The sequence below is a fragment of the Electrophorus electricus genome, chromosome 6, assembly GCF_013358815.1.
Source record: "Electrophorus electricus isolate fEleEle1 chromosome 6, fEleEle1.pri, whole genome shotgun sequence".
Classification (NCBI taxonomy): Eukaryota; Metazoa; Chordata; class Actinopteri; order Gymnotiformes; family Gymnotidae; genus Electrophorus; species Electrophorus electricus.
The window spans coordinates 10,262,388-10,334,476 of NC_049540.1; the positions used below are offsets into that span (position 1 = coordinate 10,262,388).

General features: G+C 41.8%; 2 protein-coding genes across 3 annotated transcripts in view; one reads left to right on the forward strand and one right to left on the reverse strand.

Moving 5' to 3' along the window:
* The window catches only part of LOC113586858 (transmembrane protein 47-like), a 13,238-nt gene extending 6,104 nt beyond the window's left edge, over window positions 1-7,134 (forward strand). Inside the window, exon 3 of the mRNA XM_027025243.2 lies at window positions 5,932-7,134. Coding sequence (XP_026881044.1) covers window positions 5,932-6,113 — 182 coding nt within the window. The 3' untranslated portion in view covers window positions 6,114-7,134. The remainder of the gene's footprint in view (window positions 1-5,931) is intronic.
* Window positions 7,135-43,143: 36,009 nt separating this feature from the next.
* On the reverse strand, window positions 43,144-53,725 carry LOC113586855 (piggyBac transposable element-derived protein 4). 2 transcript variants are annotated; one of them, XM_035527366.1, is made up of 2 exons: window positions 53,605-53,725; window positions 43,144-45,028 (listed from the first exon to the last, which is right to left on the reverse strand). In XM_035527366.1, the coding sequence occupies exons 1-2, from the start codon at window positions 53,673-53,675 to the stop codon at window positions 43,261-43,263; spliced, it is 1,839 nt and encodes a 612-aa protein (XP_035383259.1). In that variant the 5' UTR covers window positions 53,676-53,725; the 3' UTR covers window positions 43,144-43,260. The 2 variants fall into 2 exon arrangements, with proteins under 2 accessions (XP_035383259.1, XP_035383260.1); XM_035527367.1 differs by lacking the exon at window positions 53,605-53,725 and adding an exon at window positions 48,165-48,282.
* Window positions 53,726-72,089: the final 18,364 nt, after the last annotated feature.

A 72,089-nucleotide genomic window follows, 5' to 3' on the forward strand; every position in this document is an offset into this window, starting at 1 on the left:
AGGCCGAGGCAGCGTGTGTGGACACGGAGGCCATCCTGTTCAGGGTGCTTGCTTAAGGGCCATGCTAATTAATTCACAGCTCATTAATCATGGCATCCAGTCACTCCAGTATGCTAGTTCTCTCTCTCTCTCTCTCTCTCTCTGTCTGTCTATCATTGCCAGTCTGCCTGTGTGTTCCTAAATGGGAGCAGACGTTTTGATTACAGCACTGAGGACGGAGATGAGAGCTCAGAGAGGCTGCTGGGAGATCAGAGGAAGGCCAAGAGCATGAGCTGCGGCTCTGAAGTAGAAGCTTCACCCTTTTCTTTCTCTCTCTCTCTCTCTCTCTCTCTCTCTCTGTTCCCTCCTTCTCTCTCGCTCTCTCTTTCTCTCTCTAAACAGTGTGCCAAGGCAAACCACAGAGCTTACCCACAGTCTTACTAATGAGTTGAGGAATGCATTTCCTCCTGACCAGCAACCCCCCCAAAACACCCTATTCCTGACTCCAGTCTTCTCCTCTACTTCCCCTCATTAATTGCTTGGGTCAGAGCTCTCTTGCTGTAGAGAGACATTGCAGCATTTCTGTGTCACAATTAGGCTTTTATGAGCACTCAGCTCCGACAGCTCCGTGCAGCCGGCGAGGTGAAGAGGTGAAGAGGTGAAGAGTGCCTCCCTCTCTGATCAGCCTCAGACCTTTTGTCCCTTGGCACCAAATTAACTGCTAAAACAAATGCTGTCTGAAAGAGAGCCCCAGCTACAGTGAAACCTTCAAACCCACACCAGCAAGTGTGTGTGTGTGTGTGTGTGTGTGTGTGTGTGTGTGTGTGAAGTGCAGGTAAAATGTGTAGTATCTGTAAGCATGTGCACGCATTTGTTTATGTGTATGCTTGTGCGCACATTTGCTTGTGCTGTTAGGAACTTGTTTCCCTTGAGTGTATTTGTCTCAAGTACATGCATGTGTGCACGCATGTGTGTTTATGCTGTCAGGAATGTTTGTGTCAGGAATCACACAGCCTATTGTTCTAGAACTTCCTTTTGTTGATTCACAACGGGCTGCAGTGGTCCACTGCCTGGGCTGAACATAGGTCAGTACAGTCACTGCTTTAAGCAGCAGAGCACAGGCTTCCTCGTCTTCCTGATGATCCCAGATCGGTGAACCCACTGCATTTTGCCACCAAAAAACAGCATTACATAAGGCCTGCTTCTACTTGTGTAGTTCACTCACAGAGATGAAATCCCCTACTTTGTTTTAAACTGAACTCAGTCAAAAAAAAAAACCACAGAAGTTTGGAAAGCTGGCTAGATTGATGGATGTTTCCTTAACTCCTAAAATGGGTATAAAGGAAACTGAAGTTCAAACACCTTTTCTATCTCTCTCTCTCTCTCTCTCTCTCTCTCTCTCTCTCTCTCTCTCTCTCTCTCTCTCTCTCTCTCTCCCTCTCTCCCCAGAGGGGGTTGAAATGGTCAGTGCTGTATAGTGTGCTTCTGAGATGGCTGGCGTGTTTGTAACAGTGTGTCCAAACTGCGTTTTGTTGTTGTTGTTGTTGTTGTTGTTGTTTTCCTTTTTCCATTAGGAGCTCCAGTATTTCCCTGCACTGCTCACAACTGCTGCTAGTAGAATTTGTTTGGCTGTGTTTGTGCAAATTAGAGGGCGTGTGTGTGAAACCAAGAAAGAAAGTGTGTTTCACTCATTCCTTTATCGTACCCAGCTGACCTCAGTTAATTTTGTCCACCTCTCTCTTTCTCTCTCTCCATCCCTCTCTATCCCTCTTTCTTGATCTCTCCATCTTTGCTCTGATTTATGTTAAGTTTTAGGACAAGCATAAACACAGCCATAAAAGGGTAGCAGAAAAGAGCAGTTGCTTTAGAATTGAAAATGAAGCCTGTGGGGGGGCGGTGAGTGTGGGTGTGTGGGGTGTGTGTGTGGGGGGGGTGCATGTGTGTCTGAGGGGCAGAAAGAGAGGGAGCAATGGAAGCTAATGCAACATCTTTTACTGGCTATCTGAAATTGGTTCCAAACTACTACAGCAGCTCTTAAATGCTGTGTTGCAATATGGTGGTGTATGTGTGTGTGTGTGTGTGTGTGTGTGTGTGTGTGTGTGTGTGTGAGAGCATAAGTGGGCGTGTGTGTGTGTGTGTGTGAGCATAAGTGGGCGTGTGTGTGTGAGCATAAGTGGGCGTGTGTGTGTGTGAGCATAAGTGGGCGTGTGGGTGTGTGTGTGTGTGTGTGTGTGTGTGAGCATAAGTGGGTGTGTGTGTGTGTGTGTGTGTGTGTGTGTGTGTGTGTGAGCATAAGTGTGTGTGTGTGTGTGTGTGTGTGTGAGCGTGTGTGTGTGTGTGTGAGCATAAGTGTGTGTGTGAGCGTGTGTGTGTGTGTGTGTGTGAGCATAAGTGGGTGTGGGTGTAGCTAGTTGTTTTCCCCCCTCTTGCTATAATTACTCTTAAGCCACATGCAGATAAAGGCCCCCTTATAGTGGTAGCAAGTAAAGAGGGAAAGAGAGAGAAAGACAGCACTGTCTGGATAAAGGGCAGCTCTGTCTACCTTATTGAGCTGTGATCTCTTGCAGCGCTAAAAGCTTGTTGTTTTTGTCATAAACCCTCAACTACACACACAGACATTCACAAAAAGGTCATCGTCAAGGCCTTGGTAAGAACAAGCATTACTTATTCACTCAGTGACTCAGGAACATCACACACATTCAGTCTCTCTCACACACACATACACATCACTGCAACAATGACTCACTCTTTCTCTAGCACGAGCACACACACACACACACACACACACACACACATACGCGCGTGCACGCACGTGTGCGCACACACATTTTGTGTACCACTGTCCCCATAAACATTGGTACATCCCATGCTGCCTCTCTGCATTCACTGAAGCCCAAGGCAGACACACGCACACGTTCAGGGTGGAAAAGATTGAACCAGACTCATCCAAATACATGTATTACTTTTTCTTAAATGGGTTTCTCTGCGCTGTTGTTTCTGTTGCCATGGCGTCTCTTAACTGTTACACTCTGACAGCCCACTGGCAGTGGTGAAGTCACAGCATGGTGAACCAAACTTCATCATAAAACCTACACAGCTATTCTCTGAATGTCATCATATTTTAAAAAAGTTGCATCTTCAACTTAACTGAAGTAGTCATTTTCAGTGGCACAAGTCACGGTAATTCATTTCAGGTGGAATGAATTCCACCAATTTGGCATAAATGCTTTTGCTACTGAACGGACTTGTGGTTACAGTGGAACTGCGGCGACTATGTTAAGAACTTCCGGTCCTGCACCTGGCCGGATGTGTCGGGCTGGGGGGCTGTGTTTCTGCTATAGGAACAATGTATGATGATGATGGGGGAGTGGGGAGCATCCATTCCACAACAGTGATGTCACCACATTCTGCATTCCAGGCATTGTTTCAGAAAGCAGGTTTAAGGTCCATCTTTAATATAGTTTCCCTGGTTCAGCTGTAATAACCTGCCTTTGAATGACTTCACAGGAATAAACCTGATACTGATCTCTCTCTCTCTCTCTCTCTCTCTCTCTCTCTCTCTTTCTCTCTCTTTGTTATAATGGAACGATATTCATTCTCTTAGCTGAGATAATTGACTGAATTTTAAATTAACCAATCTCAGCCAGTTAAGGAGTCCATCTGTGTCTGCTTTGGTTCATCATATCATACACAGATGCTCGTAGTTTACTCTGCAGCACTTAGATCCCCCAAACCAGTGCAGAACTGTGTTTCCCAAAAAGAGTTCATACGAAGATTTGAAACCTGTAACATTCTTGCTTCTTTACTGTCACGCAACAAGCTTGGTAGTGTTCTGAGTCGGTACTTGTATGTGGGTACACACCCGCTAAACTACAGCCACGCACAAGCACAGAAACCTGGACAACAGGCAGACCTGGTGCAGGATAGGACAGAGGGTGCAACACAGTCCATTCGCTTACAGACCAGCGTACAGGCTGATCTGTCTAATTATTCCTAAAATGCCAACGGGAGAGGTGACAGCCATGTGCAGCAAAATGCCTCGGGTGCCTTGGGAGAGAGAATGTTTCAGAAGCGTCTTTTTAAGATCTTCAGTTAGGGGCTGAGACATGGCAGCGTGCTGGACGAGAGGGTGCAGACATGATTTCTGTAGACTTATTTTTGATGCTCTTGACGTAAAGGATTTCACTTCCCACAGGCCACATCCAGTAGTTCCTGGTGCCTGGTTCATTGTCTTAACTTCCCCTTTATTCCAGAGCCTGTGTTGCTGTTGTAGAAACTAACTACATTAGCAGGATGCTGAAGATGGAGGAAAAATGCTGGTGATGGAAGCAGATTGTTGGAGATGGAGGCAGAATGGTGTCAGCAGACTAGAGTGTTTCTTGACTAGTCTGAGGAAATCAACTCTGCTTGGACTTCTGCACAACATGGCTGTGATTGTGATTCAATTGTGCACCTTTGGGATGTTATGAATTCTGAAGGTCAATGATCAATTGAGTTCAATAAAGTTAAATACAGGCGTGGTGGGGGGCGATGAGGGACAGGAAACGAAGTCTTTTCACACCACACCAGGAAGGCAGCCAAACTGCATTTGATCCAACAGTTAGGCTAATCAAATAAACTCAACTCCTCGTGCTCAAGCAATTAAGATTTGAAACAGTTGTATTTGTGCTGGTTCAAAAGTTTGGCCGTGCACCCTTTCGAACCCTCCTGATGGTCTCATGACAACCGTTTAGATTTTGTGGATACCACTATGATGTCATAACAGGATCCAGACAGCTGGTTCTAGCAGGGCAGATGTGAGGATCTATCACTAACTGTGACAGTGGCACTGGGCACACTGGGTTCACTGGGTTGTGTTTGTTGGTCCATATCATCTATTCATGGAATGGGAATGTTTTATGTGATGTGTGTGCTGTTTACGGTTATAGACATCTGCTTCTCACTGCATGAATATGGATCGTGTGGTAAACTCTGGGCAGCAGTTAAATGCAGTCTGTTGCTTATGAGCATTGCACGTATATAGTGAAATAAATGAAAGTAGTGAGGAAGAAGACAGAGAAGGAAAAGGGTGTTTGTAATGCGCAGTAGTGAGCAGCTGTTTATGTCTGATTGAGAAGGGCAGAGAGTGTGAGGGAGGCCCCTGGGGGTGTGTGTGTGTGTGTGTGTGTGTGTGTGTGGGTGGATGTGTGTGTGTGTGTGTGTGTGTGTCAGTGGTGTCCCCTCACCCCCCACTGATTCATTACTCCAGTTTCCCCCCAGTGGCTTTCTACACACACACACACACACACACACACACACACACACACACACACACACACACAGCTGTGTTCCCATTATTCAGAGCATGCCACTGTACAAGAACCTGCAGGCTCACACAGGCATGACCGTGACTGAGTTAGCCTATCAGTACACGCTAGAACAGAGAATCCTCTTCCTTTAGCCCCAGATTAGCATGGCGACAGCTCGTGTGACTGAAGAGGAGCGGGCCTCGGATCTCACGGGTTAAAAATGAAAAGTTGGAAAGTTTCTTCAATTTACCACATTTAATTTCCTTCTTCTCCTGAATTGCTTCAACGAAGATGAATCACTGAGCTTGACCTTGCCTCGTCTAATTTGAAGGTGCTTTTTATGTGATAAATTGAAGGACATTTTGCAGTTGATCCAGTTAGTTTATGCTGCTGTTTCTCATGGCAGTATGACGGGTGTTCTAGTTGACCTTATCTCTTGCTGTCCCAGGCACATTCTGGTTCACAATATATTCTGTTGACAATATATGTAGACACACCTCTATTCCTTATTTACACTACATTAAGTATTCCTATAAAATTTGGTTTTTATATAATGTAAATCAATATATATTTGACTATTGTATTTGTTTCTCTCTCCATCTCTGTCTGTCTGTCTCTCTCTCTCTCTCTCTCTCTCTCTCTCTCTCTCTCTCTCTCTCCGCAGTGGTTCTCCAGGCCTGTGCTCTGGTGCTCTACCCAATCAAATTCATTGATGGCAAGATGCTTCAGACATACCATGAGTTTAACTGGGGGTATGGGCTGGGCTGGGGAGCTACCATCTTTATGTTGGGAGGGGGGATACTCCTGTGCCTCCGAACAGACATGTATGAGGATGGCATGTATTGAGGCATCACCTACACGCATAAACACACCTACATGCCCAAACAGATGCATGCACATGCACACACACTGACAGGTTAGGACTGGCCACTGTATATCTCACATTTACTTGCACAGGTTTAAATAGAAGAGTTCTGATGAAGTTTCAGTGCTGTATACCACATGTTTATGCAAGAGTAGGACACAGTTTGGGGCATTTGTTTCCAAGACATAGAGCCTAGATATAGTCCATATATCTATACTACACTACACACACACAGACATATCAGACATCATGAAAAGTACGCAGGTTTGCACAACTGTACACTCATTTTTCACACTTACGAATAGTTGTCCTTATAAAAGGTCAAATGCATATGTCTGAAGACATATCCACACACATACACACATGCAGGCATGCAGATACATGCACGCTCACACACACACACACACACAAGCACATACATATTCACACACACTTAAGCATGCAATTCTGGCAACTCTGTTAAATACAGAGTGAAAGTTTAGGTTTAGGCCTACCAGCTAGTATAGGAGAGATAAAGTATGAGGAACAGCTGTGTGAAATGTGAAATGGACCACAACTCCCACAATTCTCCATGTGGGCCCTGTGGCTATTTTGGGAGACTGAGGTGTGCCACTCCTTCTCTCTCTGTGACCGCAGACCTTTTCAGCGGCATATTCCCTGGATTTCCAGTCGAGAGAAGACAAGGAATGAGAACCTTAAAGTTAACCAGTATCCCAAGGGATTGGTTTCTTTTTAAAGACACATATACTATTTTGTATATTTCTTGTGTTGCATTATGATGGAGAGCATATCATCTTGCTAATATCTTTATATATTGTCCAAGCATTATGTATAATTGAATTTGAGGTATATATTTTATGTTACATTCTTTGATAATTTGCAGTTTTTGAAACTGTGGCTGGATTTAGTGAGGAGGTGACACTTTCTGTACTATTGCTTTACAGCATATGTGACTCTGACTCTTTCTTCATTTAAAGTCAATAAATGGTACTGTCAAATGAACATATATTGTTTTCTTTTTAGAAAATCTTTTTATATATTTTAACTGATTTAGTAACTGCTCACAAAACCACACATAACAAAAAAGGATCCCACATACTATATGGATGCCACCCACAGGCGAGCTACAAAGCAAACCAAAAACCTTTATTTAAAGCTACCCCAAAACAACAATAGTACATAGTCAGTATAACAACAATATAGCCATTACACAGCACAGGAGCGACAGAATGTCTGAACTATGGCTGTACAAAAATAGTGCACTGCTAAAACTAGCAATGCCATATAAATAAATATATTCTAGTATTTCTAGAACACAGGTAGAAGTATTGCAGAGTCCCATCTGTCACCCTTAGAACCAATTTCCACATCCCAAAATATGCGTGAGCTGCTATGGCTGGAATGTCTTACTCCAAAAAAAAAAAAAAAGGGGGGGGGGGGGGGGTAGATATAGCACCAGATGCAGCCTGGGTTAGGAAGTAGCATGGCTGACATCCAGAAGCCCCCATCGCCCCAGCCCGTCTCTGCCAGGCCGGATGAAGGCTCCCGGCCAGCCAAAATAAGCTGCTCTGGACCCTACAACACCAAGCCAGCCGACCAATTATGGGAGCCGTTAGAGAGGAGCGTAGGGTTGAAAGAGGCTAGAAGGCCTCAAGTTAGAGGGCAGCACTGCAATGAGCTCCCCCGGCCCCAGGTGCCAGGATATTGATGAGGCTTGGAGTTAAGCCATTTCACAGCTGCTTTAATGGAACGGAGGCAAGCAAGACCCAGTTGGAGAGCTGCTAACCTGAGCGCAGCCACTCAATACTGTTTCAAGACTCCATACTGCTGTCAAATGGATTTTAGAAGAGTGCAAATCTCCTGTTTTTCATTCCCAAGAGATAAAGAGGGCTTGGAGACCCTGGCAGTACCACAGTGGGGTTGCAATCAGTAATTACATGAAAACAAGACTGATAAGGTAATCATGGCATGTTGTGACTGCACACACTACCCAACAGGGACTTGGGACTTGCCGCTGCCTCTGCTAAGCAAGACATAAACTGTTGGCAGGCTTGGAAAATCAAACAGCGTTATTAGCAGAGCAAGGAGAACACAGTCAGAGAGTTACTTAAGCAGTCATGTGGCTTTCTGTGCAAAAACAGATCTGTTATTCTGATGGGCTGCAGAACTCTCCAGGGCTGCTTTAGTGACCCTCTCTCACTGTCTCTCTCTCTGTCTCTCTCTCTCTCTCTGTCTCTCTCTCTCTCTCTGTCTGTCTCTCTCTCTCGACATCCCTGACCATTTTCAGCTCTCTTCATTGGCAGGCTAACGACATGCTGGGTCTCTCTGTCTGTCTCTCTCTTTGTCTGTCTCTTTCTCTGTCTCTCTCTCTCTCTCTCTGTCTCTCTGACTCTGTCTCTTTCTCTCTGTCTCTGTCTCTATCTCTCTCTCTCTGTCTGTCTCTCTCTCTGTCTCTCTCTCTCTGTCTCAACATCCCTGACCATTTTCAGCTCTCTTCAATGGCAGGCTAACGACGTGCTGGGCTAAAATTAGACGCTCTCTGCCTGCCTGTGTTGACATCTTTAGCCTTAAAGGAAAATATGAAAGTAAACTCCACCTGCACCATTTACCATCGCTGCACTGTGGAAAGATTTCTCTTGTTCCGGCTGTCTGGTATTCTGTCTTTTCTCTGTCTCACAAACGTAACCACATTATCACTACCACTGCTACTATTTTCAAAGACACGATACACATGATACACCAATTTACAAGTCCTATCCAGAAAACGACCATTTTGTTGGGTTCATTGCAGCCATGACCACTAACATTTTGGATTTCTTTCATGATTTTAAATAAACTCAAATTCATTATTCAAATGAATGTACTAAATGTTTTTGCAAGGCAAATAAAACTCTAAAATTAGCTGACTACCTAACATAACCCTGCAGTTAGCCACTAAGAGGTTTTTCTACAAGGATTAAAAAATATGGCTACTGAACCTCTATTGTCCCCTACAGGGATTACTAGTTGGCACAGGATTAGGTATGCCAATAATCTTATAATAACTGTAATATTTGTATATATTATATTGGAATAATATAACTTAGACATCTTGCAGTGGTAAACCACAAAATACTAGAAGCTTGCATATTATTAAATTCTAATGACAACTGTTTTACTAAAACCACAAAATGAATATCTAGAAAAAATTGATTATCTGCGGATTTAAGTTGACAATATGCATACTGATACAAGTGACCATATTGCTTTTCCTTGTCAGTGAATCATTTTAAATTATACGTAAATTCTATTGTATCTCATCACCAAAAATTGTTCTTAAAAGAAAATTCAATACAGGTTCTTGTGTTATAAAAACATTTTATTCACATTTGAAATTGCCGCAAAAGTGGAGTTTGTTAGCATTTCACCACAGCTGGTGAAATTTAGAAATGGTAGCACGCGCGCGCGCACGCACACACACACACACACACACACACACACACACACACACACACACACACACAGAGAGAATGAGATGAGTCATAAACCTGTGTCTTCATCTTAGAACACTGCAGCACTGCTATGGGAGCCTTGGGAGTTTTTCCTAATCTAATGCTAAGACTTCAGCAGCAAGGCCCCAGCGTTAAGGGCTCAGAGATTAGACCCTGCCGATAAGGCCTCTTTCTGCCTCTAATACCTCTAATCTCCCCAATCAATCGCAGACTGACTATTAAAAAAGGGGATATTAGTTACAGCTCAGAAATAATTAAAGATACAGTATTACAAAAGTGATACCAAACTGAATGGAGAGTAGTATGAATGGAGAGTAGTATAGATTTTTCTGTATTACTATATAACAAATCTGCTAAAATCACACAGTGGCATGTGGCACATAAAGCAGGTACAGCTTCTGCTTACCATTCCTTTCCCCAAAACAACAAAAACAGCAACAACAACAATTCATTTTTACACAACCATTTTCCAAGCTCTCTTTATCCCTTAGAATTAAACAAGCTGTTTCTGTAAGTGCACCTTTAAGTTGTATTGACTCTGTTCTGCATCTGCAACTGCAGTGGAAGAAGGATGTGTATGCTGCAGGATAGCTGTTAGCCTGGCACAGCTCTCAGTTTGTTTTACAGAAACTATGCAGCTGTGCAAGTTTACATTCCTGGCTAACATTTATATATGGAGTAGGCTGATCGTGCTGAATTAATAAGAGATTTTCACTGAAGGCTTTTCAATTAGACAATTCACAATGCAACTCCATTTGACGTTAACAGGTAAGGTAAAGTACGTAGGCAGTGATGTTTTACTAATATGCTGTAGCCTCTTCTTCAGAACTCTGAGAAGGGCCAGGCTGCTAAAGGCCCGCCCCTGTAAAGCAAATCTTACATTTCATTGGTCAGATTTTATGTCATTTTACTAATAGACTTACATTACAAAACCTTCCAAAGTATCACTAGAAGGGGCGCATAGGTACGTACACAGCAGCAAGACCCTGCAGCAGTTTTGATTAGTTCCACTAAAAACGTGCCCTATAGTATTATGAGTATTTAAAACAGCCTATATGAAAAGTTTATATTTGTTTATTGTACTTCATTTATAAAATATGTTTGTACGATTTTTTTCTGTCCACTTTCTTGTTACCTATTCTATGATGGGTTATAAGGACCTGACTTCACACTTCACTTAATTAATCAAGGCTCTCTACACCTGCATCTATCACTGTTCTGTATTTACATACACACGTGTGTATCTTTAGTTACACTTTCTGGTATCTGGTATATATTTTTTTCTGTTAGGTCAGGGTGTGAAAATCAAACTTTTAATTAGCAAAACATGGTGGAACGAGAAATGGAAAGACGAACTCTCTAAATGATCAAATGAGATGTGATAAATGTGACTTTTCAGTTCTTAGCTGATACTCAGAAGAGATGCTCAGAATACCGGAGAACAAGTCCCAGATTGATGTGCCTGCTGCACACAAAGCTTACACTAAAGTGTGGCCCCAACCACACTGTGACCTTAGGATGACCTGACCTCTCTTGAGGAGTGTGTGTGTGTGTGTGTGTGTGTGTGTGTGTGTGTGTGTGTGTGCGTGCGTGCGGGCATCTGTGGGGGCAAAAGAAAAGAAAGAGTGAGAGCATGTGCTGAGGGAATTGGCAAAATCACAGGTAGGTATCATACTAAAATTTTATTTAATTAAAGTTTTATGATTTATTTATTTGTTATTACTTTATTATTATCATCAGATAAACAGACAAGACAGAAGTAAAATAATAAACCTCTTAACTCAGGTGTTCCAAACAGCATGTGAAAAGTATAAAAAACAGAAGTGGAAAAAAGAATGGAAAAGTTTAGATCAGCAACCACCCTCATCCTTCAACTCCCACCGTCATCCTTCAGTTCCCACCCTCATCCTTCAGTTCCCACCCTCATCCTTCAACTCCCACCCTCATCCTTCAGTTCCCACCCACATCCTTCAACTCCCACCCTCATCCTTCAGTTCCCACCCTCATCCTTCAACTCCCACCCTCATCCTTCAGTTCCCACCCACATCCTTCAACTCCCACCCTCATCCTTCAGTTCCCACCCTCATCCTTCAACTCCCACCCTCATCCTTCAACTCCCACCCTCATCCTTCAGTTCCCACCCTCATCCTTCAACTCCCACCCTCATCCTTCAACTCCCACCCACATCCTTCACCTCCCACCCTCATCCTTCAGCTCCCACCCTCATCTTTCAACTCCCACCCTCATCCTTCAGTTCCCACCCTCATCCTTCAACTCCCACCCACATCCTTCAACTCCCACCCTCATCCTTCAACTCCTACCCTCATCCTTCAGTTCCCACCCTCATTCTTCAACTCCCACCCTCATCCTTCAACTCCTACCCTCATCCTTCAACTCCCACCTTCATCCTTAAACTCCCACCCACATCCTTCAACTCCCACCTTCATCCTTCAACTCCCACCCACATCCTTCAACTCCCACCCACATCCTTTGGTATCCACCCACACTCTTTGGTATCCACCCACATCTTTCAGTTTCGAGTGTCTTTCTCAGATGCCAGTCTCATACCATTCCAAAACTGGTCCTGGGCTATCTCTGAATGATGCTACCCTGATGACAGTGCAGTGGCAGCTTGATGGCACTCTTACTCTACTTCACTAACTAGGGTAGTGTCCCCCAGCAAAAACAGGGCACCATCTGAGCTCCAACCCAGAAGTTGGCCACACTGGCACAAGGGGATAGATATGGTCGAGTTGGACATGCCCAAATTGTGTTGTATGTGCATTAATGAGAGCAAAGAAGGGCCTAATACACACCAAAAAGAGCTCACGAATGAACGTCTGATTCTGGTAGTATACTGCAAGCAAATGAAGACCCAATGGGAATCATTTACTCAGTTAGAACCCTTTAAAAAAAGAGAGGGTGGGGCGCAGTATATTGCAATTTAACCTTGCACCATATTTATAAAATGTACCTGTAATCTAATTACTGTCTTTTTCTGTAGCTATATATAGTTATTGTCTTTTGTATAATGCTTACGCTGTTACATGTATTCTGTGACCACTCAACCCTGCTGAGTAATATAGCAGAGTTGATGAGCAGGTAATGAGAGCCAGGTGTTATTACTCAAGGTGGAACACTGGATGGGATCGCATTGCCAAAGGTGTGGGGTTGATGGGAGCAAAGAATGTTTGGCTGGCTGGCTGGCTGGGATACGTTACAACTGGTCAAAACTGAGCCACATATCTTCCAGATTAATAATTAATTCTACATAATTTAATAGTTAAATAAAGAAATATGTATAATTTAATAGTTAAATAATTTAATAGTTTAATAGTTTTAATAGTTAAATATTTTAATAGTTAAATAAAGAAATAATAATAGGCATAACTGAATCTTGACATTGTAATTTTTTTCCAGGCTGTGTGATCACTGCTATGCCTCCTGGTTCAGTTCAAGGTTAAGAGATAGGATGCCCTTCAAACTCAAGACTAATGTACTGGTTTACCACTGTGCTCTGCACAGCCATCATGTGTCTCTGTATACATGTGCACGCATGCGTGTGCATTTGTGTGCTCGTGCATGCGTGTGTGTAAACTTGCAGATGCGGCAGGGAATTCCAAGTCAATAACATTCTATTTCGAGCTGTGACCTACAGAGAATCTCTTGGTCATGTTTTTAAAGTGGCCCTATTAGCCTTATTCTTATTGTTAGACTTATTCTTATAATGTTATAATTTTATTTTGGGCTCTACCAGAGTAGATACTTCAATATTACTTTTCTCACACTGGGCATCTCGTTTCACCATCTGTCTGAAACGCTCTGTTAAGCCCCATCCCGATGAGACCACTCTGTTCTGATTGGTTTAACGCCAGAATGGTTCCACCCCTACACATTCCATTCCTAGCCTGCAGGCTGCAGACTGTGCTTGTAAATGATGCAAATTACTTGTTAGGTGTATCAATTATAAAAAATTATCCAGCATTCATGACTGAAAACAGTTTAGACTGAAAATTGGCACGCTTTTTTATAGGCAAACTCTTTTGTGTTGTATCTTTTTAGGCATATATATATATATATATATATATATATATATATATATATATATATATATATATATATATATATATATATTTCCATCAAGCACGTTCTGGAATTAAACTCTTCATTAGAAAACTATTTCAAAACATGGGAATAAGCCAGGTTAAATGTTGTACTACAGCCAGCATCACACACAGTGACTTCATTTTTCACCCTCTCTTATCCAGTCCTTTTACATTTACCAAGAGTAACTTACAATTATAACTGAGTAGATCTTGAGCATTTGAGGGTTAAGGGCCTTGCTTAGGGTGCCAACAGCTGGCAGTGGTGGGCTTGAACGAGCAACCTTCAAATTACAAATCAAATACTTTAATCACTGGGCTACCACTACCCATTTATGTATACACTCTATGATTGCAACCATAACATTATGGACTGTAATCATAATTACACCACCACACTGTTCAACATCTAGTGATTGAAAAAACAACAACACTGCCCTATTTCCACACAATTTAGGTAAAATTCCACACAATTTAGGTAAAACTAACAAAGCAATGATACACTAAGATTAGCTGTCAAGTTAGCTGAAAAGTCTGAAATTTAGCTGAGTCCAAGTTAGCTGAAAAGCTGAAAACTGAGCACTGGGTGCATGCCTAGAGCCAACAACTCGTCGTAGCCACGTTGTTTGCTTTAAACATAACCGTGAATTGCCGGTCACACAGTAAAATAGCTTAATTGGAACAGTGAACAGGAGTAAAACTGAATTTCAAACAATTACTTATTTGTGGTTCTACCTTTGGCAGCAAATGCAAAAGCGATTTTCCATCATAGTACAGAAAATATCTTCTCTGCACGGCTACTGAAAGCTCTTTCCAGCTTCAATTACTCACAATGCTTAGTGTAAGGCTGTACCAATCATTGCAGAGGGCGGGCAATATGGAAAGCATTACGAGATTGCGTCATCTTTGCAGAAAATGGCTGAAATTCCAGCGAGTCCTTTCAGGCAGCTAAGAAGGTGATTTTTGGAGGTGAGTTACTCATTCGGGCGTGCACTTTGGGCTTCGTAAGTTTGCAGGCCGTTTACATGCCCAAAAATCTACATAATACAAAATGAAAGAGAAAACCAGAAACACACAATAAGTCCCCTTTAAATGTATGTTTTATAGCCTTTTATTCATTAATTTCAAATTATTTCACATAAACAGATAAGATCTTAAAAAAAAAAAGTTTAATCATGACAATAAATAGTCGCAGGTCAAGTTAATAAAGCTTCTTTATTTGTGTGCATTGTAAGAGGAGTTACGGGGAAATGGGAAGGAGGAGATAGGAAAAAAATCTGAACCCCATCCGACGCTAGTTGTCCCGGTATGAAGGCGATGTGGATCAACAAAATTAGGCACACCCACCCATTTAGTTGCCGTAATATACAGATCTACATCACCAGTCGCCTGGCATGGATCTTTAATATGGTCTCATTTACATGTCGATTTAGATTTTCACTTTGGGCACAGGTGAATTTAGCACAGCGGTAAAATGACATTGGTGCGCTAATTACCGCCATCAAAAGAAAACTATTTGAGTGCAAATGGAATTTAATTTGGGTTCTGATAGCAGTAGGCCTATACTATTTTAGACTCAGAATAAAATAATCTGGAATTTGAGCGCGTTTATTTACTTCTATTATTAGTAGGATTATGCTCAGTTCACTTCAAATGGAATATAATATTCAAAACCTAAATGTTTTCTTACAGTTTAAAGAGAATAAGAATCTTACATATATCCCATAAAGCTTTCACCAAAAATGTGTCATTGTGTGCGTCCGTATGTAGCGTTTTGAGTATAAATATAAAGAAAGGCCCAAACAAACAAACAAAATAGTTCTTCTCCCAGAAGTGGAGCAAAATATCCAACACCATCTTTTCTCCCTCCAACTCGCAGGGTATTGAGACCCAGAGCATTAGCCAATGCTGTGCGCTCAGCACAACGTTTCTCAATCCGGTTTAGCGTCTGTCATAATGAGAGAAATTAGACATGCTCACGAGGCTACACGAGGGCTTCCTTACGACTGGGCGCAATAAGGACTAACAATGGACACCGCTCAGCATTAGCTAAACTTAATGAAAAGTTCCTGCCAGACGCTGAACGCATTCTAACGCTCATGCTTTCTCCTGCTAGTGAGACACCTACATGCCAGTGACAGCCCACGCAGTTGTAAAATGGGCGCCAGTGGCCTTAGTGACATGTGCCTAACGAAATAAAGATTAGGCCTGAGGTTTTTTTTTTTTTTTTAAGTGGCAGGCTCTTCATATAAACACTGACATGATAGAGTATTAAAATGGTACACTGACCTATGGTTTACAGATACCGGAATTAACCGGAATTAAATACCGTGTTATGAATCTGGCCCATAGTCTTTCATACCTCTGAAGAAATTTGGTTCTTCTGAAAGCTGCATTCTAATGTAATAATTCAACCACTTATGGACAAACAAAGAAGACACACGTGTCAAGGACCTCCACGTATACACACACACACACACACACACACACACTCATATATATACACACACTCACATATATACACACACACACACACACACTTCACATGAGCAGCAGAAAAGTAGGTGAGATCCTCATATAGTCCAACCAATGAGCTAGAACACTGACTTACCCTTGTTCTTGCCCCCCAAACTCTCTCTCTCTCTATCTATCTATCTATCTATCTATCTATCTATCTATCTATCTATCTATCTATCTATCTATCTATCTATCTATCTATCTATCTATCTATCTATCTATCTATCTATCTATCTCATTCTCTCCATGTCTTTCTATGTTTTTTTCTTTTTCCCTTTCCATAAAACAAAAAAGGAAATTGAGGTAAATGGTTCAGGAGTGTTTCCTTAGGCAGGTGTGTGAGTGTGTGCAAGTGTGAATGCATGTGTGTGCACCATGTATGTGTCTCAGGTGTGCATTGCCCTCACCATAAGTGGCTCATTTATTTATAGCGGCAGTGAATGGAGCATGTGTCAGCACAGGCTCCAGGCTCTGCCGGCGTGCATGCGTGTGTGATTAGGTATGGCACGTTATAACTCTCATCAGCAAAAGCCTTCACTGTGTGTGAGAACATTTTCAGGTCAATGCCGCACTAGAGAACACTGACATTCAATAGTAGAGACATTTATTTTTTAGCCTTTTCACCTCTCAGTGCATTATTCTGTAGAGACATACTGGTTTCTATAGCAAACTGCTATTGATGATGGTGCGTATGACCTGAACTATACTTTAGAGCTTGCGCAGCACACTTGCATGATTCAAAGGTAGTACTCATGTAGTGACTGTGGTTATATGGCTAAAGTAACCTGATCCCACTCTGTTGCTCTGAGCAGCTGGATAAACAAAGGTCTATGAACCCATGAGGTCACAGAACTGCCACATCTTAGGAACTTAAAAAACTTCAACAATGCTGGATTGTGCAATGAAAAAATCGTGAGATTTCATAGAAGAGGCTATGAAAGTTTTGTAAAATGCTCAGAATGCCTCCCCCCTACCTCTAACGACATATAGACAGTTCTTCTGCCATCTAGTGGCTTTGAGGAGAAAAACACAAGGGAGCAAGGGGATGTTAATTGGCAATCTTCAGCTTTAGGTTTTTTTTTTACACTGTGTGTGTGGAAGCAAGGTTTCTGGAGTCACAGAAAGGGAAGTGTTTATTGTGGAGAGAAATATGTTTCCCCTTCTGTGCATAAGTCCCTTCATATTACAAAGGAGAGAGTCTGTCAGTATTGGTCAGTAACACCAGTAAGTATATGAACACACCGTCACCTCTGCAGGTGTTAGTTCACACACACACTCACACACACACACACACACACACACACACACACACACACACACATGCGCGTGCACACTCTCTCTCACACACACACACACACACACACACACACACACACACACACACACACACACACACACACTCACACACACACACACACACACACACACACACACACAATACTTTCCTTTCCTCACCAAGGTGGCAATGTGCTCTCATAGCTGCAACAGTGATGGAAAACTCATTTTACTCTTTTGACTCTAGTATGGTTCCTGAATTTTGCATTAAAGTAACAATAAAATCATCTTAAAACATTTTATATAAAAGTATGATATTTATGTTAGGGATAACACAAAGTTATGTGTATTATGACATTCACAACTTATTCACAGCATATTTTCACTATGGTCATTTGTGTCATTTGGAGGAAATCTTTGGCTTTAAATTCTTTAAATGTAAAAAATGTAAAACATATTTAAATTCTGTTAATTCTGCATTACAATTAATAATAATTATATTCAGTTTTTGAAAAAATCTACCAGGCTATCTTAGTATATTGTTCTCAAATAAATGTAAGTTGCTGTAAGCGTTCTCATGTTCACACATCAACTCTGTAATGGATAGACATATGGCTCTGTGAAAAGAATAGCTTGTAATTAATTATCCTAATAAACACGTTTACAGCATTTAATTAGCCATCGGGTAAGTAAGCAGTTGATTGCAAAAACTAAAATGACAAAAGCTAATTTTTAGGTAGTTATTTTCTTTAAATGAAACAGCCCATATCCAGGCACTTTTAATAAGCTTTAGACAAAATCAAATAAAATATGACAAGATTTTAGAAATAAATATGGTTAAAATTTTCTTAAGATTCCTCTTCAAATTCTAGTGTACAATTGCTCATACATATTAGCAAAATATTCATGTCCTAATCGTTTGTAAATAACAGGTTTGACAGTGCTTGAACCAGGTTGACATTTTTGCAATGAATGAAAATAAAGGAAGTAGTTTTAAACATTTTGAAAAGTATCTCAGTTAAAAAAGTAATTTACATCTTTGGCTGTTATGAAATTCTGAAGCAGCCAACATATTCCAAAGCAAAACAGTTTGCAGTATGTACTCATTCTATTTACATTAAGCAAATGTAACTGTTGATAAAACTCTCAGAAAAGTTTCAAACATTGACTTTGAAAAATAAAAATTTTAATGTATCCAGTAAAAATGAAAAGTGAAAATTTTATAAACATTCACACTTTAACAAATTGAGCCCTTGCAACAACAACAAAAAAACATATCAGACATTTAATCTTTTTATGTAATGAGTTATTTTAGTTTTGATTTTGCATTTTGTACCTTTTCATTAAAAGTACATCAAAATGCAAAATATGCTTTATTTAGACTTACCTTACTTCATCGCTGCGGGCATTTAAAAATAAAACTTGCAATAATGCTTTACATTATTGCGTTTACTTTGTAGAATTTGGAATTTGGAATTTTTTCATTGCAAGGACTGAAATATTTAAAAAGAAGCACATTTCAGAAGATTTGAAAAAGTACTATTCCTTCAAAAACATGAATCATGAGTTTGGTCTTCTACTGATGCCACAGCTATTTGTGACTGAAAGCAGAATTAACTTCCTTCAATAGGATCAATCCTGTTACAAAAAAAGCACTAGGTAACACTAGGTAACACTAGGTAGCACTAGGTAGCACTAGGTAACACTAGGTAACACTAGGTAGCACTAGGTAACACTAGGTAGCACTAGGTAGCACTAGGTAGCACTAGGTAACACTAGGTAGCACTAGGTAGCACTAGGTAGCACTAGGTAACACTAGGTAGCACTAGGTAGCACTAGGTAACACTAGGTAACACTAGGTAACACTAGGTAAGAGTTTATTATTACATGGTTGATGATTACACAGCCATAGCTGTCTAAGTGGTGAAGTACATGGCAAGGCAGTTTGTGTACATGTATAAGTTTTGAATGACATTTTCATTCATAGTTAGGGTTCACACACATTTTATGTTTAATCACAGTAGGGTTGAGCTTGCAATTTATGATTGTTTCCATTGTCAAATGTACAAAAGCATGTCTTTAAAAAGGTGACAGTGTAAGAACTAATATATATATTTCATGTGCTATTCTTCTTCTTAATTAAATTTAATTGATCTCAATGTTACAACTTCTAACTTCCAACTTTTTTCTCAGTTATAACAGGGCTGACATTTGAAGGCATGTGTATAATAATGATTTTTGACCCGATTTGTGCATAAAAATCTGATTAAAATGTAAAATTAAAACTTATATATGTTCATTTTCAATAATGTTCATTTTTTTCTTATTTTAAGATTAAAAATTAAACTTCAATTAAACTCAGGGAAACTTTACTGTCTACTAAAAAGTATATCTAAATGAAATATTTCTGTATTAGCAACTTATGTATATATGTATGACATTTTACAAAAGGTCAGAACAAACAGCTTCTGTCACGGAATGCTCCCCCCTCAACCCTCTACTAGTCTAGTCATGTGGTATGGCCCGCCGCATGCAGAGGGATTCACGTTTGTCTTATTTGTAAGCCCTCCTTGATGGTACACACCTGTATGGGGTTTACTGTTGTGTGCCTGTCTGTATTTAAACCCCTGTTGTTGTGTGCTTCCTGGTTGGTCATTGTTTGTGTAGTCACTCTTAATGTTTATATAGCCTCTGTTAATGTTTTAGCGTCATGTGTATTCATGTTCACCATTAATGTTATGTGTGAGTGCCACCATTGTCGTATATATTGTATGTCAATAAATGTTTGTCAAAGTCGATGGAGTCATGTGCATCCTGCTCCGCGTCTTGTGGCCCTAGGGCCGTCACAGCTTCATGGCATGCATCTATAGGTTACAGTGGCAAGTATTTAGTGTGACACAATAGCAGAAAAAGACATCCTAAATCTCAGAGAAATGCTGATAGAAGCCTGGTAAAATATACCAGAAGACTACTTCAGAAAATGCCAGGACAGTCTCCCCAAAAGAGTCCAAGATGTGCTTAATGCCAAGGGAGGTCACACTAAATGCTGACTTTTATGTAGAAGCCATTTTTCCTGTATGTTCTATTTGTAAAGACCAAGAAATAATTATATATGGTCATTATACTATTGTTAAAACACCAAATCTAATAGTAATAGCAAGCCTCGTCAGGCAAAGCTTCTTCCCAGTTCTGGACTACATTTGCTCCTGCTCATCAGTAAATATAAATGCTTGCTGTATTTCTCCCTTTTATGCATGACAAACATTGTGGCCTGAATGTGTCGGTTTTGTCTGTGAGGCTGCTTTCATCAGCACCTATTAACATTAAAGCAGCTTCAGCTCTTATTAGAAATGACAGCGGTTTGGCTTTACTGGCAAACTCAGCATTTCAGCTCATTCATTTGAATTTTGGAATAAAACAGCTGGTTTAGCCAGGCAGTGTTTTTCTAGTAGAGCAGGGAGAAACAACTTGTGGCTGATGTGTCTGGACCGTGAAGGCAGTAATGATATCATCCCTGTGTCTCAGTGTTTCTGACAGGGAAATATATCAGTTACTGACCCCGCAGCTCAGCAACAGAGAGACAGACAGAGACAGAAACGCCACAAAGAGCTTGGTTACATCTCAGAGAAAGAGAAAGATGGAGAAGTCACAGTGAGATAGAGAGACACACAGGTCACATCTCAGAGAAAGAGAAAGATGGAGAAGTCACAGTGAGATAGAAAGACACACAGGTCACATCTCAGAGAAAGAGAAAGATGGAGAAGTCACAGTGAGATAGAGAGACACACAGGTCACATCTCAGAGAAAGAGAAAGATGGAGAAGTCACAGTGAGATAGAAAGACACACAGGTCACATCTCAGAGAAAGAGAGAGGGGGGGGGGGGGGGGAGAGAGAGTCCTACATCAAGGTACAATGTATCACTATAATATATTGTCACTAAACTACCCCAGTAAAACACAGAACTAGACAGTAAAATCATACAGTTCATTCTGGATTTGTGGCTTTCTTACCCCCTCACCTGCACGAGCTGGTGTGGTGTGCTCTCTGCCTCCCTCTTCATTTCTCTGCACACCTGGAGGAGAACAGCACACGCCACTCTCACATCCAGCAATGATTAACTCTGACCTTGCCCCATGTCTGACCCAGGGACAGCACCGCAGGCCATGGTCACATGCCCCGCACAGGTCACATAGGGAATCTTCATTAAAAGCATGGCATCTGAATATTAAGGGGTAGACTGTGTTTGTTTTAAATGATCAAGGAGTGTAGTGTAAATGGCAAAGGCCAATGAATGGAGATGAGAGAGAGACCTTGCAGTTTTGTTTATAGAAGTGCACATAGTGAACCTCTTCCTTGCTATTTATCAGGTATTTTGTTAAACAGAGTGGGAAAGGAACACCTGACACTACAACATCTCTCTCTCTCTCTCTCTCTCTCTCTCTCTCTCTCTCTCTCTCTCTCTTTCTCTCTCTCTCTCTCTCTCTCTCTCTCTCTCTCTCTCTCTCTCTCTCTCTCTCTCTCTCTGTGTGTGTGTGTGTGTGTGTACTTGCTACCATTTCTAAAGAAGAGACCCAAATATCTGACTCTTCACCTACTACTACTGCTGACTGAAATACAAAGTAAAAAAGATCATCATCAATGTTAAAACAAGACCCTGTGTCCCAGCCTGGAAAAGACAGTATAGTCTAATACACTATTCTAGATTACATCTAGACAACTGTATCAAGCATTGCAATTACAGAATATCTTAAAGGAATGGTTTGGCACAAAATCAAATTTCCATTTACCCCAAATGTGGTTGATACGCCAAAACATCTGGTTATCCCAAGATGGCTATGTGAAGATTTGAGCAGGTAAGGTTTTAGGTGAGGTAGGCTTCCATTACCCGGTAAGCTCCATTACTCTCATAGCTCCAGTATAGCCCTGAAGAAGCAAGTGTTGTACACCAAATATGCATTGGCTGACTGACTACATTTAGGTCAGTGGAAATTGTGTAGATTCTTTGGCAACAAATAGTTGGAGAGAGCATATAGTGATTTATTTCAAGTGTGAATTGGTTGTGATATAAGTGATATAAGGTCATCCATGGTGGTCCAAAATAAATATTCATATTTTATAGCTTAAGGCAGGACAATCTTTAAGAGGAAAGTCACTGTAAAATGCTGGGACAGGAAGATTCATTTGTAAACATCACACACGGAAGAGAAAACATAACTGGCCAGAGGATATCTAAAAAGATCAGCTTTACCAAAATGATTGTGTTTTTAAAGGTTTCATACTGGAGCCATTATATGTAATTATCTCTGCTTATCTGATTTTAGAGAACACATGATGTAGCTCTAACAATATTATCAGCTCAGCAGTTCAGTTACTAGTACATAGGCAATGTGGTAAAAGGAATACCTTTTACCTTACCTTATCTTCTTATTCAGTAAAATCTATATCGCACATTAATAAATGATTTAGTAAATATTCATTATGACATGATTATTTAGTAAACAGATAAGTAAATACTCATTACTTGGTAAATATTCAATATGACGTGTTTGAGGTCGGATATGAGACTATCACAAATGCATCATTGGCTGAAATAATGTTATGAACATATTATTATAATTCTGTTGTCATTGGTGCAGGGTTAATTTCAGCTTTGGGGGTGGGGGGTGGCACTGCTCACACCCCCAACCTAACACATCATATGAGTAGTGTGAGCAGGACATATTTGGGGGGACACGCCCCAAATTACACTTACAGTTTACCCATTACAACTGGAACTTCAGACACAATAACTAAAGTCAGATGTACCAAATTCCTAAACTAAGTGTGCAAATATGAATGCGCATCTACTAATTTCTTTGCTCAGAACAATTTGAAATAGATGCATGCCACATTGCTACACAAAGCTGTCCATGTTAGGGGCAAAATTCGGAAATCCAATTTGCTTGAGTTCATTTGGACAACACTTCTTTCAGTCATTTACCATTTAGTCACATCTTCACATATGCAAACACTAAATAACTTTAACCGCTGTTAGTCCCTCCCAGCTTCCGTGTTCCACGTTTTCCCTGTCTTAAGTATTTTACTTTCATTCCGTAGTTCCATTTTCTTCGCCCTTGTTTGATTGCTCACACCTGTCCCTCATTTCTAATCTTGTTAAGTTCATCTATTTAAACCCTGTCTAGAGCCCTGTGTGCTTGCTGTTCATTGCATGTTTATTTGAATGACTGTGTTTCCTTGAGTCTGTGCATTCATGTTTATTTGACGGTTGCCTTTGTGTTAGGTTCAGTGTTTGGTGTAATGTCTGGATGTTTGAAAGACTGACTGTTTCAAAGCCTTCGTTTGTTAACCTGTTTTTTTATCCTAGCCTTCGTGTTTCATAGCCTCTGTTATATCCTGCTTCCCCTGTTTGCCTTCGTGTGTTTGATTGTTCGTAATGTATCCCCGTAATCTCCGTGTTGGCTCTGTGACCCTGGACTGCTATAAGGACTCTTATTTTAGATTTGCCCGTAATAAATCTCATGCTTCTCCGCACATGCGTCCGCCTCCTTACCGTTCACCGTTACAGTTGCATCTTGAGACAACGAGAATATGGCCAGGTTTTTTGGTTTTTTGATTGCTGGGCAAAAAGCATATAATTTGTAGACATTCAAAAATTTTACATAAATTAACATTCAATTTTTACAGCCTACATTCACTGGCTACTTTCTTTATAAGCATACCCAGTAGATACACCTTATAGGTGTACAGTTATAGACTGTCTCATGCTAGACTACTGTTCCTCTACCCTAATCATCAGTGACCCATTTCAGACCACAGGAACATCAGTGAGGGAATACTATTGGCGTGGTAGGCCACCCAACCCAGACATATGTAAAAACCCCAGGAAGGCTGCAGTGCCTATGCTCTTGGCAGAGCAAAACCAACCCACAAACCACACTTACTACTAGGTTAAAAATGGGGGACCAACAAAATATCAGTGGTCTGCTTTTGACCACATCTGCGCAGGAAAACTGACTGGCAGCAGTAAATTCTCACATATAAAAAAACAGATGTTCCTAATAAACTAGCTAATAATTACTGCTTGGGGAAGGAACAGGTAAACAGGACAAACAGAATATAGGGGAACAGAGTGGTAGAGAACTGAGTAGAAAATGGGACCACCAGCAGGTATGGTGACCCTGCAGGCATGGTGCAGGCCTTGAAACAGGTAGAAAAGAGTCCTCTGAGACCAGCTGAGCAGAGGTCCAGAACACCAGCTGGGCTGTAGGAGCAGGCTTGGGTGGATCTGAAGTGTGATATTTGCATGTTGACTTGGAAAACATTGCAAAGCAAAATTTATTTATATAGCGCTTTATACAAGAGTTTTTGTCACGAAGCAGCTTTACATATATCTGGGTCCAAGCCCTGATAGAGCCAGCTAAAGGTGGCGAGGGAAAACTCCCTAAGGCTGAGAGGAAGAAACCTCAAGAGAACCAGACTCAAAAAGGGGAACCCATCCTCCTCTGGTCGATACCATACAGCATGATGACATGGAAGAAATGAACAAAAAATAAGCATAAAGATGAACTAAGAATAATGATCACACCAAGTGGGTGATTGTATTGACATTATAGTGTCTAATTCTGAAGTGTGACATTGCAATAGTGTGTCAATGTCCTGGGCCATGTCTGGTGGAATAGTCACTTACTGTAACGATGAATGTGGCAACATAATACTTAAAAGTGAAAGGTGAAAGGTGTGGGACACACAATGAGATGAAAATTAGATGAATAAGATTCTCCTTCCCACTAACACAAAACACATGAACCCTGCAGACGACATCTGGTATAGTTCCTTTGGTGCTGATGAACCAAGGCCGGAACAGCTCTTTATTGAGGTTCGGCAACGACCTTGAGTGCTTCATGAGCTACAGATTGAATTGCTCAGACTGCACTGATGACTCCTCATCTAATGTCATTTTTCCTAATTCCTCATTGATCCTAAGGCCAGTGAAACTTTAATCATTATTGACATTGGGGAACCTACCGCAGAGAGGTAGGGTCATGATATTACAAGTAATAACTGAGGCTCTTTAAACTGAAATACAGAACAGAAGCTGGGACCTCTTTCTCTAATTGAAGCCAATAAGAGAAGATAAGAGGAGATTTTACTTGATGTCGATGATCCATCCACTCTTGGTTCTGGCATCACCTTTCAACATACAGCCACTGAATGACTTTGACAGTTAATGAAGAGTTGTGTGACTGAGGCAAACAGCATTTCCACAAAACATAATGGCTGGGTCACACCACTGGCACACCACTGGTTGCAGCAGTAGGGCTTAATATCCCCAAATCAAAGACAGGCAGTTCAGTCGTGGACATTAAGGTCGGTGTAAGGCAGATATGGCAGACAACGACTTATGATGGTGCAGACACAGCGCAAACACAAGCTCAGGACAAATTGATCAGCTGTCTCGTTAGCATCCCGTACTTGGCACTGAAGAACAAATTGCAGCATGAGATGAATTTGTTCAAAAGATTTGACGGCAAGCTCAGCCTTCACCTCTCTGATATAGTCTTTCGGTTCTTTTCCTGTGGCGATACCTATTTTGCTAAACTTGAGCTTGAAGGACCTGATCTGAGAACTTGCAAAACAAAACCTGTACTTGTGATTTTTAATGTGAGAACTTGTAGAATAAACTTCTGAAGGTGAATGTTAAGATTTTCACTCACAGAAAATATTCCCACAACTGTATTTGTAAACTTGGTCACAGAGAAAAAGTAACAAATGTGTGAATGAATATTAAAATATTCATAAATTCATTTTTGACTGTACAACCACAAATTCAAGCTTGCAGTCTCTTAAACATGACAGCACAACTGCCAAATAACTGCCTTAGACTAGTCACAAATTATGTCCCATCCCCACTGCGCACCCAGTTCTGATCCCATACAAGTGCACAAATCAGTTTTGCAACATGTCTACTGAGATAACTGTTGCAGATGAGGATGGCACAGATTTTATTCTACATGTTCTCATGTCAAAAATACAAGTGCAAATTTTAGTTTACAAGATTGCACATTTAAATTACAAATATAGATTTTGTTTTACAAATTCCCAGATCAGGTTCTTCAAGCTCTCAAGTTGCAACATAATTACCTCCATATTCTCCCATCCACTTGTATAACCAGTTCCCTTTATTCTCAAAAACATATGCATTTGCCAGGCTCAGACAATGAGACTTGCCACATTAATGTTGCAGGGCATTTCCAGTGAATGTAACAGTAATGTAAAGTCGCCTTGATCCATTGAATTCAACCAGTCTGCAGTCATGGTCATTTCCACAGACCAAACCAACACCTGAAGTAAAATCATGTTAAACATTGGGGAGAGGATAGTAGCACACCTGCTCATCAAGGGTTTCTAAATAGAAGAGGTAATGTTTACAAGAAATGCAGAAGGGTACAGAATCACTTCCTTGTAATACCAATGGAAACGTAATAAACATAAATGAATAATCCCTTCATCTATCACCTAACTGCCAGAATTTCCTACAAGGAGAATTCTTTTCTGTATAATAGAATTATCCCCTGTACACACTGCATCTCTATTTTTATATATTTAAAACGTCATGTCAAATATGGTTTGAGCTATCTATAGACAGCTGATGTCTTTTCTTAGCTGCTGTACATACTGCATCTGTCATTTTAATATGTTCAGCTTGGTCATACACCTGGACACCTAATATATATATATATATACACACACACACACACACACACAAACACACACACACACACACACACACACAAATGTAAGCAAGAATAAAGTGTGCATGCTTCTCAGCATTTCTGACTCTGTGTCACTCACTCTGAGAACTGTGCCCAAGGGCCCCGAGGAGGAACACTCAGATCAGGTGAGACAGACAGTGGGACTAGAAGGGACGGGTTAAGGAGAATCAGGAAAAGTCCTTACACTACCTACTGAATCAATTACTAGTCGTTTTCTTTACATGCTATCCTCAACAAAAAGCTGCTGTACTGCAGGTGCAGACCAGTTAACCAGACGTCCACGGGGATAGCTGGCTCTGCCTAAATCCTGCCTCCCTTTTCTTGGGGTCATAGAGAACACTGAAAAACATTTTTTTCATTACAGATGTGTGAAAAATGGCAAGTCTGATCCTAGATTCTGGTTAAATTTTTGCAAAAAACAGTGTGTCAGTAAAAATAGCTGAACACGAAGCGCTCCCACCTCCCGGGGCGCAGTTCAGTCTGTGCAAATTGATTTTGCCCTCATGTCTGTGTGTGGGCTGCTCAAACTAATGATCAGTTTTCCAAATGGCTTGAGATATTCCCGTGTGCTAGAGAAAACGCCCAGCTTTTATGTGGAGTTACTCAGCAGCGCTGTAAATATCTAAGCATTGATTGGAAGTTTCTCATCTCCTATCACCCTCAGTCGTCAGATATAATTGAGCAAACAAAGTGGACAACCAAAAAATAGGTGAAATAAAGCAATGCAAGAAACACAAAGGAAGTGAGTAGATTTGCTTCCTACCGTTCTGTGAAATGCATGTTGCTTCTAGTGCAACCACAAAAATGTCTCCTTTCAAAGTTTTAATGAGAAGACTGTTTCCCACACCGCGGTTGAGGGGCCAACCAGGCCCCGTATTAGCTGGTGATTTATCCAGAATTGTTGCTGATTATACTGCCGCATTCATTTAAGACTCACCAGTGATCAATCTAATGATGCTTCTTGTCTCCCATTTCCAACTAGCCAACCAATGCATAAGTTCAAACCTGGAGATGAGGCATCAAAGTTTGCTTCCCAGGAAATTCAGCAGGGCTATCAACAGACCACCTACTACTGTTGTGACAATAACCTGAACAGCTTTATTAAATGATTAAAAAAAACAAAAACATTTGCTACAGAAACTGCAGTAGCACACGAAATCACATCAAATCAACATGCAGAAGATGGCTCATCTCTATGGAAACTAACACAGAGAATCCAGTGAAAGACGAGAGTATATGGGAGATGAGAGCAACGGCAAAACAGTTCTGTAATCTGGACATGAGGTAAAACATATCTGTGGTGTTGGTAAAGTGATGAATAAAATGGCAAACAAGCTGCTAATTGGATGAAAGCCAGTCAATAACCAAATTATTACAATAAGATTACAGACAAGACACACAAAAACACCATTGTACAGATATACGCACCAACTCAAGATGCTGAGGATGTAGACAAAGATACATTTTATAATCAACTTCAAGCTACATTTGATGACAAAGCCAGCTATGATGTGGAGATACTGATTGGTGACTTTAATGTGAGATTTATTATGGGCAAATCCAAAATCAGAGTCATTGTAGTAGTCATATTACCAACACAGAGAGCATGAAGGCAAACAGGGGAAACAGGATATAACAGAAGCTAGGAAACACGAAGGCTAGGATAACAAAACAGGCTAACAAACGAAGGCTTTCAAACATCCAGACATTACACCAAACAATGAACCTAACACAAACATCAAATAAACATAAACTCATGGATTCAAAGAAACAAAACCATTCAAATAAACACTGAACAACCAACACAACAGGATTTAAATACATGAACTTAACAAGGTAGAAACCAGGGACAGGTGTGAGCAATCAAACAAGGGCTGGAGAAAACCAAATCACGGCATGGAACTAAAATACACAAGACAGGGAAAACATGGAACACAGAAACTGGGAGGGAGTAATCGTGACAGCAAGTTATTGGTTGTCAAAGAACTGCCCCAAACATGAGTGATAATGGTGAACAACTCATTTTGTTTTGCAAGCTAAATAAATTATACATTGATATCACTTACTACACACACAAAAATATGCAAAAAGACATGGCGTTCATCTGATGAAATTACACAAAATGAAATCGACTACATCTGCATCAGCAGAAGATGGAAATCGTTTGTACAGGAGCATATAGAGGTGCAGATTTTGGTTCAGACCACTGTCTTGTTAAAACAAAAATGAAATATTTACATTCCGCAACATCACTGAGCAAAGTATTGAGTTCCAAAGACCGTAATCAATCTGTTTTGTGGACTTTGTGGAAAGCATTTGAAAGTGTACATAGAGAATCATTATGTATACAGTATGCCTCAAAGATTCATAAATATCTTTAGAATATATCTTAATTCCAGTTGCTGTGTGAGAACTAATACAGGTACAACAAAATATTTTTCCATCGCTACTGGTATGTCTCCATTTCTATTTCTTCTGTTCATGGATTTCATTATGAAACAAGTGCTAAATGAAATGCATATGGGAATATGCTGGAAAGAACAAAGTTGTTGGCAGACCTAGATTTTGCAGACGACATTGCACTAATAGAAGAATCACGACAAAATGTACAAAGGCTACTTATGAAATTAGAAACTTTAGCTATAAAGGTTGGCTTAGCAGTTAAGCCCAAACGATTCAAGATGTAAATCAATTAATCAATCTACTTTGGCAGTGTAATGACCAATGACAGGGACACTAAAGCAGATGTCAGATGCACAATTGACAAGGCAGCTGTGGTATTTCAGCATATGAAATATGGGCAACAAAATCAATCAACACAGAAAATATATGTCTTCCATCAATGCTCTCTGTGACAAATTCTCCATATCAGCTATCAGGATTGCATCTCCAGTGGTAAGGTATTGAAGAGAGTGGGATCAAAAGGTTTGCAGGACATTGTGACAGATTGACGAATTAATTGGGCTGAGCACTGTCTTTGTTTACCATACAAGCAACCTGCAAACATTTCCATAACTTACTCTGCCAGTGAGCATGAGGAAAAGAGGAAGGCAAAAGGAAAACTTGGTGAAGAACCTTTCTTGAAGATCTACAGAAGGTTGATTTCACATGGGATGAAGCTGAGAAAGTTGCAGCTGATGGCATCACACTGCTGCCCAATGTGCTACACAGTGCAGGAGGACATATGTTTAAGTAATCCAATAAAAACATAACAAATAAACCTAACCAACACCAACCTGGAAAAGAAAGAGAGAATTTATACAGGTTTTGGCACCTGCCCCTAACCTTGTGAAACTGGACAAAGGTTTACCTTCATCCGGGGACTGTACTTGGTCTTGTCTCTTTGCCACAACATGGTCAGAAAACAAGGAGGTATTCAGTTTCCTGAGTAACATCATTCAAACACTATACCTGATGCCACAAGGTCAGATGAATAGCACCAAATTCCAAAATACTATGTAACCCTCTAGAGGCAAAAGAAATAGTTATAATGAAATTAAATATATGGAAGAGGGAATCAACACATTTTTAATTAGCATCTTCATTTATCATCAGTTTATTGCTTATTGAGTGGTATTACAAGTACAAAACAAAGACATGTATAGCTTAAATCTAAAATTGAATTACAAATAGGAGGTCAGCATTTGCTGTCCTTCTGACCATGGATGTTGCTACCACCTCTGAATTAAGATCATTAAGATAAATGCAATTGCTTTTTCATAGTATAAAATAGATACCATTTATATGCTACCTCTGCATATAACACAGAGAACGAGTATTAAAACCCACACATTTTTTACAGGATCAGAAATGCATATCATTTTCATCTTCCAGTAAAAACCAATTACTAGCTTGGCATAAGAGAACAATTAAGATTAATTATTATATTGGCTTTTAAGAGTTGGCTTATTAGCATGTAGCATTTTCAGAGCCAAGATATCAAGAAAGGGGTCCCATCCCAAAAAACAAACAAAAAAATAGAAAAACAAGACTAAATAGTTGTTTACATATTGAGGTGGAAAGGGCTACAAAATGAACTAAACTAATAACTATTTGAATGGTGGACTTGTGTCTGATTCCCTACAGTGGCTGAGAAGCACTGTTACCAATGCAAGTTATCAATCGCACTGCAAATGAAAAAACATGCTGCAACTACACAAAACATATTCAACAAAATGGCAACACATGCTACATTTCAGAAACACGATGCAAATTCATGAATGTTATACAAATTCAGCAAACACTTTATTCAAAATGACGACACATGCACTACATTTTGTGAACACCGTGCAGATACCGAAAACACATACAACTCGCTGTAAATCCAGTCACAACACAATGGAAGTGTTGTTTCTGGGGGTCACAGAATGGGATGGACAAGTGAACAGCCAGCGACAAATAATTTATATTTGAAATTGTCATGTTCTTTTTTTTAGCAGTATTCATGAACAGTGCCATGGATTTTTATCAGTGTTCTTTAAGGCTGTAGTCTAATTCATTCTGTATCAGCCAGTATATGATATCCGAAATATCAGTGGCAACTGCAAATATAATTAACTATTTTTCATCAGCTACTCAGTTACCGCTGGTCTCATAGCAGTCTATCCCTTCTGTGTGTCCTCCGGAAACACTTCCATTGTGTTTTGGATGGATTTGCAGCATTTCTGAAGTTGCATGCATTTTTAAAATTTGCACTGTTATATAAATCTAACACACGTGTTTTCATTTTGATGAACATGCTTAGTGTAATTACAACCCTTTTTTCATTTGCTGCACGATGGGTCTTCATGGCCACCATAGATACCCAATGAAGCAGTATACATTTACTTGTACTTGTACAATATGTAATAAATGCTGGATTGAGAAGTGAGGGGAGAACTTATCTCTATTGTCAAGCAGACATGTTTTAGGACCAAGGGGTAATGAATTTCTTGTACTATATTTACACAGAATATCTGGACAAACAAGCAGTCCCAAAATCCTTCAATCAAATTACCTTTTTTCATTTATTGCAAAGGTTAGAGAAATTGGAATTCATTCTATGCTGAGATGCCAAAGTGACATATAAATGATGCAGCACTTTGAATTGCTTCCCGAGCTGAATGAGACACTAGATGATGTGAAAGATGTTCACAAACATCCTTCCAGTCTGTAGCTTCACTTGTACATCCAAATGCTTTCCACTCATAGTGCCTTAGTTTAATCAGTATGGCCTGTCCTACAGCTAAGCAGAAACCAATAGAAACACAGTGCTGCTGACTCAGTCAGGTCCTTCCTTCAGTAATTGTTCCACTGGGGACATGGAAATCCATTGGGATTATGGTTTTAATAGAGTGGTTTCTTAATGGTTGATTGCCATATATTTCAAAGAGTCACTCTTATGAAATTTAAATTTATCAGTTGATCTAATGTCAATGTTTCCACCCTCAATTATTTCACCAATAGTATGTATAGCCTTCTTACCCCATTCAAAAAAGCCCTTGTGCATGCCTTGGGAAAGTCTGGATCACTGTGACCAGGAATTAAAGAGTTTCAGCATAGCCTTCATGTCTCTGAATCTGCTTCCAAACAGATACAATGTTTTCAAGCAGTGCAATATCCTTAATCAGTAAGGATACCTTGGACTGTGACAGAAGCAAGAAGTTGGGGAAGGAAACTTTAACGTGTGGTGGCCCGTGTGCCACAGGGCGAGGGGCAGGACGCACAGACTCTCTTCGACATGGACGAACATTTAATTGAAACAAAGACGATGGCACTCATGTGTTACAAACAATGAATGCAACACGGTTACCACTGAACAAACACGATTACATTTAACAACGGCAAGAAAAACGTTTAACGTTCACAAATTACGCCAAATATAACCGACCACACTGCACACAACGACAAGAGTTTAAATACACAAAGACTAACACAATACAGGTGTGTGCAGTAGTGGCTGCGAACATAATCCTCCTACTGCACGTGGCCGACCAAACCACGTACCTTACGGGAGGCGAGCGTTCCATGGCAGGAACGGTATTCAACGATGCAAACTTATTGAGATGTAGACTGTAGTCATTAACAAAACATACAAGGAATGAATTTTAGTTGTGCACATAATTGGTATTTTATACAACATGGAGAAACGAGATAGTCAAAGCTAGGATTCTTTTTAAAGAAATAAAGGCTATAACTGTACTACGATTATTATTAATGGCTTTTCTTAGAAGTAAAATCTTAAATACATATAACAAGCTTGGCAGTATATTAATTTTGATTAAATCAATGCGGCATAATCATGACAGGTTAGATAAATTGTCAGTCAAGGCTATTTTTAAACATTCCTTACCCAGTACTGTAATATCACTAAACATGTGAAAATTTAGTGGTAAATTAGTATTGTCAGGTACAGTTATATCACAACACATAATTACAGTAAGCATATCCTTCAGATTTCTGCTACACAGATGGACTACATTCTGCATGCTGCATTCTGTCCTGTAAAGCTGGTGATATTTTCTTTCACATCCTCCATGTGTGTCCATCTCGCCAAAGGGCCACTGAAGGGCATCATGTTACAGATGACACTTAAGCTTGTTAATGAATATACTGATTATAACTGATTATATAACAAGAAAATCCTGATTTTACATGTTTGTTTAATTTGTAAAAAAATTAAAACCTCACTTGAGAAATCAAAAACAATCAAATGAATTCTGCTGGATATATGTAGAGCTGATCTATTTGTCATGGAACGCTCCCCTTTCCACTGGTCACGTAGTACGGCCCGCCGCGTGCAGTGGACGTTTGTATTGTTTGTGACCACGCCCCCATGATGGCACACACCTGCACCTGGTTTAATGTTGTGTACATTTAAACGCCTGTTGGTGTATTTATGTTAAACGTATATGTTCGTGATGCCGTCGTTAGTGTTCATGTTAAATGTTTATTTTATGTTTGAGTGCCGTCATCGTATACGTTACGCATCAATAAACGTCTGTCAAGGGAGTCTGTGCGCCCTGCGACACACGGACCTTTACACTATTCTTCAGAAACAAATATAAACACCTCAAAATCATATGACAAAGATTAATGAGTCACTCTGAGGATTATATTTACGCATATTCATAGAATCAGGCATGTATACATGCACAGGAGAACCAGAGGCAGCCAGAGAATAGTACAGATGTTATGATAAAGTGAACCCTCATTTTGCAGACATTAAAGGATTCTTGAGTTGTGCATTAAACTGGAGCTGCCCTCAGCATACACCCATTGTCCATCAAATGTACCACTGCCACCCTGCTTCATGGCTCCCACACCACAGACACACTCTCATGTATGGTTCAAAGACCTAGAGGTGTGTAATTTTGGTCATTTTCTAATTTTTATATAAGTAAATATAAGTAAATTTACAAGCTGGATACAAGGAAACATTTTTAGTAAGTTTAGTGATGGCTCCTGAAGTAGCAGAGCCATGAGGGACATTTGGGTCAGCCAAAATAAGGGCCAGGTGGGCAAGGAGGACCGTGTGAACCAGGAATACCTGGAAGACCGTCCCGTCCAGGAATGCCCGCAGGGCCATGAGGACCACGAGAACCAGGAATACCTGGAAGACCGGCCCGTCCAGGAATGCCCACAGGGCCAGGAGGACCACGAGAACCAGGAATACCTGGAAGACCGGCCTGTCCAGGAATGCCCGCAGGGCCAGGAGGACCACGAGGACAGTGCAGCATAACTTCATGGAGATCTGAATACGTGCTCCCTTGTCTGCTTTCACACACCAATCCTGGACAGATTGGCACTGTCCAGTTTATCTGCTCTCCATTACTTTGCTGATACTTTGAAGCTGCAACATCATAGAAAAAGTGCATCTTTATTTAAATGTCTTCCTTCTTTTTAGGCCGCTACTATTCACCCCTTTGTCCAAAATTAATTATTTGCAAACACAAACACAACCTTTGTATGTTTCCGTACTAATAAATGACTTACTGTGAATTACGTTTTGAATGAATATGATGATCAGTAAGAGACTGTTGCAGATCAACAACATCATCTGTAGTTTGTTGCCCACCAGTGATCCTGTAGGACAGATGGACAAACATGGAGGATCTGAAAGAAAATAAGTTATCAGCATCACAAGAAAGAATACAGCTGCCCATTTGTGTAGCAAAGATATAAAGGTTTACTCTGAAAATTGTAATGATTATTATATGCTGTGAAACAATGAGGTGCTTAATCCTAAATTGTCTTACCACGTGCTGTGCGTGTGTTCCTCAGTAAAGGAGGCTGGTGTAGAGTCTGGTACACATCCTCAGTCATTCTGCTCCTGTGTATCAGATTCTAATAGACATTAAGACACAAGGCACCCTTATTACCCCTGTTTGTTAACAGCCCACACCAGTGCACAGTGCGAGTTGCAGAGCAGAGTGAGAAGTGCTTACGCACTCAGTGTGGCCTCTTGTTAAGTCTAGGGCTGAGCCTGTGAAAGGAAAGAGAATACGGAACTTGTCTGTGCTTCCTTATAAGGTCTTCCTTTTTTGCATGGCTATTTCATGGCATAGGCTACCGGTAAAGGGAGGGTCCAGGGACAGTAACACCCCCCCACACACACACACCAAGGCATGCACCCCCTGGCATGTGCCCACCGGCGGCAAAGCAAAAGGAGGTGGGGAGGGGATGCAACAGAGACCCCGCCTGCCAGGAACCGAGGCACAGATACAGCGCACCATCCGGTGCTGGGTGCATAGAGGCCTCCTCGCCTCCTCGCCTCCTCGAAGCATGGCAGCCGTCCTTTTCACTGCAGAGGTCCATATATGCCAGGGGAAGCACACTAGCTTTCCCCTTTCCTCTCAACAGGGCCCTCCACGGATGGTATAGAGTTTGGTACGCATCCTCATTCTGTTCGCCTGTATCTGATTCGAACAGACATTCACCGACCCTTGTAACAGGTGTAGTGGAGAATGGCAGTCCCCTCTTCCCACCATTTTGGCCACATCTCACCTCTAAATACCCTCTGAAACCAAAGTTATGGGTTCAGTTCCTTTGGAGAGCATGTACTATCATCCTAATATGTAAGTCACTCTGGAGAAGAGTGTCTGCCTAATGCCATAAGTGTAAGATTATGTGTTCTGTTTATTCTTACAGGACAAATATTAAATGTAGTATTACCCACCAATACACATTAAATGAAAATTATTTATTTTACGGTACGGTATTCTGTTAAACACTGCTCATTGAACATAATATTTATTTTTTTACTATTTTCTTACTATCATGTTTGTGTGCTGTATGTATTGTATTTCCTATTCTGTATCTACAAAATGAAGCTTCCAGTTTTTGTTATAGATACCTGCTTCAGTTTGAGAATACCAATGCTCTGTGACCTTGGTTGGTAGCCAAATAAACTGACATTAGCTAATATGTGTCATGGAATACTCCCCTCCCCACTAGTCACGTGGTACGGCCCACCGCGTTCAGTGGGACTTATTCATCTTGTTTGTAACCACGCCTTGGTACACCTGCCCATACATGGTTTAGTCTGGTAATCTCTGTGTGTACTTAAACCGCTGTGGGAGTGTACTTTGTTGTCGGTTGTTGGTCATGTTCACATTAGTGTTAATGTTCACATTGTATGTGTATTCATTGTCACCGTTTACGTTATATGTGAGTGCCTTTGTCTTCCGTGATTTTCAATAAATGTCTGTCTCCGTCGAGGGAGTCTGTACGTCCTGCACCTTGCCCTGCGGCCATTACAATATGGAGATAAAATTAATATTGTATGAATGTATAATGTCAAGTTCTGAGGATGCTTTGCTTCTTATCAATAAAAATAGTCATACTTAATCATCTACCATAGTTATGTTTAATAATCTGAGTTTATTGTGATTTTTCTTTACTTCTCTTTCTTCTTTTGTATTTTCTTAGTATTTAGTCTTATTCATCATTGGTTGTGTTCTGTCTTGAAACAATAGATTGCAGTTTATATTCAAGAAACGTCTAGTATCACTTTTAGACAGTCATGGTGGATGTGATGGTCTTCAAATGCCATCTGTAGTACAAATTTACAGAGACATCATAATAAAATTTTGCCAGTGTTTACTGAGATGTTTTGATTCACTCACAGGTCAGATAAACTGTTACACATTCGAGAAGTAGCTTATGCTTTATTTCAAATCAAGCAGAGAGACGTGAAATCCGGTGTAGTTCACACTTGTAGCTGTGACCATGCTCAACATCGGTGATCAAAGCTGGTTTTTTGTCAAGCGAGCAAAGATGTGAATTTTGGTGCTGCATACTTTTAGCTGACTCAGTTTTAATGAATAGAATTATAGTACAGTGTTGTGGCAAAAGAGTACATCTTGTACAGTTGGACCTTTTCTGTGAGGTTAATGGCTAAAAGCCATTTACAACACTGGTGTGCACTGCTTTATCATTGAAAGAGAGAGGCAGAAAGGGTCAAGTCTGGGGGAAAGCCAGGAGAGAGAGAGATGTTTCAGCTATGACTTCAGTAGGCTATTATTTAGTATTATAAAATAGTGTTGCAGTTGTAATGTGTCCATTTTAATGCATATTTTGCATTACAAAAACAAAAGCGTTCACAAAAGAGTGTATGTATGTGGTGTTAATAATGTATTTTACTGTTGGTGGATTACAGTGTTCTATAAATGTGTTTCCAGGACCTGCTTTACTCAGGCAAAAGAGAGGAAGCTAATGGTCACTGTGGTTAGCAAACCTAGATTGTCTTTAGAGTCTGTATGACTTTATACTGTATGAATCTAATAGTATAAAATGTAGTAAATTAAATGAATATTAACATACTTTGAAGCTTAATAATGTCTTGTTTTGTAATGTTTACATTTGGCTTTTTATACTGACTGAATATTAAGACTACCACACCCCAGCCAGTACCCAGACAGTTCTCAGACTGCATCCTATAATCACAGCACACATTCACTTCCTCATTCACAGGCTATATTCAAAGCAGCATTGTACATGTTGCTTCTGTACTGACTGGGCCTCAAATAAACCAAAATCTATTTTTACAGTACGCAAAAGATACCCGGATGACGTTCTACTTCCCCCAAATATTCCAGTATGCAACCTGAGCTATTTTAGTGTTGTACTGCATCCTGTCAACAGTAGCAGAAAATTGTAACCGGACATGAAAATGGGATACTGGAGATTTGTACCGAGGGGTGTGTGGGTGTGTGTGTGTGTGTTGATTACAGCATGCATTTGCTGTGGGATCGTTTCCACAAGCTTCTGCAATGTCACATTTATTTCTATCCAGAGTTACATAAATTTTTCCCCAAGATCTTGTATTGATGATAGGAGATTTGGACCACTGCGCAAAGTCTTCTCCAGCACATCCCAAAGATTCTCACTGGAGTTCAGGTCTGGACTCTGTGGTGGCCAATCCATGTGTGAAAATGATCTTTCACAATTTGAACCCGAAGAATCCTGGCATTGTCATCTTGGAATATGCCTGTGCCATCAGGGAAGAAAAAATTCATTAATGGAACCTTGTTGTTCATTAACCTGGTTGTTCAGTATATTCAGGTAGTCAGCTGACCTCATTCTTTGGGCACATAACGTTGCTGAACCTAGACCTGACTAACTGCAGCAACCCCAGATCAAAGCACTGCCCCCAAAGGCTTGTTTGGTAAGCACTAGGCATGATGGGTGCATCACTTCAGCCGCCTGTCTTCTTACACTGATGCACCCATCACTCTGGAACAGGATAAATCTGGACTCATCAGACCACATGACCTTCTTCCATTGCTCCAGAGTCCAATCTTTATGCTCCCAAGCAAATTGATGCCATTTTTGCCAGTTAGCCTCACTGACAAGTGGTTTTCTTAAGGCTACACAGCTGTTTAGTCCCAATCCCTTGAATTCCCTTCACATTGTGCATGTGGAAATGCTCTTACATTCACTATTAAACATATCCCTGAGTTCTACTGTTGTTTTTCTATGATTTGATTTCACCACACGTTTAAGTGATCATTCAACGATCATTCAAGATTTTTTTCCGACCACATTCCTTCCTCAAAAATGTTTCCCCACTGTCCTTCCACTTTTTAATAATGCGTTGCACAGTTCTTAACCCGATTTTAGTAGTTTAAGCAATGGCTTTGGATGTTTTCTCTGCTTGATGCATGCCAATAATTTGACCCTCCTGAAACAGATTAACATCTTTTCCACGACCGAAAGACAGGATGTGTCTTTCGAAATGGCTGTTTAACAAATGAGAAGCTACTCACTGCATCAGTTATCAGTAATCCAAAACACATAATCGTAAAACATTAGCAAAGGTCAAAAACACAAGAATCACAGCATAAACACAACAATGACAAACTAACAAACAAGAAAATGCAAGCGAGCTCTAGACTGGGTCAGCTATGTCTGCGGTAGTTCTTTATAGTAGTCTGCTTCTGGGATTGACGACACAGAATGAGCAACATAAACATGAGGACACGTGGAGTTTTGTAACAAGTGCCACTCTGAAACTGAACAGAGGGAGACCAACCGAAAACAAAGCACGCACCACACGAACACCTAAACATGGCTTAGCATGACAATGTTCACGTGACCTCGTAGTATGGTTTGCGTTAGTTACATACAGGACACTATACGGCATACTACTAGAGGGACCGGTATGCAGTATATACTGTGTGCAGTATGCAGTATACAGTATGTAGTAGGCTATTTGGAACATAGCCCTAATCACCCACTTACTGATTAATCACCCACACCTGTCCCTCATTTACCTCTCTATTAAATCCTCACAGGTGCCCTAGTTCAGTGCTCTTCATTTACAACTACCTGTTAGAGCTTGTGCCAAGCCTGCTCTTCAAAGACTTGCTATGTCTTTTTGTGCAGTTCAGTGAATAAAGGTATCTAATTTCACAAATGAGAGGCAATAGTGCTTCTCAAAATATCAAATTTATTTAAACAGAGTTCTTTCTTACATCTTCTGATGCACATACTTAGACACATAATCAGTATTATACTCTGGAGCCATCAGATGTTTTGGCTCTCACAACAGGACACCCTTGTCTAGGTAATCTGCCCAAGATTGATCAAGCATCAGCCTGTGTCCAAACGGCACACTCCTGACGCCACTGGTCACCCCTTTTCAGCCAGAGCCATCTAGATGCGCTCGCTGCTGCCAGCGCTGTTGTTGATGGCTCTTCTCCTCCTTGACCCTGTGATGCCCAGAGGGTTCTGCAGGCCTTGCTGAGGGAATGACTTGCAAACCCCTGGCTGCCCACCTCCACTGGAATGCACCTGGTCCTCCAGCCTTTCCTGCAGTTATCCTCCACTAGCTCCTGGTGCTTTATCCGCTCCCTCTTATGTACCTCCTCCATCCAGTCCTCCCAGGTAATGGTTATCTCCAATATGATGACTTGCCTTGTGGCTTCAGAGACCAAGATCATGTCTGGTCCTAACAAGGACTGGATATGGGCTGGAATTTCCAGTGATAACACATCTCGCTCTGGGACTTGGAGCAGCTGCTCTAGATGTGCTCGGGGCTCCATGTCTTTGACCCAGAGGGCATGCAGATGTTTTTGCTTTGCCCCATGCAAACTGGTTGGTGCATTAAATACTGTCTTGTTTCATTCAAAGTCAATTTAATACATGCACAAGTTATTACAGTCTGCCAAATGGAAAACCAGCGTGAATTAGTTGTAGCAGGAGAGTGTGCTTAGGATCCTAATGAAGCACAGAGAGAGTTCATCATTAAGAGAATGAGAAGGAAAAACAGAAAATAGTGATCATTGCTTACTGAATGTATCTTTCCAGCATTGGGGTTTAAGGTCTTCATTTAATTATGGTAAGTCATTACAGCCCATAGGTGTACTGAGTGTCATACACAAAGCTGAGCCAATCCAGAACCAATTGCCCATAAGCCCAAAAGAAATTTAAAGCTCAAATTTGCCCAGAAGGTCTGTGAGTCTTTGGATTTTATCAGTGATAACAGATTCTGGTCTGCAGACAGCAATGAAGAATATGTGGGGAAGCCATTTAAAAATTAAAGTCAAAGTGTGAGATGGTCATCCAAGTAATATCCTATTTATTCAAATGGAACATAAATCCTACACCTTACGGGCTACCTGAAGCCTCTATTGCATTAGACAGAAGAACTCACTAATTTGTACTCACTTTGCATTTGCCCTCTTGTAGTACATAAGATAATTGGTCATAATGTTTCATACTATGTCCTTGCCCTGTAACAGGTGCATTAGTGCATCTCTATGGAAACAACACAGAATCTTTCAGATGCTTTTCCTTACTCTGCAAGCATAACTCCTTACCCTCCAGGGAGGTCAAAATATTGTTGCTGTAATCATCTTAAGAATTAAGCATCCTGATTTCAGTTCTTTTAACTGTATAGCTGTAAATTAATAAAAACTATTGAAATGTACAAGATGTATGATGAAAATGGAGTACTCTTTGGTAGTGTTTGAACAATCCGCATTTGTAACAAAATTACCCCTTAAAGTTTATTTCACAAATTAAGAACGGCAGAAATTATGGCATATCTCTGTGTTAACAGTTTCTAGCCCAAACCTACTGTATCAGTATTCTTCATAGGGTGTTTGCCCACAGAAACTTTCTGGCTTGAGTACCGCAGGGCGCGGGGCAGGACGTACAGACTTCTTTGACAGTGCAGAACATTTATTAAAATGAAACATGTAAGACAAAGGTGGCACTCACATACAACATTTACAATGAACATGACTACACAATTAACATTAAACAGAGAACACACATTTTGACACGGGACTATACAAACTAACGTTACAGCTACAAAGATCTAATTGAACGCACACATAGTGACAATGACCAGCAAGGGTGCACACACTGACAGGGGTTTAAATACAAACACTCAACATTAAACCCCATGCAGGTATGTGCAATCCCAGGGGGCATGGTTACGAAATAACACGTGAATCCCCCTGCACGTGGCGGGCCGTATCACGTGACTCATGGAGTAGGAACGTTCCGTGACAGTACCCCCTCCCAAGGGGTGCGGCTCCGGAAGCGTCCCATATATCAGTTTTTGTATATTCTATTTATCAAAAGTATCATCTGTAATGGTCCTGTTGGAGAAGTGCAGGAGGTGAAACAAACTTCACAAGCCATAATGTAGCTGCCCATTCATCTAAAAAATAAATCTGAAGGTTTAGGATTATAATATTTGTTTGTATAGTTGCACAGAGGGGAAGTAGGAAATAGAAGTTCAAAGTTTATTTGTCACGTACATAAGGGGTCCATCTATAATTGTGTTAATCTCTTACCACACACACAGGATGTGTGGACGAGTCATAGGAAATGGGACGAAATGTTTATTAGCACAAAACAGTAACTGAAGCACTCAGGCACATGCAAGATTAAACACCGACAACATTCACACTTAAAAACTTGCTGCTGCACTGCCAGTTTAAGCTCATTTATGAATGATTTGACTTGGTCACTTTAACACTAGTTATCTGAAATTGTAAACATAGCACAATCATTCAGGATTCAATCTGAAGTAGACACTTGCCACCAGACATCCAGGCTTATTTATCAATCATTTTGGTTCCATTTGAGCTCATATAATACAGAAGTCAAAAAGCAAAAAAAAACCCCCAAAAAACGCCTTTGATTTTGGGGGCTTATAAATGTGTCTATTGATGTTGGAGATTCATTTTCATTCATGCTCTACATTTCCTGACTCACCAGGTTCTTGTTAAACAACATGCAAAATTTGAAGCAGATACTATAAAGTATAAAGGAGCTACACAGTATTTTCCACTTGGTCTCCTCAGGTGTCTCCAAAGTGCCCAAATAAAATGTAAAAAAGTCACTGGTCGCTATATGAGTTTGCATTTTTATTTTTTGTGATAAAAACAAGTTAATTTCTTCAAGGGACACAGAAAACTTATAAAACACAGCAAGTATTAACAAAAACTATTTACATACATTTCTCTTTATTAGGTCTTTTGATCATGCCACTCTGTGAAGCACAACCGATCTACCACTACACAGAGTGGAACACTGCAAGATCTGCACATGAAAATTGTCTTCATTTTGCAGTGGACACATTTCCTCCTCCCTTGTGTGGCTTTTTGCCGAACGTCAGTAGATAGTTCACACACTGGAACAGGGAAGCACCCCTGTGGTCTCTCCTCTGGGACATGAGGGGGAGACAAAGGGGCACTCGGAGCTCTTGCCGGTGGGGATTCCTGTGGTAGGCCAACACCAGCCAGCTCCGAACACAACACCTCCCTGAAGCGCTTTTGGTTGAGGGGCTTCTGCTTTTTTGCCAGTGCCATCTCCTTATGGATGATGAAGCTGTTCACCACCACAATGTCTATGAAATGTAAAAACAGCTTCATATACCAGCGCCTGGTCTTCTGCGTCACAGAGAAGTATTTTATGAGGGCATCAGACAAGTCAACTCCTCCCATAAACTTGTTGTATGCATTCACAGTGTCCGGTACAGGGATCTGTTTGCTGGACCAGGTGCCACTTTTAGTTCTGACCAGTCGTTGCACAGTTTTCCCACTGTAAGCTTTGTGGACAGTGGAGCACATTGTGACATCTCGTGTGTCCCTCCACTTTACAAACAGCAACGGGCCATCCCTGGTCCATCTCATGTCGCCACGGGCAGCTTTTTTTGGAAGGTCGTTGGCAAATGTCTTAGTAGAAACTATCCTATTCTCCCGGATGGTTCCACAAGCCCCAAAACCAATTCTGTGCAGGTGATGGAATAGCAGCGAACTAGTGTAAAAATTGTCCACATATACTGTGTATCCTGTACCCAGAGAAGGAACATGTATCAGGTTGACCACGACATCAAAGCTCAGTCCGTTTCCAGAAGGTTTACATGCCTTCCCCTCATACACACTGAAATTGTATGTGTAACCATTGGAGCTGTCTGCCAGGACAAAGATCTTATATCCCCACTTGCTGGGCTTGTTCTTCATATACTGCTTCATAGAAATCCTTGCCTTGGTGGCCACCATTCTTTCATCCACAGCAATGTTCTTGTGTGGATGGTAATATGCTTTACAGGCAGTCAGGGTCTGTTCCATGAGTGGCTTGAGACGGAAGAGAGAATCATAGCCAGGCTGACCTCTGAGCTGATCATTGATGGCATCTGCCGCTGGGTCACTCATGTGCAGGTTTGCACTGATGGCCTCATACCGCTTCCCAGTCATAACTGAAGGAGGAAATGGGTGCCTGTGCAAATGATCCTTCCTCCACAGGTCCCGAATAGCTGAAGGCTTGATTAGTCCAAGATAAATTACAATGCTGATAAAGCGAAGCATTTCGTCAGCATTGACGTTAGTCCACTGCCTCCTCAAGCCCTTCTCTGTTTTCTTTGCTGCATACTTGTTGGTGTTGTTGCACAGGGTCAGGAGCACTTCTTGACTGAAGAACAGCTGGAAGATGTCAGAAGGGCTGTAGACCATATGAAAATCCAGCTGGACTCCTGGGGTCCTCCTAGGGTGAAAGCGCAATGGAGGAGGCTGCTCATCTTCCTCCGAGGGGTCACGCCATCTGTCCTCCAGTGCTGCAGGTGGTGGTACCGCTGGAGCTGTTCTGGTCTTTTTTGCTGGGACATGAGGTTGCTCCTCTGCTGAGATGTGAGGGGTGTCCACAAATTGGGGGAGTGTAGAAGTTGATGGTCCTGGGAGTGGGCCAGAAGAGTTGTGAAATATCTCAGGTGGGGCAGAGCAGGGTGAATCTTCTTCACTGCAAAACAAAGACAGGATAACAGCCAAATGAGTAAAATATGAAGATGAAAATAAATACAAATTGTCATGCTAAATAAGGCTAAATTATTATTACATTTACTACATACTACATATTATTACACTTACATCATTAGTTATTACTTATTAGTTACATGATCCCAAGAGATACCATCAAGACATTTCCTAACCAGAAGCCGTGGGTGGACAAAACCATCCGTGAGGCTCTGAACTCTCGCACTGCTGCCTACAACGTGGGAATCATCAGTGGGAACATGAACGAGTACAAGGCTGCGGCATACGAAGTGCATAGGGCGGTGAGATAGGTGAAACAACGCTATGGGAGGAAACTAGAGTCACAGTTCCAGCAGAGTAGCTCTAGATCCCTGTGGCAGGGACTATAGATGATTAGGGATTACAAGAGCCCACTCTCCGAAATGATGAGCGTGGATGAGTCTGGCGAATGAACTACACACATTCCTCGCTCGCTTCGAGGCTGCACCTGGCAGCGTTATTGCTAACAGTGCTCGCGCTAACAACGTAAATGGTGATATCTGCGCAGCCAACAGCGCATGCTCAGAGCCCACCATAGGTCAGCGCCCTCATTATCACAGAGTGACGTGAGGAAAGTGTTCAAGAGTGAATACCAGGAAGGTGGCGAGACCAGACAGCATCTGTGGTAGAGACCTCAAAGCCTGCCCAGAGCTGCTAGCCCCGGTATTCGCTCACATCTTCAACCTCTCCTTGACGCTTGGAATCGTCCCATCCTGCTTCAAGCAACACTGTAGATCCCCAGGGTTGCGTTCTAAGCCCCCTGCTCTATTCACTGAACACCTACGACTGCATGGCCACTTCCAGCTTTACCATCATTGTCAAGTTTGCTGATGATACCGTCGTCATGGGCCTGATCTCAGACAATGATGAGAAGGTCTACATGGAGGAGATTAAACACCTGGAAAACTGGTTCCCGGAAAATAATCTCCTCCTAATCGTCAGCAAGACAAAGGAGCTGATTGTGGAATGCAGCAACAAGCAAGAGTGGCACTACCAACCTGTGAGGATCAATGAAACCATGGTGGAGAGAGTAGATAGTTTCAAGTACCTCGGAGTTCACATCTCGCAGGACCTGTCCTGGTCCCACCACACTAACTCCCTGGCAAAGAAGGCTCGAGAGCGTCTTTACCACCTCAGATGCCTATGAGACTTCAGACTGCCCTCCAAGGTGCTGCGGAACTTCTACACCTGCACTATTGAGAGCATCCTCATGGGGAACATCACAGTCTGGTTTGGGAACAGCACCAAGCAGGACAGACAAGCACTCCAGAGAGTGGTGCGTTCAGCAGAATGCATCACTCATACGGAACTTCCTGTCCTGCAGACCATATATTACAAGAGATGCCAGACCAAGGCCAGGAGGATTGTGAAGGACCCCACCCATCGCAACAACAGGCTCTTATCTCTATTGAGGTCAGGGGAAGCACTTTCGCTCCCTGAAGACCAATACAGAGAGACTGAAGAGGAGTTTCTTCCTGCAGGCCATTTGGGGACGTTAGCAGGAGCTAGCTAGCTAGTTGGCTAGTCCTCCTATCGTTGGCTGGGTTGGAGTCTGCCCCAGCTGGGCGGGATCCTCCTTTGACGGTTTGGGTGGAGGCGGCTGCTCAGGCTTTGGAAGTCCGGAAGTACACCAGCTGATTTGTTCATTTCAGAGCCGGGCACTGGTGACGCTGCCTTCTTGCCTTTACGAGGCTTAGGCATAGCCGCTTGAGCTCTGGGGCTGAACACAACAAGGAGCAGGTGTGAAACCCAGGGAAGGCATGGCCATATGGACGAATACACACATATGTGTGTGTGTCCGGATGTTATTGTTAAATGACCAGTTATAATCAGTCTAATAATCGTTAACAACAGGCTTAAGCGTCATCTGTTACTTGCTGCCCTCCAGTGGTCCTTTGGAGAGATGGACAAACATGGAGGATGTGAAGGAAGCATGTCACCAGCTTCACAGGCCAGAATGCACCAGCCTATTTGTGTAATAAAGATCTGAAGGTTTAAGAATACAATATTTATGCTTTAAAGTCATGCTGCTCACTAACAAAAAGTTGTCTTACCATGTATGACTGTGCTCTCCTAAGGGAGGCTGGTGTCAAGTCTGGTACAAACACAGGACTTCAAAATCACACATCTCACAGTTCCTTTAAATATTTTTTATGAATCCCAAAGTTTCTCACTGTCTATGCATTTGCTGCCGATAGCCGAAAGTCTCATTGTCTCATCTTCTGTTACAGACAGCACTAAGTACACATTCTGGCCTACACCTGTGTGTTCCAGTCCTCCCAAACATCTATGCCTCAATCCAGCTTCGTCATTTTAAGGATATAAAATAAAAGTCATGATGGACACAGCAGCTTTGTGCTTGTTAGCATTGCTCATGTTTGGGCTTTGTGTGTTTGCTAGTGATCATGTGGATTTGGTCCCCTGCGACGAGGCCATTTGGGCCCTGAAACAGGGCAACTGATGAACTGTGGGGACTACTCTGTGTACTCTGGATATGATGTCCACAATAACATCATAAAAAGACTGTAAAAAACTGTAAATTGTAAATAAATAAAAAACAGAAATTGTACACTGTGTATATATACATAATATACATTTTCTCTGCATCCTTCATTACATAGTTATTTATTCATCAAACCACATCCATCTACCTGTAGTTCCCTGTATTTCTCCTCAGCTCGGACAGAGCAGTTGCCAAAGTATTTCACTGCGAGTTATACCATGTAAGTGACAAATAAAACTTTGAGCACTACAGCGTCTTTGCATTCCCAAGGACGCGTTACAATCATACAACCAAGATACCAATGAACTAGAATGATGTTGAAATACGGGGATCAATGCTAATGCCTAGTGCAAAATACATAAGCTCTCTCAGACAACAATCATTCACCTTTACATTTACATTTAGCAGACGCTCTTATCCAGAGCGACTTACGACTTACACAAACAGTGCCATAAACAATGCAATACCCTACAATAAGTACTAGCGTTTCAGTCAACATAGGAGCAGGGTCAGTGTACGTTTAAATATTACGCAATCAACTCTGAACTTTTTCAGTCACAATCGTAAATTTTATACTTACGACATATCGAGCACGTCGATTCCAAGCTCAAAAGCATCTTCTTCAACAGAGTCCATGCTAGCAGCCATGGAACCAGAATCACTCTCACCTTCCTCGTCGCTAAATCTAACTAGCTCCTCATGAACACCAGTCCTTGTAAATTGCGTCATCTCCACTATGGTGATAAAAATATAAATTTTTACCAAAAGCAAAAACGTTTTACCAAAGACAAAGCGAACTAGCCAAAATGGAGTAACTTACGCACGGCCCTCCCCCACTCTGTAGCGTACCATTCAATGCAAATGAGTATCACGGTACGGCCCCTCCTCCCAAATGTTTCCTTGTGTGCGTGTGCGTTCGCCAGTGTGGCCACGCCCCGACGTGCTCCATACCTGCTCTCTCATTAGTGCGCGTGTAAAAAGTCTACCGTCTTTGTGTTACTGTTGTCGGTGTTTGCTCTTTCGATAGGCCAACCATGAACAGCAATGTACAGAATCTTGCCATAGGTAGAAAGACAAAGCAATCAAAGAAAATAGTTATTTGATGGACCAATAACAAACAAGGAATCTAAGAAAGGAGGGTCTAATGCTCTATTCAGGAACAGTTTTAGGTTAGTGATGTGCATTTTGAGGTAACTAAAGGCTTGCATATTTTCTGTTAGGTTACAAAGGAACAGAATGCGTGTTTTGCGCAAAGACGTGAGCAAGCTAATAAAGAGCTTTACTAGCATTCTATATACTTTTTAAATGTCACAGAGTTTATTTGATGGTAATTTAATTTTCTATGACCAAATCTGAAGTTATTTTAGACCGGAAGCATGTTTTAAAAGGCAATTTAAAGGGACAGGCACGTTGTGGAAATGTACCAAAAAACATGGTGTATTCAGCATGGGATTTCTGGCAAACGGATGCATGTAGACGGCTGAAAATCAGTAAGCAGGTAAGCAGAACGCATCACTCATACGGAACTTCCTGTCCTGCAGACCATATATTACAAGAGATGCCAGACCAAGGCCAGGAGGATTGTGAAGGACCCCACCCATCGCAACAACAGGCTCTTATCTCTATTGAGGTCAGGGGAAGCACTTTCGCTCCCTGAAGACCAATACAGAGAGACTGAAGAGGAGTTTCTTCCTGCAGGCCATTTGGGGACGTTAGCAGGAGCTAGCTAGCTAGTTGGCTAGTCCTCCTATCGTTGGCTGGGTTGGAGTCTGCCCCAGCTGGGCGGGATCCTCCTTTGACGGTTTGGGTGGAGGCGGCTGCTCAGGCTTTGGAAGTCCGGAAGTACACCAGCTGATTTGTTCATTTCAGAGCCGGGCACTGGTGACGCTGCCTTCTTGCCTTTACGAGGCTTAGGCATAGCCGCTTGAGCTCTGGGGCTGAACACAACAAGGAGCAGGTGTGAAACCCAGGGAAGGCATGGCCATATGGACGAATACACACATATGTGTGTGTGTCCGGATGTTATTGTTAAATGACCAGTTATAATCAGTCTAATAATCGTTAACAACAGGCTTAAGCGTCATCTGTTACTTGCTGCCCTCCAGTGGTCCTTTGGAGAGATGGACAAACATGGAGGATGTGAAGGAAGCATGTCACCAGCTTCACAGGCCAGAATGCACCAGCCTATTTGTGTAATAAAGATCTGAAGGTTTAAGAATACAATATTTATGCTTTAAAGTCATGCTGCTCACTAACAAAAAGTTGTCTTACCATGTATGACTGTGCTCTCCTAAGGGAGGCTGGTGTCAAGTCTGGTACAAACACAGGACTTCAAAATCACACATCTCACAGTTCCTTTAAATATTTTTTATGAATCCCAAAGTTTCTCACTGTCTATGCATTTGCTGCCGATAGCCGAAAGTCTCATTGTCTCATCTTCTGTTACAGACAGCACTAAGTACACATTCTGGCCTACACCTGTGTGTTCCAGTCCTCCCAAACATCTATGCCTCAATCCAGCTTCGTCATTTTAAGGATATAAAATAAAAGTCATGATGGACACAGCAGCTTTGTGCTTGTTAGCATTGCTCATGTTTGGGCTTTGTGTGTTTGCTAGTGATCATGTGGATTTGGTCCCCTGCGACGAGGCCATTTGGGCCCTGAAACAGGGCAACTGATGAACTGTGGGGACTACTCTGTGTACTCTGGATATGATGTCCACAATAACATCATAAAAAGACTGTAAAAAACTGTAAATTGTAAATAAATAAAAAACAGAAATTGTACACTGTGTATATATACATAATATACATTTTCTCTGCATCCTTCATTACATAGTTATTTATTCATCAAACCACATCCATCTACCTGTAGTTCCCTGTATTTCTCCTCAGCTCGGACAGAGCAGTTGCCAAAGTATTTCACTGCGAGTTATACCATGTAAGTGACAAATAAAACTTTGAGCACTACAGCGTCTTTGCATTCCCAAGGACGCGTTACAATCATACAACCAAGATACCAATGAACTAGAATGATGTTGAAATACGGGGATCAATGCTAATGCCTAGTGCAAAATACATAAGCTCTCTCAGACAACAATCATTCACCTTTACATTTACATTTAGCAGACGCTCTTATCCAGAGCGACTTACGACTTACACAAACAGTGCCATAAACAATGCAATACCCTACAATAAGTACTAGCGTTTCAGTCAACATAGGAGCAGGGTCAGTGTACGTTTAAATATTACGCAATCAACTCTGAACTTTTTCAGTCACAATCGTAAATTTTATACTTACGACATATCGAGCACGTCGATTCCAAGCTCAAAAGCATCTTCTTCAACAGAGTCCATGCTAGCAGCCATGGAACCAGAATCACTCTCACCTTCCTCGTCGCTAAATCTAACTAGCTCCTCATGAACACCAGTCCTTGTAAATTGCGTCATCTCCACTATGGTGATAAAAATATAAATTTTTACCAAAAGCAAAAACGTTTTACCAAAGACAAAGCGAACTAGCCAAAATGGAGTAACTTACGCACGGCCCTCCCCCACTCTGTAGCGTACCATTCAATGCAAATGAGTATCACGGTACGGCCCCTCCTCCCAAATGTTTCCTTGTGTGCGTGCGTGTTCGCCAGTGTGGCCACGCCCCGACGTGCTCCATACCTGCTCTCTCATTAGTGCGCGTGTAAAAAGTCTACCGTCTTTGTGTTACTGTTGTCGGTGTTTGCTCTTTCGATAGGCCAACCATGAACAGCAATGTACAGAATCTTGCCATAGGTAGAAAGACAAAGCAATCAAAGAAAATAGTTATTTGATGGACCAATAACAAACAAGGAATCTAAGAAAGGAGGGTCTAATGCTCTATTCAGGAACAGTTTTAGGTTAGTGATGTGCATTTTGAGGTAACTAAAGGCTTGCATATTTTCTGTTAGGTTACAAAGGAACAGAATGCGTGTTTTGCGCAAAGACGTGAGCAAGCTAATAAAGAGCTTTACTAGCATTCTATATACTTTTTAAATGTCACAGAGTTTATTTGATGGTAATTTAATTTTCTATGACCAAATCTGAAGTTATTTTAGACCGGAAGCATGTTTTAAAAGGCAATTTAAAGGGACAGGCACGTTGTGGAAATGTACCAAAAAACATGGTGTATTCAGCATGGGATTTCTGGCAAACGGATGCATGTAGACGGCTGAAAATCAGTAAGCAGGTAAGCAGAACGCATCACTCATACGGAACTTCCTGTCCTGCAGACCATATATTACAAGAGATGCCAGACCAAGGCCAGGAGGATTGTGAAGGACCCCACCCATCGCAACAACAGGCTCTTATCTCTATTGAGGTCAGGGGAAGCACTTTCGCTCCCTGAAGACCAATACAGAGAGACTGAAGAGGAGTTTCTTCCTGCAGGCCATTTGGGGACGTTAGCAGGAGCTAGCTAGCTAGTTGGCTAGTCCTCCTATCGTTGGCTGGGTTGGAGTCTGCCCCAGCTGGGCGGGATCCTCCTTTGACGGTTTGGGTGGAGGCGGCTGCTCAGGCTTTGGAAGTCCGGAAGTACACCAGCTGATTTGTTCATTTCAGAGCCGGGCACTGGTGACGCTGCCTTCTTGCCTTTACGAGGCTTAGGCATAGCCGCTTGAGCTCTGGGGCTGAACACAACAAGGAGCAGGTGTGAAACCCAGGGAAGGCATGGCCATATGGACGAATACACACATATGTGTGTGTGTCCGGATGTTATTGTTAAATGACCAGTTATAATCAGTCTAATAATCGTTAACAACAGGCTTAAGCGTCATCTGTTACTTGCTGCCCTCCAGTGGTCCTTTGGAGAGATGGACAAACATGGAGGATGTGAAGGAAGCATGTCACCAGCTTCACAGGCCAGAATGCACCAGCCTATTTGTGTAATAAAGATCTGAAGGTTTAAGAATACAATATTTATGCTTTAAAGTCATGCTGCTCACTAACAAAAAGTTGTCTTACCATGTATGACTGTGCTCTCCTAAGGGAGGCTGGTGTCAAGTCTGGTACAAACACAGGACTTCAAAATCACACATCTCACAGTTCCTTTAAATATTTTTTATGAATCCCAAAGTTTCTCACTGTCTATGCATTTGCTGCCGATAGCCGAAAGTCTCATTGTCTCATCTTCTGTTACAGACAGCACTAAGTACACATTCTGGCCTACACCTGTGTGTTCCAGTCCTCCCAAACATCTATGCCTCAATCCAGCTTCGTCATTTTAAGGATATAAAATAAAAGTCATGATGGACACAGCAGCTTTGTGCTTGTTAGCATTGCTCATGTTTGGGCTTTGTGTGTTTGCTAGTGATCATGTGGATTTGGTCCCCTGCGACGAGGCCATTTGGGCCCTGAAACAGGGCAACTGATGAACTGTGGGGACTACTCTGTGTACTCTGGATATGATGTCCACAATAACATCATAAAAAGACTGTAAAAAACTGTAAATTGTAAATAAATAAAAAACAGAAATTGTACACTGTGTATATATACATAATATACATTTTCTCTGCATCCTTCATTACATAGTTATTTATTCATCAAACCACATCCATCTACCTGTAGTTCCCTGTATTTCTCCTCAGCTCGGACAGAGCAGTTGCCAAAGTATTTCACTGCGAGTTATACCATGTAAGTGACAAATAAAACTTTGAGCACTACAGCGTCTTTGCATTCCCAAGGACGCGTTACAATCATACAACCAAGATACCAATGAACTAGAATGATGTTGAAATACGGGGATCAATGCTAATGCCTAGTGCAAAATACATAAGCTCTCTCAGACAACAATCATTCACCTTTACATTTACATTTAGCAGACGCTCTTATCCAGAGCGACTTACGACTTACACAAACAGTGCCATAAACAATGCAATACCCTACAATAAGTACTAGCGTTTCAGTCAACATAGGAGCAGGGTCAGTGTACGTTTAAATATTACGCAATCAACTCTGAACTTTTTCAGTCACAATCGTAAATTTTATACTTACGACATATCGAGCACGACGTCGATTCCAAGCTCAAAAGCATCTTCTTCAACAGAGTCCATGCTAGCAGCCATGGAACCAGAATCACTCTCACCTTCCTCGTCGCTAAATCTAACTAGCTCCTCATGAACACCAGTCCTTGTAAATTGCGTCATCTCCACTATGGTGATAAAAATATAAATTTTTACCAAAAGCAAAAACGTTTTACCAAAGACAAAGCGAACTAGCCAAAATGGAGTAACTTACGCACGGCCCTCCCCCACTCTGTAGCGTACCATTCAATGCAAATGAGTATCACGGTACGGCCCCTCCTCCCAAATGTTTCCTTGTGTGCGTGCGTGTTCGCCAGTGTGGCCACGCCCCGACGTGCTCCATACCTGCTCTCTCATTAGTGCGCGTGTAAAAAGTCTACCGTCTTTGTGTTACTGTTGTCGGTGTTTGCTCTTTCGATAGGCCAACCATGAACAGCAATGTACAGAATCTTGCCATAGGTAGAAAGACAAAGCAATCAAAGAAAATAGTTATTTGATGGACCAATAACAAACAAGGAATCTAAGAAAGGAGGGTCTAATGCTCTATTCAGGAACAGTTTTAGGTTAGTGATGTGCATTTTGAGGTAACTAAAGGCTTGCATATTTTCTGTTAGGTTACAAAGGAACAGAATGCGTGTTTTGCGCAAAGACGTGAGCAAGCTAATAAAGAGCTTTACTAGCATTCTATATACTTTTTAAATGTCACAGAGTTTATTTGATGGTAATTTAATTTTCTATGACCAAATCTGAAGTTATTTTAGACCGGAAGCATGTTTTAAAAGGCAATTTAAAGGGACAGGCACGTTGTGGAAATGTACCAAAAAACATGGTGTATTCAGCATGGGATTTCTGGCAAACGGATGCATGTAGACGGCTGAAAATCAGTAAGCAGGTAAGCAGAACGCATCACTCATACGGAACTTCCTGTCCTGCAGACCATATATTACAAGAGATGCCAGACCAAGGCCAGGAGGATTGTGAAGGACCCCACCCATCGCAACAACAGGCTCTTATCTCTATTGAGGTCAGGGGAAGCACTTTCGCTCCCTGAAGACCAATACAGAGAGACTGAAGAGGAGTTTCTTCCTGCAGGCCATTTGGGGACGTTAGCAGGAGCTAGCTAGCTAGTTGGCTAGTCCTCCTATCGTTGGCTGGGTTGGAGTCTGCCCCAGCTGGGCGGGATCCTCCTTTGACGGTTTGGGTGGAGGCGGCTGCTCAGGCTTTGGAAGTCCGGAAGTACACCAGCTGATTTGTTCATTTCAGAGCCGGGCACTGGTGACGCTGCCTTCTTGCCTTTACGAGGCTTAGGCATAGCCGCTTGAGCTCTGGGGCTGAACACAACAAGGAGCAGGTGTGAAACCCAGGGAAGGCATGGCCATATGGACGAATACACACATATGTGTGTGTGTCCGGATGTTATTGTTAAATGACCAGTTATAATCAGTCTAATAATCGTTAACAACAGGCTTAAGCGTCATCTGTTACTTGCTGCCCTCCAGTGGTCCTTTGGAGAGATGGACAAACATGGAGGATGTGAAGGAAGCATGTCACCAGCTTCACAGGCCAGAATGCACCAGCCTATTTGTGTAATAAAGATCTGAAGGTTTAAGAATACAATATTTATGCTTTAAAGTCATGCTGCTCACTAACAAAAAGTTGTCTTACCATGTATGACTGTGCTCTCCTAAGGGAGGCTGGTGTCAAGTCTGGTACAAACACAGGACTTCAAAATCACACATCTCACAGTTCCTTTAAATATTTTTTATGAATCCCAAAGTTTCTCACTGTCTATGCATTTGCTGCCGATAGCCGAAAGTCTCATTGTCTCATCTTCTGTTACAGACAGCAATAAGTACACATTCTGGCCTACACCTGTGTGTTCCAGTCCTCCCAAACATCTATGCCTCAATCCAGCTTCATCATTTTAAGGATATAAAATAAAAGTCATGATGGACACAGCAGCTTTGTGCTTGTTAGCATTGCTCATGTTTGGGCTTTGTGTGTTTGCTAGTGATCATGTGGATTTGGTCCCCTGCGACGAGGCCATTTGGGCCCTGAAACAGGGCAACTGATGAACTGTGGGGACTACTCTGTGTACTCTGGATATGATGTCCACAATAACATCATAAAAAGACTGTAAAAAACTGTAAATTGTAAATAAATAAAAAACAGAAATTGCACACTGTGTATATATACATAATATACATTTTCTCTGCATCCTTCATTACATAGTTATTTATTCATCAAACCACATCCATCTACCTGTAGTTCCCTGTATTTCTCCTCAGCTCGGACAGAGCAGTTGCCAAAGTATTTCACTGCGAGTTATACCATGTAAGTGACAAATAAAACTTTGAGCACTACAGCGTCTTTGCATTCCCAAGGACGCGTTACAATCATACAACCAAGATACCAATGAACTAGAATGATGTTGAAATACGGGGATCAATGCTAATGCCTAGTGCAAAATACATAAGCTCTCTCAGACAACAATCATTCACCTTTACATTTACATTTAGCAGACGCTCTTATCCAGAGCGACTTACGACTTACACAAACAGTGCCATAAACAATGCAATACCCTACAATAAGTACTAGCGTTTCAGTCAACATAGGAGCAGGGTCAGTGTACATTTAAATATTACGCAATCAACTCTGAACTTTTTCAGTCACAATCGTAAATTTTATACTTACGACATATCGAGCACGTCGATTCCAAGCTCAAAAGCGTCTTCTTCAACAGAGTCCATGCTAGCAGCCATGGAACCAGAATCACTCTCACCTTCCTCGTCGCTAAATCTAACTAGCTCCTCATGAACACCAGTCCTTGTAAATTGCGTCATCTCCATTATGGTGATAAAAATATAAATTTTTACCAAAGTTACAAAGACAAGCGAACTAGCCAAAATGGAGTAACTTACGCACGGCCCTCCCCCACTCTGTAGCGTACCATTCAATGCAAATGAGTATCACGGTACGGCCCCTCCTCCCAAATGTTTCCTTGTGTGCGTGCGTGTTCGCCAGTGTGGCCACGCCCCGACGTGCTCCATACCTGCTCTCTCATTAGTGCGCGTGTAAAAAGTCTACCGTCTTTGTGTTACTGTTGTCGGTGTTTGCTCTTTCGATAGGCCAACCATGAACAGCAATGTACAGAATCTTGCCATAGGTAGAAAGACAAAGCAATCAAAGAAAATAGTTATTTGATGGACCAATAACAAACAAGGAATCTAAGAAAGGAGGGTCTAATGCTCTATTCAGGAACAGTTTTAGGTTAGTGATGTGCATTTTGAGGTAACTAAAGGCTTGCATATTTTCTGTTAGGTTACAAAGGAACAGAATGCGTGTTTTGCGCAAAGACGTGAGCAAGCTAATAAAGAGCTTTACTAGCATTCTATATACTTTTTAAATGTCACAGAGTTTATTTGATGGTAATTTAATTTTCTATGACCAAATCTGAAGTTATTTTAGACCGGAAGCATGTTTTAAAAGGCAATTTAAAGGGACAGGCACGTTGTGGAAATGTACCAAAAAACATGGTGTATTCAGCATGGGATTTCTGGCAAACGGATGCATGTAGACGGCTGAAAATCAGTAAGCAGGTAAGCAGAACGCATCACTCATACGGAACTTCCTGTCCTGCAGACCATATATTACAAGAGATGCCAGACCAAGGCCAGGAGGATTGTGAAGGACCCCACCCATCGCAACAACAGGCTCTTATCTCTATTGAGGTCAGGGGAAGCACTTTCGCTCCCTGAAGACCAATACAGAGAGACTGAAGAGGAGTTTCTTCCTGCAGGCCATTTGGGGACGTTAGCAGGAGCTAGCTAGCTAGTTGGCTAGTCCTCCTATCGTTGGCTGGGTTGGAGTCTGCCCCAGCTGGGCGGGATCCTCCTTTGACGGTTTGGGTGGAGGCGGCTGCTCAGGCTTTGGAAGTCCTGAAGTACACCAGCTGATTTGTTCATTTCAGAGCCGGGCACTGGTGACGCTGCCTTCTTGCCTTTACGAGGCTTAGGCATAGCCGCTTGAGCTCTGGGGCTGAACACAACAAGGAGCAGGTGTGAAACCCAGGGAAGGCATGGCCATATGGACGAATACACACATATGTGTGTGTGTCCGGATGTTATTGTTAAATGACCAGTTATAATCAGTCTAATAATCGTTAACAACAGGCTTAAGCGTCATCTGTTACTTGCTGCCCTCCAGTGGTCCTTTGGAGAGATGGACAAACATGGAGGATGTGAAGGAAGCATGTCACCAGCTTCACAGGCCAGAATGCACCAGCCTATTTGTGTAATAAAGATCTGAAGGTTTAAGAATACAATATTTATGCTTTAAAGTCATGCTGCTCACTAACAAAAAGTTGTCTTACCATGTATGACTGTGCTCTCCTAAGGGAGGCTGGTGTCAAGTCTGGTACAAACACAGGACTTCAAAATCACACATCTCACAGTTCCTTTAAATATTTTTTATGAATCCCAAAGTTTCTCACTGTCTATGCATTTGCTGCCGATAGCCGAAAGTCTCATTGTCTCATCTTCTGTTACAGACAGCACTAAGTACACATTCTGGCCTACACCTGTGTGTTCCAGTCCTCCCAAACATCTATGCCTCAATCCAGCTTCATCATTTTAAGGATATAAAATAAAAGTCATGATGGACACAGCAGCTTTGTGCTTGTTAGCATTGCTCATGTTTGGGCTTTGTGTGTTTGCTAGTGATCATGTGGATTTGGTCCCCTGCGACGAGGCCATTTGGGCCCTGAAACAGGGCAACTGATGAACTGTGGGGACTACTCTGTGTACTCTGGATATGATGTCCACAATAACATCATAAAAAGACTGTAAAAAACTGTAAATTGTAAATAAATAAAAAACAGAAATTGTACACTGTGTATATATACATAATATACATTTTCTCTGCATCCTTCATTACATAGTTATTTATTCATCAAACCACATCCATCTACCTGTAGTTCCCTGTATTTCTCCTCAGCTCGGACAGAGCAGTTGCCAAAGTATTTCACTGCGAGTTATACCATGTAAGTGACAAATAAAACTTTGAGCACTACAGCGTCTTTGCATTCCCAAGGACGCGTTACAATCATACAACCAAGATACCAATGAACTAGAATGATGTTGAAATACGGGGATCAATGCTAATGCCTAGTGCAAAATACATAAGCTCTCTCAGACAACAATCATTCACCTTTACATTTACATTTAGCAGACGCTCTTATCCAGAGCGACTTACGACTTACACAAACAGTGCCATAAACAATGCAATACCCTACAATAAGTACTAGCGTTTCAGTCAACATAGGAGCAGGGTCAGTGTACATTTAAATATTACGCAATCAACTCTGAACTTTTTCAGTCACAATCGTAAATTTTATACTTACGACATATCGAGCACGTCGATTCCAAGCTCAAAAGCGTCTTCTTCAACAGAGTCCATGCTAGCAGCCATGGAACCAGAATCACTCTCACCTTCCTCGTCGCTAAATCTAACTAGCTCCTCATGAACACCAGTCCTTGTAAATTGCGTCATCTCCACTATGGTGATAAAAATATAAATTTTTACCAAAGCAAAAACGTTTTACCAAAGACAAAGCGAACTAGCCAAAATGGAGTAACTTACGCACGGCCCTCCCCCACTCTGTAGCGTACCATTCAATGCAAATGAGTATCACGGTACGGCCCCTCCTCCCAAATGTTTCCTTGTGTGCGTGCGTGTTCGCCAGTGTGGCCACGCCCCGACGTGCTCCATACCTGCTCTCTCATTAGTGCGCGTGTAAAAAGTCTACCGTCTTTGTGTTACTGTTGTCGGTGTTTGCTCTTTCGATAGGCCAACCATGAACAGCAATGTACAGAATCTTGCCATAGGTAGAAAGACAAAGCAATCAAAGAAAATAGTTATTTGATGGACCAATAACAAACAAGGAATCTAAGAAAGGAGGGTCTAATGCTCTATTCAGGAACAGTTTTAGGTTAGTGATGTGCATTTTGAGGTAACTAAAGGCTTGCATATTTTCTGTTAGGTTACAAAGGAACAGAATGCGTGTTTTGCGCAAAGACGTGAGCAAGCTAATAAAGAGCTTTACTAGCATTCTATATACTTTTTAAATGTCACAGAGTTTATTTGATGGTAATTTAATTTTCTATGACCAAATCTGAAGTTATTTTAGACCGGAAGCATGTTTTAAAAGGCAATTTAAAGGGACAGGCACGTTGTGGAAATGTACCAAAAAACATGGTGTATTCAGCATGGGATTTCTGGCAAACGGATGCATGTAGACGGCTGAAAATCAGTAAGCAGGTAAGCAGAACGCATCACTCATACGGAACTTCCTGTCCTGCAGACCATATATTACAAGAGATGCCAGACCAAGGCCAGGAGGATTGTGAAGGACCCCACCCATCGCAACAACAGGCTCTTATCTCTATTGAGGTCAGGGGAAGCACTTTCGCTCCCTGAAGACCAATACAGAGAGACTGAAGAGGAGTTTCTTCCTGCAGGCCATTTGGGGACGTTAGCAGGAGCTAGCTAGCTAGTTGGCTAGTCCTCCTATCGTTGGCTGGGTTGGAGTCTGCCCCAGCTGGGCGGGATCCTCCTTTGACGGTTTGGGTGGAGGCGGCTGCTCAGGCTTTGGAAGTCCTGAAGTACACCAGCTGATTTGTTCATTTCAGAGCCGGGCACTGGTGACGCTGCCTTCTTGCCTTTACGAGGCTTAGGCATAGCCGCTTGAGCTCTGGGGCTGAACACAACAAGGAGCAGGTGTGAAACCCAGGGAAGGCATGGCCATATGGACGAATACACACATATGTGTGTGTGTCCGGATGTTATTGTTAAATGACCAGTTATAATCAGTCTAATAATCGTTAACAACAGGCTTAAGCGTCATCTGTTACTTGCTGCCCTCCAGTGGTCCTTTGGAGAGATGGACAAACATGGAGGATGTGAAGGAAGCATGTCACCAGCTTCACAGGCCAGAATGCACCAGCCTATTTGTGTAATAAAGATCTGAAGGTTTAAGAATACAATATTTATGCTTTAAAGTCATGCTGCTCACTAACAAAAAGTTGTCTTACCATGTATGACTGTGCTCTCCTAAGGGAGGCTGGTGTCAAGTCTGGTACAAACACAGGACTTCAAAATCACACATCTCACAGTTCCTTTAAATATTTTTTATGAATCCCAAAGTTTCTCACTGTCTATGCATTTGCTGCCGATAGCCGAAAGTCTCATTGTCTCATCTTCTGTTACAGACAGCACTAAGTACACATTCTGGCCTACACCTGTGTGTTCCAGTCCTCCCAAACATCTATGCCTCAATCCAGCTTCATCATTTTAAGGATATAAAATAAAAGTCATGATGGACACAGCAGCTTTGTGCTTGTTAGCATTGCTCATGTTTGGGCTTTGTGTGTTTGCTAGTGATCATGTGGATTTGGTCCCCTGCGACGAGGCCATTTGGGCCCTGAAACAGGGCAACTGATGAACTGTGGGGACTACTCTGTGTACTCTGGATATGATGTCCACAATAACATCATAAAAAGACTGTAAAAAACTGTAAATTGTAAATAAATAAAAAACAGAAATTGTACACTGTGTATATATACATAATATACATTTTCTCTGCATCCTTCATTACATAGTTATTTATTCATCAAACCACATCCATCTACCTGTAGTTCCCTGTATTTCTCCTCAGCTCGGACAGAGCAGTTGCCAAAGTATTTCACTGCGAGTTATACCATGTAAGTGACAAATAAAACTTTGAGCACTACAGCGTCTTTGCATTCCCAAGGACGCGTTACAATCATACAACCAAGATACCAATGAACTAGAATGATGTTGAAATACGGGGATCAATGCTAATGCCTAGTGCAAAATACATAAGCTCTCTCAGACAACAATCATTCACCTTTACATTTACATTTAGCAGACGCTCTTATCCAGAGCGACTTACGACTTACACAAACAGTGCCATAAACAATGCAATACCCTACAATAAGTACTAGCGTTTCAGTCAACATAGGAGCAGGGTCAGTGTACGTTTAAATATTACGCAATCAACTCTGAACTTTTTCAGTCACAATCGTAAATTTTATACTTACGACATATCGAGCACGTCGATTCCAAGCTCAAAAGCGTCTTCTTCAACAGAGTCCATGCTAGCAGCCATGGAACCAGAATCACTCTCACCTTCCTCGTCGCTAAATCTAACTAGCTCCTCATGAACACCAGTCCTTGTAAATTGCGTCATCTCCACTATGGTGATAAAAATATAAATTTTTACCAAAAGCAAAAACGTTTTACCAAAGACAAAGCGAACTAGCCAAAATGGAGTAACTTACGCACGGCCCTCCCCCACTCTGTAGCGTACCATTCAATGCAAATGAGTATCACGGTACGGCCCCTCCTCCCAAATGTTTCCTTGTGTGCGTGCGTGTTCGCCAGTGTGGCCACGCCCCGACGTGCTCCATACCTGCTCTCTCATTAGTGCGCGTGTAAAAAGTCTACCGTCTTTGTGTTACTGTTGTCGGTGTTTGCTCTTTCGATAGGCCAACCATGAACAGCAATGTACAGAATCTTGCCATAGGTAGAAAGACAAAGCAATCAAAGAAAATAGTTATTTGATGGACCAATAACAAACAAGGAATCTAAGAAAGGAGGGTCTAATGCTCTATTCAGGAACAGTTTTAGGTTAGTGATGTGCATTTTGAGGTAACTAAAGGCTTGCATATTTTCTGTTAGGTTACAAAGGAACAGAGTGCGTGTTTTGCGCAAAGACGTGAGCAAGCTAATAAAGAGCTTTACTAGCATTCTATATACTTTTTAAATGTCACAGAGTTTATTTGATGGTAATTTAATTTTCTATGACCAAATCTGAAGTTATTTTAGACCGGAAGCATGTTTTAAAAGGCAATTTAAAGGGACAGGCACGTTGTGGAAATGTACCAAAAAACATGGTGTATTCAGCATGGGATTTCTGGCAAACGGATGCATGTAGACGGCTGAAAATCAGTAAGCAGGTAAGCAGAACGCATCACTCATACGGAACTTCCTGTCCTGCAGACCATATATTACAAGAGATGCCAGACCAAGGCCAGGAGGATTGTGAAGGACCCCACCCATCGCAACAACAGGCTCTTATCTCTATTGAGGTCAGGGGAAGCACTTTCGCTCCCTGAAGACCAATACAGAGAGACTGAAGAGGAGTTTCTTCCTGCAGGCCATTTGGGGACGTTAGCAGGAGCTAGCTAGCTAGTTGGCTAGTCCTCCTATCGTTGGCTGGGTTGGAGTCTGCCCCAGCTGGGCGGGATCCTCCTTTGACGGTTTGGGTGGAGGCGGCTGCTCAGGCTTTGGAAGTCCGGAAGTACACCAGCTGATTTGTTCATTTCAGAGCCGGGCACTGGTGACGCTGCCTTCTTGCCTTTACGAGGCTTAGGCATAGCCGCTTGAGCTCTGGGGCTGAACACAACAAGGAGCAGGTGTGAAACCCAGGGAAGGCATGGCCATATGGACGAATACACACATATGTGTGTGTGTCCGGATGTTATTGTTAAATGACCAGTTATAATCAGTCTAATAATCGTTAACAACAGGCTTAAGCGTCATCTGTTACTTGCTGCCCTCCAGTGGTCCTTTGGAGAGATGGACAAACATGGAGGATGTGAAGGAAGCATGTCACCAGCTTCACAGGCCAGAATGCACCAGCCTATTTGTGTAATAAAGATCTGAAGGTTTAAGAATACAATATTTATGCTTTAAAGTCATGCTGCTCACTAACAAAAAGTTGTCTTACCATGTATGACTGTGCTCTCCTAAGGGAGGCTGGTGTCAAGTCTGGTACAAACACAGGACTTCAAAATCACACATCTCACAGTTCCTTTAAATATTTTTTATGAATCCCAAAGTTTCTCACTGTCTATGCATTTGCTGCCGATAGCCGAAAGTCTCATTGTCTCATCTTCTGTTACAGACAGCACTAAGTACACATTCTGGCCTACACCTGTGTGTTCCAGTCCTCCCAAACATCTATGCCTCAATCCAGCTTCATCATTTTAAGGATATAAAATAAAAGTCATGATGGACACAGCAGCTTTGTGCTTGTTAGCATTGCTCATGTTTGGGCTTTGTGTGTTTGCTAGTGATCATGTGGATTTGGTCCCCTGCGACGAGGCCATTTGGGCCCTGAAACAGGGCAACTGATGAACTGTGGGGACTACTCTGTGTACTCTGGATATGATGTCCACAATAACATCATAAAAAGACTGTAAAAAACTGTAAATTGTAAATAAATAAAAAACAGAAATTGTACACTGTGTATATATACATAATATACATTTTCTCTGCATCCTTCATTACATAGTTATTTATTCATCAAACCACATCCATCTACCTGTAGTTCCCTGTATTTCTCCTCAGCTCGGACAGAGCAGTTGCCAAAGTATTTCACTGCGAGTTATACCATGTAAGTGACAAATAAAACTTTGAGCACTACAGCGTCTTTGCATTCCCAAGGACGCGTTACAATCATACAACCAAGATACCAATGAACTAGAATGATGTTGAAATACGGGGATCAATGCTAATGCCTAGTGCAAAATACATAAGCTCTCTCAGACAACAATCATTCACCTTTACCTTTACATTTAGCAGACGCTCTTATCCAGAGCGACTTACGACTTACACAAACAGTGCCATAAACAATGCAATACCCTACAATAAGTACTAGCGTTTCAGTCAACATAGGAGCAGGGTCAGTGTACATTTAAATATTACGCAATCAACTCTGAACTTTTTCAGTCACAATCGTAAATTTTATACTTACGACATATCGAGCACGTCGATTCCAAGCTCAAAAGCGTCTTCTTCAACAGAGTCCATGCTAGCAGCCATGGAACCAGAATCACTCTCACCTTCCTCGTCGCTAAATCTAACTAGCTCCTCATGAACACCAGTCCTTGTAAATTGCGTCATCTCCACTATGGTGATAAAAATATAAATTTTTACCAAAAGCAAAAACGTTTTACCAAAGACAAAGCGAACTAGCCAAAATGGAGTAACTTACGCACGGCCCTCCCCCACTCTGTAGCGTACCATTCAATGCAAATGAGTATCACGGTACGGCCCCTCCTCCCAAATGTTTCCTTGTGTGCGTGCGTGTTCGCCAGTGTGGCCACGCCCCGACGTGCTCCATACCTGCTCTCTCATTAGTGCGCGTGTAAAAAGTCTACCGTCTTTGTGTTACTGTTGTCGGTGTTTGCTCTTTCGATAGGCCAACCATGAACAGCAATGTACAGAATCTTGCCATAGGTAGAAAGACAAAGCAATCAAAGAAAATAGTTATTTGATGGACCAATAACAAACAAGGAATCTAAGAAAGGAGGGTCTAATGCTCTATTCAGGAACAGTTTTAGGTTAGTGATGTGCATTTTGAGGTAACTAAAGGCTTGCATATTTTCTGTTAGGTTACAAAGGAACAGAATGCGTGTTTTGCGCAAAGACGTGAGCAAGCTAATAAAGAGCTTTACTAGCATTCTATATACTTTTTAAATGTCACAGAGTTTATTTGATGGTAATTTAATTTTCTATGACCAAATCTGAAGTTATTTTAGACCGGAAGCATGTTTTAAAAGGCAATTTAAAGGGACAGGCACGTTGTGGAAATGTACCAAAAAACATGGTGTATTCAGCATGGGATTTCTGGCAAACGGATGCATGTAGACGGCTGAAAATCAGTAAGCAGGTAAGCAGAACGCATCACTCATACGGAACTTCCTGTCCTGCAGACCATATATTACAAGAGATGCCAGACCAAGGCCAGGAGGATTGTGAAGGACCCCACCCATCGCAACAACAGGCTCTTATCTCTATTGAGGTCAGGGGAAGCACTTTCGCTCCCTGAAGACCAATACAGAGAGACTGAAGAGGAGTTTCTTCCTGCAGGCCATTTGGGGACGTTAGCAGGAGCTAGCTAGCTAGTTGGCTAGTCCTCCTATCGTTGGCTGGGTTGGAGTCTGCCCCAGCTGGGCGGGATCCTCCTTTGACGGTTTGGGTGGAGGCGGCTGCTCAGGCTTTGGAAGTCCGGAAGTACACCAGCTGATTTGTTCATTTCAGAGCCGGGCACTGGTGACGCTGCCTTCTTGCCTTTACGAGGCTTAGGCATAGCCGCTTGAGCTCTGGGGCTGAACACAACAAGGAGCAGGTGTGAAACCCAGGGAAGGCATGGCCATATGGACGAATACACACATATGTGTGTGTGTCCGGATGTTATTGTTAAATGACCAGTTATAATCAGTCTAATAATCGTTAACAACAGGCTTAAGCGTCATCTGTTACTTGCTGCCCTCCAGTGGTCCTTTGGAGAGATGGACAAACATGGAGGATGTGAAGGAAGCATGTCACCAGCTTCACAGGCCAGAATGCACCAGCCTATTTGTGTAATAAAGATCTGAAGGTTTAAGAATACAATATTTATGCTTTAAAGTCATGCTGCTCACTAACAAAAAGTTGTCTTACCATGTATGACTGTGCTCTCCTAAGGGAGGCTGGTGTCAAGTCTGGTACAAACACAGGACTTCAAAATCACACATCTCACAGTTCCTTTAAATATTTTTTATGAATCCCAAAGTTTCTCACTGTCTATGCATTTGCTGCCGATAGCCGAAAGTCTCATTGTCTCATCTTCTGTTACAGACAGCACTAAGTACACATTCTGGCCTACACCTGTGTGTTCCAGTCCTCCCAAACATCTATGCCTCAATCCAGCTTCATCATTTTAAGGATATAAAATAAAAGTCATGATGGACACAGCAGCTTTGTGCTTGTTAGCATTGCTCATGTTTGGGCTTTGTGTGTTTGCTAGTGATCATGTGGATTTGGTCCCCTGCGACGAGGCCATTTGGGCCCTGAAACAGGGCAACTGATGAACTGTGGGGACTACTCTGTGTACTCTGGATATGATGTCCACAATAACATCATAAAAAGACTGTAAAAAACTGTAAATTGTAAATAAATAAAAAACAGAAATTGTACACTGTGTATATATACATAATATACATTTTCTCTGCATCCTTCATTACATAGTTATTTATTCATCAAACCACATCCATCTACCTGTAGTTCCCTGTATTTCTCCTCAGCTCGGACAGAGCAGTTGCCAAAGTATTTCACTGCGAGTTATACCATGTAAGTGACAAATAAAACTTTGAGCACTACAGCGTCTTTGCATTCCCAAGGACGCGTTACAATCATACAACCAAGATACCAATGAACTAGAATGATGTTGAAATACGGGGATCAATGCTAATGCCTAGTGCAAAATACATAAGCTCTCTCAGACAACAATCATTCACCTTTACATTTACATTTAGCAGACGCTCTTATCCAGAGCGACTTACGACTTACACAAACAGTGCCATAAACAATGCAATACCCTACAATAAGTACTAGCGTTTCAGTCAACATAGGAGCAGGGTCAGTGTACATTTAAATATTACGCAATCAACTCTGAACTTTTTCAGTCACAATCGTAAATTTTATACTTACGACATATCGAGCACGTCGATTCCAAGCTCAAAAGCGTCTTCTTCAACAGAGTCCATGCTAGCAGCCATGGAACCAGAATCACTCTCACCTTCCTCGTCGCTAAATCTAACTAGCTCCTCATGAACACCAGTCCTTGTAAATTGCGTCATCTCCACTATGGTGATAAAAATATAAATTTTTACCAAAAGCAAAAACGTTTTACCAAAGACAAAGCGAACTAGCCAAAATGGAGTAACTTACGCACGGCCCTCCCCCACTCTGTAGCGTACCATTCAATGCAAATGAGTATCACGGTACGGCCCCTCCTCCCAAATGTTTCCTTGTGTGCGTGTGTGTTCGCCAGTGTGGCCACGCCCCGACGTGCTCCATACCTGCTCTCTCATTAGTGCGCGTGTAAAAAGTCTACCGTCTTTGTGTTACTGTTGTCGGTGTTTGCTCTTTCGATAGGCCAACCATGAACAGCAATGTACAGAATCTTGCCATAGGTAGAAAGACAAAGCAATCAAAGAAAATAGTTATTTGATGGACCAATAACAAACAAGGAATCTAAGAAAGGAGGGTCTAATGCTCTATTCAGGAACAGTTTTAGGTTAGTGATGTGCATTTTGAGGTAACTAAAGGCTTGCATATTTTCTGTTAGGTTACAAAGGAACAGAATGCGTGTTTTGCGCAAAGACGTGAGCAAGCTAATAAAGAGCTTTACTAGCATTCTATATACTTTTTAAATGTCACAGAGTTTATTTGATGGTAATTTAATTTTCTATGACCAAATCTGAAGTTATTTTAGACCGGAAGCATGTTTTAAAAGGCAATTTAAAGGGACAGGCACGTTGTGGAAATGTACCAAAAAACATGGTGTATTCAGCATGGGATTTCTGGCAAACGGATGCATGTAGACGGCTGAAAATCAGTAAGCAGGTAAGCAGAACGCATCACTCATACGGAACTTCCTGTCCTGCAGACCATATATTACAAGAGATGCCAGACCAAGGCCAGGAGGATTGTGAAGGACCCCACCCATCGCAACAACAGGCTCTTATCTCTATTGAGGTCAGGGGAAGCACTTTCGCTCCCTGAAGACCAATACAGAGAGACTGAAGAGGAGTTTCTTCCTGCAGGCCATTTGGGGACGTTAGCAGGAGCTAGCTAGCTAGTTGGCTAGTCCTCCTATCGTTGGCTGGGTTGGAGTCTGCCCCAGCTGGGCGGGATCCTCCTTTGACGGTTTGGGTGGAGGCGGCTGCTCAGGCTTTGGAAGTCCGGAAGTACACCAGCTGATTTGTTCATTTCAGAGCCGGGCACTGGTGACGCTGCCTTCTTGCCTTTACGAGGCTTAGGCATAGCCGCTTGAGCTCTGGGGCTGAACACAACAAGGAGCAGGTGTGAAACCCAGGGAAGGCATGGCCATATGGACGAATACACACATATGTGTGTGTGTCCGGATGTTATTGTTAAATGACCAGTTATAATCAGTCTAATAATCGTTAACAACAGGCTTAAGCGTCATCTGTTACTTGCTGCCCTCCAGTGGTCCTTTGGAGAGATGGACAAACATGGAGGATGTGAAGGAAGCATGTCACCAGCTTCACAGGCCAGAATGCACCAGCCTATTTGTGTAATAAAGATCTGAAGGTTTAAGAATACAATATTTATGCTTTAAAGTCATGCTGCTCACTAACAAAAAGTTGTCTTACCATGTATGACTGTGCTCTCCTAAGGGAGGCTGGTGTCAAGTCTGGTACAAACACAGGACTTCAAAATCACACATCTCACAGTTCCTTTAAATATTTTTTATGAATCCCAAAGTTTCTCACTGTCTATGCATTTGCTGCCGATAGCCGAAAGTCTCATTGTCTCATCTTCTGTTACAGACAGCACTAAGTACACATTCTGGCCTACACCTGTGTGTTCCAGTCCTCCCAAACATCTATGCCTCAATCCAGCTTCATCATTTTAAGGATATAAAATAAAAGTCATGATGGACACAGCAGCTTTGTGCTTGTTAGCATTGCTCATGTTTGGGCTTTGTGTGTTTGCTAGTGATCATGTGGATTTGGTCCCCTGCGACGAGGCCATTTGGGCCCTGAAACAGGGCAACTGATGAACTGTGGGGACTACTCTGTGTACTCTGGATATGATGTCCACAATAACATCATAAAAAGACTGTAAAAAACTGTAAATTGTAAATAAATAAAAAACAGAAATTGTACACTGTGTATATATACATAATATACATTTTCTCTGCATCCTTCATTACATAGTTATTTATTCATCAAACCACATCCATCTACCTGTAGTTCCCTGTATTTCTCCTCAGCTCGGACAGAGCAGTTGCCAAAGTATTTCACTGCGAGTTATACCATGTAAGTGACAAATAAAACTTTGAGCACTACAGCGTCTTTGCATTCCCAAGGACGCGTTACAATCATACAACCAAGATACCAATGAACTAGAATGATGTTGAAATACGGGGATCAATGCTAATGCCTAGTGCAAAATACATAAGCTCTCTCAGACAACAATCATTCACCTTTACATTTAGCAGACGCTCTTATCCAGAGCGACTTACGACTTACACAAACAGTGCCATAAACAATGCAATACCCTACAATAAGTACTAGCGTTTCAGTCAACATAGGAGCAGGGTCAGTGTACGTTTAAATATTACGCAATCAACTCTGAACTTTTTCAGTCACAATCGTAAATTTTATACTTACGACATATCGAGCACGTCGATTCCAAGCTCAAAAGCATCTTCTTCAACAGAGTCCATGCTAGCAGCCATGGAACCAGAATCACTCTCACCTTCCTCGTCGCTAAATCTAACTAGCTCCTCATGAACACCAGCCCTTGTAAATTGCGTCATCTCCACTATGGTGATAAAAATATAAATTTTTACCAAAAGCAAAAACGTTTTACCAAAGACAAAGCGAACTAGCCAAAATGGAGTAACTTACGCACGGCCCTCCCCCACTCTGTAGCGTACCATTCAATGCAAATGAGTATCACGGTACGGCCCCTCCTCCCAAATGTTTCCTTGTGTGCGTGCGTGTTCGCCAGTGTGGCCACGCCCCGACGTGCTCCATACCTGCTCTCTCATTAGTGTGCGTGTAAAAAGTCTACCGTCTTTGTGTTACTGTTGTCGGTGTTTGAACATGAGAGCATGCGCGCTACGTCTGTGTTGTATTAAAAGAAAAAGGCAAGTAAACGCCCTCCCACAGCCCGTGCAGGGAAGCCCCCGTGTTCTTGGGCACCCTCCTGCCTCCCACAATAGGGGAGAGTGGTGCAGAAGCAAAGGAGTCATGCAGAACCACGTCTGGCTACTGGGACTGGTATAATGATTTCCAGTCCTCGGGAATCTGGACTCCGTGGACTTCTCCTGTCCTGTGGTGAGACTTTCGCTCATTTTGGCCTTGCTCCATGGGTCCAGCAAGGAGGCATCATCATCAGAGGAGGACACTCCTCCCCCTAAGGCGAAGAAACCCAGGGCCCATGCGCCTACGCTTAATCGTTGTTGAGGAAAAAAGGCAGCAGCACCATGGCCTGCACCAGAAACAGACAATACAGCTGGTGTGCTTCCCGAGGCACATGACCAGAAAAGCTGGTCACCTTTTGAATCTGTGCCTGTGAGTGTGTTTGTACAGTTGTCTGTTATTGTTCTGGTCCCTTTCTGTCCCCCCCGCTGTCCTGTTCACGCTGGCCTGTGTGAGGTCACTTGGTCCTCTTGCCTCGCCGTTTGGCGTTGGTTTCGGGGGCCGCAGCCCTATAGGCTGGCGCGCCGGAAGTCGCGCCCTTGAGGAGGGGACCGCTGAAGTACGATACGGTACCTCCTCGCAAACATTTCCTTGTGTGAGTGTGTGTTCATTAGTGTGGCCATGCCCCATGTTCCAGACCTTCTCCTCTTTGTTTCATTAGTGTGCGTGTAAAAAGTCTACCGTCTTTGTGTTACTGTTGTCGGTGTTTGCTCTTTCGATAGGCCAACCATGAACAGCAATGTACAGAATCTTGCCATAGGTAGAAAGACAAAGCAATCAAAGAAAATAGTTATTTGATGGACCAATAACAAACATGGAATCTAAGAAAGGAGGGTCTAATGCTCTATTCAGGAACAGTTTTAGGTTAGTAATGTGCATTTTGAGGTAACTAAAGGCTTGCATATTTTGTGTTAGGTTACAAAGGAACAGAATGCGTGTTTTGCGCAAAGACGTGAGCAAGCTAATAAAGAGCTTTACTAGCATTCTATATACTTTTTAAATGTCACAGAGTTTATTTGATGGTAATTTAATTTTCTATGACCAAATCTGAAGTTATTTTATACCGGAAGCATGTTTTAAAAGGCAATTTAAAGGGACAGGCACGTTGTGGAAATGTACCAAAAAACATGGTATATTCAGCATGGGATTTCTGGCAAACGGATGCATGTAGACGGCTGAAAATCAGTAAGCAGGTACTTGTATTAGTCCTAAGAAATATGTTGATAAATGTACTGTACTTTAAGAATATTTGATGTTATCAAGTGATTTATTTGAGCATGCCAGTTTCAGTCCACTAGGGGGCGTTACAAGAGACATACTCGCACACTAACAACACACAAGGAGCAGGTGTGGAACACGGGGGGGCGTGGCCATACGAACAAACACACACACACACACACACACACAAACACACAGGGAGACATTTGGGGGGAGGTACCGTACCGTGACAGAGCCCCTCCCCAACGGCGCGACTCCCGGCGCGCCAACCTATTCGGCTACAGCCCCGAAACCAACGCCAAATGGCGAGGCAGGAGGACCGAGCGACCTGACATGGGTCAGCACGAGTAGGACAGAGGGGAGGAAGCCGGGGACCAAGACGACAACAGACACAAGGGGGACAAAGCAACTGGCACAGTAATTGAGA

What these genes read in the sequence shown, in the direction of transcription:
- LOC113586855 (XM_035527366.1), bottom strand. Translation starts at nt 53,675, where the DNA reads ATGGCTGCTAGCATGGACTCTGTTGAAGAAGATGCTTTTGAGCTTGGA. An exon ending in GACGTCGTGCTCGATATGTC is followed by an intron (nt 45,029 to 53,604) that starts GTAAGTATAAAA and finishes TTTGTTTTGCAG; the next exon opens with TGAAGAAGATTCACCCTGCT.